The 72,089-nt window shown below is 36.5% G+C and overlaps 1 protein-coding gene across 1 annotated transcript; it reads left to right on the plus strand.

Moving 5' to 3' along the window:
• The first annotated feature begins 40,374 nt into the window (after positions 1-40,374).
• LOC145086112 (uncharacterized) lies at positions 40,375-55,586 on the plus strand. Its single transcript, XM_079023846.1, has 7 exons — positions 40,375-40,504; positions 42,420-45,144; positions 45,305-45,844; positions 46,587-47,243; positions 48,686-49,384; positions 54,331-55,137; positions 55,237-55,586. The coding sequence occupies exons 2-7, from the start codon at positions 42,448-42,450 to the stop codon at positions 55,249-55,251; spliced, it is 5,415 nt and encodes a 1,804-aa protein (XP_078879972.1). The 5' UTR covers positions 40,375-40,504; positions 42,420-42,447; the 3' UTR covers positions 55,252-55,586.
• The last annotated feature ends 16,503 nt before the right edge of the window (positions 55,587-72,089 follow it).

Here is a 72,089-nt window from a genome sequence, read left to right on the forward strand (position 1 = left end):
GAAAGGATAAGGATGTTCTCGACCCAGAATCAGGCAAACCCATGAAGATTATTCTATGGCCTGCTACAAAACAGCAGAAAGAAATTCCAATCCCTCAGCACTTCCAGGAGGGATATCTTGACAATATGGAATTTTGGGCATACGATGATGAAACTGCAACTGCTGCTATCAAATTCAGGGATCGAGAACATGTTTTGAGGTTGATTAGTGCAAAAGATCTTCTCCGTTTTTGAGAAAGGGATATCCGGACTCTGGCTCGTCACCAGATAATCTGCAGAAAAGACGTAATGGAAGCTGCTACTAAAGAGTTCACCGCAATGGTGGCCACAATCATCAATCAAAGAATGTGGATGGGATCAATGGGAAGATTGGATCTAAGGTTGTTTGAGAAGCCAGCTAAGAAGCCAAAGGAGTGAAGACAAGACTATGCTAGTCTCAAACCAAGGGGGAGATTGAAAGAACATAATATTGTGGTTTGAGCTAGGCACCAATTTTATATAGGTGACAATGTTTGTTTTGTAGTATAGTTAATTGAACTTTTATGTGTGCATCCTCACACGTGTGTGCGGCCGCACACAGTGTGTGCGGCCGCACACTCGTGTGCTGTTAGGGGAGTCTATATATAGCAGTGGAGTTGTGTCAGATTGTACTTTTTGGCTGAACACTGCAGTGATTGTACTTTCTCAAGGTGTACTTGACATTTATTTGTAATAGATGTGTGCATGCTTAATCTTACTTCTACTCTTTCTACATTTCGCTTTGATTGCAATTAACTTCATTGATTACTAAATTGGATCCATTAATTGGGGACTTACAATTCTTAATTTTATTTAACAATATATTCGACTAATCTTTTTGAAAGTTGGGAACTTAATTATTGAAAGTTCCACTTATTTGAAGTGTTAAGATACAAACACACACACACATACACATGGTATCATCTTCACATCTCAACATATAACAATTAGTTTATATTATGTTTTTTCAAGAGAATATGTTGATGAGTATATATTATAGGAAAATTAACTAAACTAATTGTGATGTGTATTAAAAGAAAGTAATAAACTTTTTTTAAACAAAATAACCATCAAGTTTGCAATGAGGGCATTCCAAATTGAATAAAAACATTTTTTCTGACAAAAAATTGTATTTCGAATTGAAATTTGGAGTTCGAAAAAAACACTATGGAATTTGAATAACAAGCAAGAAATTCAATGAACAATTCTGGAACTTGGAGAATATTTTTCCGTTTTTTTACTAAAATTTAATAAAAAGTTAAAACACATGGGCGGATCTACTATGGTGCCAGAAGTGGGACCGACAACACCGAGTTTTTTCAAATGCAGTTTAAAAATTTTTGATTTTTTTTTTCTACTATCGTGACGCTACTAAAATTTTACATTACACCCTTACTATGAAAACCTTACGTCAGTCCCTCTGGTGTATAGTCAAACATTTGATTGAAAAACAGTGATATTAAACACTTCGAAATAGACATTTTTGACATAAGTAGAGTGGTCTCTTTGAAAAAAAAATTTACAACAAAACTCTGAAATTTAAAGAACAAGTTTGCTATGAAAATTTTTGAAAAAATAAAAAATGGTTATTTATAAATAAAAAAAACTCATTTACAAGAGTTTAATGAAATTCCTATCTATATTCGGCTGTTTTATGTAGTCATTAACTCATTATCGTTAGAGTAAATTACACGATTTTTCCATGGTGTAAGTATCAAAATGTGCGTTTAGTCTCTATTTTCCAAAATTAATTCGAACCGTCACTTATATAAAAGTTACATGCTTAATCAATGATAGATCTAAAATGACCATAATGCCCTTTTTTAGAAGGGGCTAACACACACAGACTAAATCCTAATTCTAAATCTATTTATTTTGTCTACAAATAGACTTGAACCCTCAACCTCTTATAAAGGAACACATTTCCCACACCTTATACCAGGCTACAAGCCCTTTGGTAATGTTGTAATCTATTTTTTTATTTGTTTATTATTTATAATATAAAAAGGTAAAAGAATATGCTTACTCTCATCCCTACCCTCACCCCACCCCTTCATCTCTCTCTCTCTCTCTCTCTCTCTCTCTCTCTATATATATATATATATATATATATATATATATATATATATATATATATATATATATATATATATATATATATGGAGGGTTCATGCGAAAATGCAAATAATTTGCGAAAACACGAAAACAAGAAAAACCTATGATTTTGCGTCACCTCAACATTATATTTTGGAAAATAATTCATCCAAAATTTGAAATACATTATGATAATCGATGACAGATGAGAAATTGTTTCATATTAGCAAAGTATGATTTTTTTTTTTAACATTTTTATTATGAAAACATGAATTTAAAAATGATTAAGGACATAAAAAAAATAATTATTAAAACCGTCTTTAAATCTATATTACCATAACACCATCCAATGTAAACTTATTATCTTTAATTTAGTGCTAATAATTTTTTTTATAGTACATATGTTTGATTTTCATAAGATAAAATCTGTTTTCGCGTTTTCGCAAGATATTTATGTTTTCGCATGAACCTACTTCTATATATATATATATATATATACACACACACACACACACACACGAATCTATTAAAGAACCCTAATCTGGACCATGACCATTACTACAAACTGTTGAAGAACCCTAATATAAAACCCTAATATGGACCATGACCACAATAACAAGTTATATAAAAACAAAAATTTACATTTCTCAAAGTCCAAATGAAATATGGATTGTACATAAGATGTACTATCATGACACTTATAGGTTGTTTTTTTTCTTTTTCTGGAATCTATTGAGGATATTATTATCAAGGTGAAGACGTAGATGATTTTAAAACTTTTATGAGAGATTTGAATTTTTACAATGATGGGAGAGATGCAAACTTGTTAGTTGATAAGATGTTTAGTACAAAAATCATATTTTCATACAAAAAGGCTTAGCGGTGTAGCTTGTTGCCCGTTTGTTATTTTACTCGTTGTACGATGATAACTAAGATATATTATTATTGTGAGATCTTGTGATTAAAAAAATGTTGAGGACAATCTTTCATATTCATTATTTTAGGATGATGAGACTTCCAACTTATATTGTAAAGAATTTGGTGATGTATCGTTTGATGCTGCATTCTAAGACCAAATCCAATGGGCCACTAAAATAGTAGAATGGCTGCAATTTTTGTTCCAATCGTCCACTAAATTGGGCGCTATCACTATTTTTAAATGTTTGGCCGCTCAATATGGAACCCCTTTTCATCCAATACCAAATTGCCTTTTGATTATAAGTTAATGTTATATTCAATAGAATTGCTTTCATAAACATAACATAAATAATGAAATGGTTTGGTGCTAACAAGAATTGGAGTATTAACACTAACACCTAACCAGTCAAGCTGTTGTTAAAAAAAAGATAATGAAATTGTTTTTTAATATTATAATATTTATATTATTTATTACAGTTCATTGAACAATAAATACTTTTAACTAATTATAGGTATACTATGGTGTTTGTTTCTTTTACTGGAATTAACCATAAACAATGTGTGACTTTTGATGGTGGCCTTTTAAGTCGAGAAGATACAAGTTGTATGTATGGTTGTTAGAAGCATTTCATCGTCAATGGTCTCAGTGAACGGCTCTCCGACAGATGAATTCCCGGTCTCCAAAAGTGTCCGACAGGGCAATCCTCTAGCCTCATTTCTCTTTATAATCACAATTGTAATGTTTGATTTTTTAGGTACTCTTCAATACCTTGCTTAAGTCTTAAAAGTTTGCATTTTGGTCCTTGTTTAGTTGGGCGTAACTTGGAGTATACTAGGCATACTTCCTTATGTTGGGCATGGGGTTGACGACGTACATTGGATGTACCCATACGTACGTCAGGCGTACGTGAGTAGACCATAAACTCTAGTTTTTAGGGATTCTCCCATATTTATGTGTCATTACGGACCTTAAGGTTTCCCCCTCATCAGCCTCCTTCACTCTAATAAATCCCTACGAAACCATAGCTTGTGTGTTCTTGAGCTTTGGTGGTAAACTCTTGGTGTTTTGTGCATCTTGAAGAAGAAGGAACTTAGTGATCAAGCATTGGATGGAGTGGAGCTTGAAGATCTAGAATCCTCATCATCTTGGCAAGTCTCAGAAGTTGTAAAGTTTCAACCTTGTTGATTCATCTCCTAGATCTAGTTAACTTAGAGTTCTTGGCATGTTTTGGTCCCTTGAGTTGTTTCATGTGAGTATAAGCAACTCCATTAGCTTAGGATGATAGATCTTAGTGTTTCCAAGGTCCCTTATGTATAAAAATTGTTTCTTGATCGATTTAACTCAAGCATGCAAGGGTTGATGTTTATTTCATGGGGTTAGAATGTAAAAATTGGGTATTGGGACTTATTAAGCCATGTAAAAGCTTAAAGCTTTCGAATTTATGGATTAATACCTTGCTTTGGAGTAGATTTGAAGTTTGGATGTTAGGGTCTTAAGGGATTAAGCCATATATATAAGGAATTGTTCACATACCAGGAATTGCTTACAAACTAGTACATTGGGCGTACTTCTGAGTACGTTGCGCGTACTGGCTTCGAACCCCATGTCTTGGTCAGGCGTAAGTACGCATGGCGTACGAGTCAGGTACGCTCAGTGTATTCCTATCAGTGGGTTTAGAAGGTTTTGGGCCATTTTGGGTTTCGAGTGCTCTTGGGTTTGGGCCACGGTTATTGGGTGCCAATTAAGGAAAGGGAAAAATGGTCTTTTACACTAGGATTCGGGCCTAATGAATCAGATTTCTAGTTATGTTTTATGACCTAATTAATAATTTGGGGTTTTATTTGATTGGTTTGTGCGGGGATTCTCCGATTCATCAGCTCGAGCATCTATTTGTTTATCAGGGGACCGAGGTGAGTTTTCTCACTATACTATAGGACACTAGGGTTGTATGTGCTTGCTGTCTTTGTGAATCTTGTTGTATGCCTGTTTGCTATATGTATGTTTGGTGAAATAGACTTGTACGAATGAAAAATATCGATTGAGTTGAAATAGACTTAGGGGTGATACAGACCCGATACAACTTTGAAGTGACATATATGTATGTTATGCGGTATTTTGTGGAGTTCACTAAGCTTTGTGCTTACGATTTTCAGTTTATGTTTTAGGTACTTCCGATTCGAAGGGGAAGAGCTTGGGATAATCGCATCGCTCACACCATGATTTTCTGCCTTATTTGATCCTGATGTGTTTTTGGATGATTGTTGACATGCTCTGATTTCCTTTATGATTTTTATAAATATGTTTGGTTGATGGTTATATTAATACAAAAATAAAATTTTTGGTTATAAATTTTGGGACATTACAACAATGGAGGGCCTTAATGTGGCGATAAAAAATTCCTACAACAAAGATTTATTTCGAGGGGTCAAACTACCAAATAACAAGCCTACCATCTCCCATATCTTCTATGCCAATGACGCACTCTTTATAGGAGAATGGAACTAATCTTATATTCGTAATCTCGCTCACATTCTTAAATGATTTCACATCTCTTCCGGACTAATGGTGAATTTTTACAAATCTCGTGTCTTTGGTATCAGCTCCTCAGATATAGAAACGGATTGTTGGGCCTTAACACTAGGGGTGTCGTAGACCCCCTCCCCTTCACTTACCTCGGGGTGCCCGTAGGTGCTATCATTTTGCTTAAAAAACATTGGAGGCTTGTAATTGAAAAATTCCAAGCAAAACTCTCTTCATGGAAAGCCCATACCCTTTCATTTGGTGGTCGACTTACCTTGGTAAAATTTGTCCTTAACAGCCTTCTCACCTTCTACTTTTCCCTGCTCAAGTGCCCGACTTGTGTCATTGATCTCCTCGAAAAACTTAGGAGGAGATTTTTGTTAGGTGGCAATGATGAGGTTAGGAAAATTCATTGGGTCGCATGGGACAAATTCCTTGCCCCTAATTAGGAAGGCAGGATCGAATCGGGTCCTTATTAGCACATAATCGAGCCCTTCTGACTTAATGGTGATACATGTTGAAAACTGAGAAACACTCACTCGTTATGGAGAAAAGTCATTTATAGGGTCCACAACCTCTCAAGAAAACCTAGTGATGTGACGACAAAAAAACAATTCCAGGTGTTTGGTTAAATATCACGAAAGCCCTTCCAGGACTGCCCTCCCCCGAACTCCAACACTCTGTCTTATTTCAGAAAAATGTGGGAAACTTTAGGGACACATACTTTTGGAAAGATCATTTGATTGGAGATGATAAACTCCAAAACTCCTTTCGAGCCATCTACAAACTTGAAAACAGGAAACTTTGTAGAGTTAGTGATCGATGCTTAGAAACAGGGTCTAATTGGTATTGGAATCAGCCTATAACACTAGTACAAAAAGCATTTAATGATGCGGTTAAATTGATTATTTGGTGCATGTGTTGAACCGCACCAAAAAATATAGCATCAAAAAACACCTCTATTTAATGATGCAGTTTCAAAACCGCACTAAAAATAGTCAAAACCACCTCAAAAAATATTCCTGAAAAAATCCAAAAATGCACAATTAAATAAGAATCGCACGATCAAACTTCCTCATCTTCCTTGTAGAACTCTAGATCAGAAAACCATGTCTCATTAACTACAACTTTAGTAGGTTTAAAATCGATTCTTCCTATAAAACGAGTGATGTATTTGTGTATCATCTAACGCTTTAAAAATGTCATTCAGGTTAAGCTCATGTAACCATTGTTTTTCAGCCATCCACACCACCGAAGCATTAAGATAGATTCCTTATTCAACGCAATGATATTAGTTTTTGTTGCTAGTTTCTTGATACGAGATGAAAGTAAGTACATACAGTAAACAAAGTCGCAAGACAGAGTACAAACATATATACCACTTGCTAGTACAACCAAGCAAATATTATATAGGCAGCCTTCATGTTGATAACCTACAACATCAAAAGTATAACAACTCTGTGAATGATTTTGTATCTGATTATATTAATTACAGAGGAGAATTAAAAAATATACATACAAAGATTTCACTCAACTCATTCCTAAGTATTAGGTAAAACTATCGACTAACATGTGGGACTTATGTACATGTGTGTTTGACAAAGTAAGAGTACCGTTATCACCCCCCTGCAAGCTCATGGGCAGAACGCACCTAAAGCTTGTGTCGAATGGATGTGAATCGATCCTTGTGCAGAGGTTTCGTAAAGATGTCAGCAACTTGATCAACAGAGGACACATGTGAGATCTGTAATTGTTTGGATTCAACTTGTTCACGGATGAAATGAAAATCGAGTGCGATGTTCTTAGAGCGAGTGCTGATTACAGGGTTCTTTGTCATGAAGATGGCACCCACATTGTCGCAGAGAATTAACGGACAATTAAGTTTTGGAGCGTGTAATTCTTGAAGTAACTGTTTGATCCAAATCAATTCTGCTGAGGTATATGCTAAAGAACGATACTCTGCTTCCGTGCTTGAACGAGCCACGACGCGTTGCTTGCGAGAGGTCCAGCTAATGAGGTTGGAACCATGGTAAATTGCAAACCCATATTGGGATCGACAATCATCTTTATCAGAAACCCAACCTGCATCTGAGAAGGCTAACAGCTGAGTCTTGGTGGTGGGTGAAAATGTAAGCAATGATCACTGGTGCCATTTAGATATTGTAAAATTCTTTTGACAGCTTGCCAATGTTGAATTGTTGGTGAATGCATGTACTGACACACACGATTGGCCGCATAGGTGATATCAGGTCTTGTGATTGTGGTATATTGAAGGGCACCTACCACTTGTCGATATAGTTTAGGATCAGAAAACGGATCACCAGTCGACGTGAGCTTTGAGTGAGCATCAGCAGGAGTGGAAAGCGGTGTGGAGTCGGACATGTGGGTTCGTTCAAGAATGTCACGTATATAGCCTTGTTGATTTAAGGTGAGAGAATTGTTGGAGCGATTGATTTGAATCCCCAGGAAGTAATGTAAGTCTCCCAAATCTTTGAGAGCAAAGACTCGATCAAGTTGTTGGATGAATTTTTGAATGAGAATGGGATTGGTACCTGTGGTAATCAAGTCATCTACGTAAACAAGGATATAAATGACAGTGGATGAGGAGTGATGAACGAAAAGAGATGTATCAGATTGACATGCACGGACCCCTTGTTGGACTAAATATGTTTTCAGCTTAGTGAACCAAGCCCTGGGGGCCTGTTTGAGCCCATAAATAGCCTTGTTCAGTCAGCATACATGATGTGGTTTATGAGCATCTTCAAAACCATGTGGTTGTCTCATATAAACGGTTTCAAGCAAGTCCCCATTTAAAAAGGCATTATCGATATCTAGTTGTCGTATGCACCAGTGGTTTGAGATGGCTATTGACAAGACTAAACGAATGGTAGTTGGTTTGATAACCGGACTGAAAGTCTCAAAATAGTCTACCCCCGCTTCTTGACTGAAACCTTGAGCGACGAGCCTTGCCTTGTGACGTTCAATCGACCCATCAGATTTGAGTTTTACCCTGTATATCCACTTGCAACCTACAAGATTGACATTAGAGGGACACGGAACAAGAGACCAAGTATTATTTCTCATTAGTGCATTGTATTCATTTTGCATTGCATCTTGCCAACATGTATGAAGGCTGGCTTGTTTATAGGTGTGTGGTTCATTGTTGGGGGAAGGGATGAGAGTAGTAGAGAAAGCTTTTGGTTTTAAAGAATTTGTACGAGCTCGAGTCACCATAGGATGTGTGTTGCGATTGGCTGGGCGATAATGAGTAGTGGATGGCATGGTGCTTTTGGCTTGTGAGCTCACAGTGGAGCCTTGAAACCGAGGGCTGGAAGAAGGAACATGAGGGTCATGAGGAGAGAGAGGAGTGGGGGGTGTGAAGGGATAATTGGTGTTGGAGGGGGGAAGGTGGAGAGGCAGTCAAATTTGCTGCCTGGTCTAGTAGGGAGGAAGAGACTGTAGAGTGAGTTGGTAGGGATGATGTGGAAGTAGGTGGTGCAAGATTAGCATATGGAAAAATATCCTCGTTGAAGAGTACATGTCTAGCAATATATATGCGAGAGGAGGGTATGTGATAACAAAGATATCCCTTGTGAGTAGTACTATACCCGAGAAATACACAAGGTAAGGAACGAAAATCAATTTTGTGGTGATTGTATGGACGCAAAAATGGGTAACAGAGGCAACCAAAGGTTTTTAGAAAACCATAGTCAGGAATTTTAGAGTAGAGTTTCTGATATGGGGACAAAAAATCTAGAACAGGTGTAATTGTCCGATTGTGTAGATAGGTGGCTGTCTTGAAAGCATGCTCCCAAAATGTATGTGGGAGAGTTGAGTGAGCCAAGAGAGTTAAGCCTTTTTCAACAATGATGCGGTTGCGGCATTCAACTGCACCGTTTTTCTCATGAGTGTAGGGACAAGAGATGCGGTGATTAATACCCTGGGAGTGAAGAAATTGTGAGACATTTCGGTACTCACCACCCAATCACTTTGGAGATTTTTGATGGTGGTGTGAAACTGTGTTTGAACCATTTTGTGAAAGTGTAAGAATGTGGAAAAAACTTGCGATTTATGAGATAAGAAATAGATCCATACATACTTTGTGCAATCATCAATAAAGAGCAAAAAATAACGATTTCCATTAAGAGAAAATAGGGGAGAAGGACCCCAAACATCCGAGTATATCAAGTCAAAAGGCAAAACAGAAGTAGTATGAGCATGCGTAAGAGGTAAACGATGGCTTTTAGCCATTTGACATGATTCACAAATGTTGGGAAAATTATTTGATGAAACAGGTAACTTGAATAAATAAAGCTGGCGCCGAAGGAGAGGAGCATGGGGATGAGCCAACCGCTTGTGCCAACCATGGAGTGTTGTTCTGACACCAGAGAGAGCAAGTTTTGTGGACGATGTGTTTGTGGTGAGCGGTAGGCGATACAGACCATGCTTAACGTCCCCTTGGAGTATGGTTTGTCCCTGAAAAGACTTAACAGAGCAATGCTTAGGCCAAAATTCAAGATAAACATTATTGTCATGTGTTAGTTTAGAGACACTTATGAGACGTTTTGTGATTTGAGGCACAACAAGAACTGTGGGCAATTTAAGATGATGCAATGAAGATGAAGCAACATGAGAAATAATGAGATTGTTACCATCACCAACTTGTAGTTTGTCCGGTCCTTTATAGGCATCTGCTATGTGAAGATTTTGGATGTCTGGTGCAACGTGGTCAGTGGCCCCGGTATCAAAATACCAAGACGGATCTATCACTGTTGAAGGGTTGTTATGATGGGTTAAGTGAGCTTGTCGTGGAGCAGGTCGGGTCTGATCACGAGGACGACGGGAAGGATAGTCCTGCTGGTTGTTTCGTTGCCAACAATCAATGGCTTCATGACCGGGCTTGGAGCAAAGTTGGCATTGGAGACGGCGGCGCCGATTGTCTCCGGTGCGGGGACCAGTGGTAGAGGTGAGGCCAGAAGAGGAAGATGAAAATCGTGAAGGATGGTTCACAGTTAACGCCAAGGGAGTAGAGGAATTGGGGGACGGAGTTGGTGGGTTAACAACAGACTGACGGATGAGCTCAGTCTCAAGGCGTGCTTCTTCTTGTAGAAGGAGACCAACGAGGTCGTCTATGGAGGTAGTGTCACCCTTAATCATAAAGGCAATGAGAAACGGCCCATAGGAGTAGTCAAGGCCGGATAGGATATGACCGATGAGATCTTCAGAGGATATCGTGTAGAGGCTGGCTGCAAGAGAGTCAAAAATAGTGCGTTTCTTTTCAATGTACTCCAATATAGATAAAGAGCCTTTGGATAGGGTTTGTAGTTCAACTTTCATCTGCATACGCCGGGCCATAGTTTGGGCCTGATACGTTTTTTCAAGAGCAATCCAGGCCTGTTGAGATGAGGTGGCCCGTGCAACTATTGCAAGGGTACGATCAGTGAGGGTGGATTTGATCCACAGAAGGACAAATCGGTCCTTTTTCTTCCAAGTTTGGAATTCAGGATTTGGGGCTGTGGATGGCGGCTCGTCTGCAGCTTCAGGAGTTAGGAGAATAGTTTCACATGGCGGATTTGGATTGAGAACAAAGCTTTCTAGGTCAAATGTTTCCAAGGCGGAGATAATGGTGGTACACCACAGAGGGTAATTGTCCCGATCTAGCTTTATGCTAAGTGAGGGAATTTGGAAATTGACTGGAGAAGAAGTTGCAGCTAGGCCAAGGAGAAGTGGAGGAGTCGCCATGGAGTGAATCAAGAGAAAAAACAAACAGAGAAAAGAAAAAAAAATTAGGTGGCTCTGATACCATATAACAACTCTGTGAATGATTTTGTATCTGATTATATTAATTACAGAGGAGAATTAAACAATATATATACAAAGATTTCACTCAACTGATTCCTAAATATTAGGTAAAGCTATTGACTAACATGTGGGACTTATGTACATGTGTGTTTGACAAAGTAATGTACACGTGTGTTTGACAAAGTAAGAGTACCGTTATCAAAAAGTAAAACTACTTAGTACAAAAAAGACGTTGCTTTTTCTACCACCCACACCACTGGATTATCCACCGCCTGCCATCTTCACCTGAAAACCATCACTACCACTGTTAATAAAAAAAGGAAGAAGAAAAAAGTGGTAACATTATGGAAATGTTTTTGTAATAAGGGAGTAAAATAGTCGAACACTTGGTGGGAAAGATTTAAAAAGAAGATGTAGGAATATCCACCTGTTACAGCCACGAAAAAACCTTTGCCACATTCGTTAACAATAAAAAAATTGTTGCCGTCTTCACCGGAAACCCATCACCACCACTGTGAATCAGAAAAAAAAACAAAAGGAAGAAGAAAAGAAGTTGTAGCATTGGCAAGATTTATAAACAAAGGGGAGGAACTTACCAAGTTGCCATCATCTACAAGGATGGGAGAACTGTCCCAAGGAAAATATAACCCTCACAATCATATGGTATTGCATAATCTAGAGCATTTAGCTGTCTAGCAATAATAGGATTTAAAAAAAAATCCTACCCTCTCATTCCCTGATGATTGATGTAATTATCTCACTATGTTTTACTTAGATCAAACATAGGTGTAACGATTTGAACACAAAATGGTGGGACGGAATCAATTGCCCCCCTGTGAATTGTTTTGTAACTGTTGTATTTCTCATATTTTCTTTTCCTTTCTTTCCTCTCCCCTACTGTTCTTTGTTTACTTGCTAGTGCCAATAGTTTTCGTTGTTTCTATATATTTATTTGAAGTTTCCAAAAAGAAGCATTTGTTAAAGCGTTTAGGAAATTACCTATTCTAATGTTGTCTGATCAAGACTTAGCTATGAGGAAAAAAATTGAAAGAGTTTTACCTTATTTGAATTATAGGTTATGCATCTAGCATATTACCTTAAATTACAAGTGAAGGTAAGATACACTTATACATCCATTGCATTTATCTACTTGTTTATTTTATCGAGTATAATTATTAATTATTCAAAAAATTTTCATAAGTATATTATATGTTGGAAATTTTGGTATAAATATTTATATTTTTACTAACTTTGGACATATATAAACATATACATATGTTGTATATATAACTAACTCTAAGTGGGTTTGTGTTCTACTCCGTGAGAGCTTCAAAACGATATATCGTATTTCCAAAATGAAATATATGTGAATGAGATGTCGATACTAAGGTATTTGAGAATAAGTTAGCAAGTGGATTGGGTATGGGAATGAATCTCACATTGGTAGAAAGTCCAAGTGAGTTTATAAGCTTGAATGTATGCTAGACTTACAAGCTTGTACATATGGTTTTACTCCAATTCCTACCCGCACACAGGGCGAGTGTGAATCTTGGATTTCAAATTTAAAATTCATTGAACTTATGCATGGGCGCGACATGCGGACATGGATGCAGCTCCAAAAACGCGGGCTCGCGCAACCCTCATTTTTGTTAAACTTGACAGTTTTGATATTTGCTTTGAATTTTTGTAACTACTTAATTTATTGCAGATTTATTATGCGTTGAATGACATTTATTGGCACAATCAATTCCTTAATGATGAATTGATTTCTTGCTATTACGAAAACCAATATAAAAGCAGACCACCACTGCTTCATTCGATACACATGAAAAATACTCATTTTCTTCCTTCTTTTCTCTGCAACTATTTATGGCCACTCCTTCAGGCAAGTAGCCATATTCGGTTATTGTACCCTAGGAATAGACAACAAATCTGTTTAACATAATTGAGTCAAACTTGAGCCTCAACCACTATGTTTATTACTAACGCTTTTCTTGCATATTATTTGATTTCGAAACAGAGGTAAGAACTAACAATCTTAAACAAATTTTTTCGTCTTTATTTTCGATTCTTTCTGTTGTTCTTTATTTCTTGAACCGTGTGTGTGTCGATTTCGTCTTTTTTTTGGTACGAACAGACTCTAGTTTTACTGTAAACAATTTAACTATGATTTCAACTCTTTTAGAATGTCTGGAAACCTTTTGCTGTTGGTACCCATATTATGAACTCAACTGCTACCACACCTATGCCAAACATCATGGCCAATCATGCTGAACAACCTGAAATTTCTTTGGTCTGAACTTCAAGATGTGGCGGCAGAATATGTTATTCTACTTGACCACTTTGAACTTGGCATAGTTCCTAATAGAATATTCTCTTGTAATTGTTGAGGGACAGGATGATGCTCACTCTGTGAATGTAGTGGATGCATGGAAACATTCTGATTTTTTATGCCACAACTATGTGTTAAATGGGCTAGCTGATGCACTTTACAATGTTTATTGTAAAGTTTCAATTGCTAAGGAATTATGGGAGTCCTTGGAAAGGAAATATAAGACAGAAGATGTTGGTACCAAGAAGCATGTTGCTGCTAAGTTCTTGGAATACAAAATAGTTGACTCAAAATCTATTATAAGCCAAGTCCAAGAGCTTTAGGTCATTATACATGATAATAATGCAGAAGGAATGGACCTTAATGAGTCTTTCCAAGATGCATCTATGGTTGAAAAGCTGCCTCCCAACTGGATAGACTTCTAGAACTACCTTAAGCATAAGGGAAAATAGATGTTTATGGAGGAACTGGTGGTGCTTCTTTGCATTGAAGAAGACAATCAAATGACTTTGAAGAAAGGCGGTGATGTTGAATATTCTAAGGTTCATGTGGCGGAAGCTAGTCAAACTTCCAAGAACAAAGGCAAAGGAACTCACAAAGGGAAAGGAAAGGGTAAAAACCTAGGCCCCACGACAGGAAATTTCAAGAAGTAGTTCAAGTGCTAAAATTGTTGCCAAATAGGTCACAAGGCTTCAGAGTGCCCGCAACCCAAACAGGAGAAACATCAAGCAAACATGGTGAATGATGACACGGAGTTGGTGGCCATGATAACTGATCTCACAACTATGGTCTCGAAGTTGAATATTATGAATACTAATTCAAAGAAGTGGTGGATTGACACGGGGGGCTACTCTCATGTGTTTCATGACAAGAGTTGTTTCAACACCAATAAGGAAGTTGAAGATAGTGAAAAGCTCTACATGGGAAATGCAACTACCGTAGATATCAAAGGTGTTGGTGATGTTGTTCTCAAAAGGACATTATGGAAAGATGTAAAACTCAGGGATGTTTTGTATGTTCCAAAACTTTGGAACAATTTAGTTCGGTGTGGTTTGTTGAATAAGTTTGGCTTTTAGCTTGTGTTTGAGTTGGACAAGTTTGTTTTGTCTAAGAATGGTATGTTCGTGGAGAAAGGATATGCCTTGAATGGCATGTTCAAAATGAATTTAATGGTTATAAATGAAATGAATAAAGGAAGTTCCAGTTTTGCTTATATGTATGAATGTTCAAATGTTTGGCATGGGTGTTTAGGACATGTAAATTACAATTCTTTTAAACATCTAGTTAAACTAGACTACACAAAATTTGATATTGACTCAAATGACAAATGTCTCACATGTGTTAAAGCCAAACAAACTAGATTATCTTTCCAAACAATCAAAAGAAACACTGAACCTCTTGATTTAATTCACACTGATGTGTGTGATTTAAAATCAATTCCTACTTAGGGTGGGAACAAATGCTTCAATACATTCATCGATGATAGCACGAAATATTGCTACTTATATTTACTTAAGAGTAAAGATGAAGCAACGTACAAGTTTCTCTTTTACAAAAAGGAAGTTGAGAATCAACTTAACAAGAAAATCAATGTAGTTAGAAGTGATACGGGTAGAAAATATGTTTCTCTATATGCTGGATTTTGTGCACAAAATGGAATTTGTCATGAATTCAGTTCACCCTATTCACCTCAATCTAATGGGATTGCTTAAAGAAAGAACCATACCTTGAAAGAGATGGTTAATGCCATGTTAATTAGTTCTGGTGTAAACCAGTTATTGTGGGGGAAGCTATTTTTTTTGAATAACTATCTTTTAAATAAGATACCTCGAAAAGAAAAGAATGAAGCACCATATGAAATTTGGATGGGAAGAAAGCCATCATATAAGTACTTACGAGTGTATGAGTGACTAGAAAAAGTATGTGTACCATCACCTAAGGTACACAAGTTAGGTTCTAAAACAGTGGATTGTGTATTCATTGGATAAGTACAAAATAGCAGTGCCTATCGACTTCTTGTGCATGATTCTAAGAATCTTGAGATACACAAGAATACAATAATGGAATCATGGAACACTTCATTCTTTGAATATGTATTTCCTTTTTTAAACAAGGAGGTTGAAAGCCCATTTTTACCAAATAACAAAGTTATTCGAGTGGAAGAACAAGCTCAATCCGAGGAAGAAGACATAGAACCCAGAAGAAGTATGAGGGCTAAAGTTGAAAAATCATTTGGTGATGACTTTTACACCTATGTGGTGGAAATTGAACCTAAAACCTACCAAGAGGTAGTTACTTCTTCTTAGTGAAGCCATAAAAAATGAGGTAGAATCTATCTTACAAAATCATACGTGGGAGCTAGTGGATCTACCTCTAGGCATCAATCCACTTGGTTACCGTTGGATCTTTAAGAGAAAAATGATAGCCTATGGTAGTATTGATAAAATACAAGGAAAGATTGGTAATCAAAGGGTATAGACAAAATGAAGGTCTAGATTACTTTGATACGTATTCGGCAATAATGCGAATAACATCCATTAGATTAGTGCTTGCCATTTCATCTATTAGAAACCTACAAGTTCATCAAATGGATGTGAAAACTGTTTTTTTAAATGAGGAGTTGGAAGAAGAAATTTATAAGGAGCAACTTGAGGGATTCATCGCCTCGCGACATGAGAACAAGGTTTGTAAACTTATTAAGTCTCTATATGGATGAAAACAAGCTCCAAAACATTGGCATCAAAAGTTTAATCAAGTCATGATGGAAAGTGGTGTTAGAAATAATGAGTGTGATAAGTGTATCTATGTCAAAAATACTACTCATGGTTATATCATCTTGTATTTATATGTTGATGATATACATATAATTGGTAGTGATGACAAGATGATAAGATCCACGAAGGATATGTTGAAATCCAAGTTCGACATGAAAGAAATGGGTTCAATAGATATGATTCTTGGAGTCAAGATCATAAGAACCCAAAATGGTTTGGCTTTAAGTCAAACACACTATGTGGATAAGATTCTTGAAAAAATTGCTACGGGAGATACTGAACTACATAGAACTCCAATTGAAGCTAGTTAATATCTATATAAAAACAAGGATGATAGTGTTAATCAATTGGAATATTCAAGAATCAATTGGAATATTTAAATGTTATATTTTTTTTCAAAAGAATCTTCTAGTTTTATTAAAAATAGTCACCCAATCAAAAAAAACTTTTTTTAAAGGTTAACAATTGTATTATCATATTACTTAAGTAGAACTCCCCAAACCCAAATGATCAAATGGATATGTTACGAGATAGGTTCTAGTTCCAGTAGTTCTCAATGTTTGTGAATATCTTAGTCCAATATGACTTTCCATGCGTGTTTGGTCCATATCACAATTACTTGGAGTGTTCTCCAAGTTCTAAAGTCCTTGAGTCATAAGGAAACATATATTAGGAAAGTGTAGATGTTTCTATAACAGAATCCTAGTTATATTCTATTATGTTTTGTTTAGTATATAATGAGATAGGATCCTATATTCAGATTTCATAGATTGAAGTTTTGTGTGATTTTCTGTAATAAAAGTTTCCTGCCAAATTAGGTTGCATATCTTTTCCTTTTTTTCTTGTGCTTTTAATTGGTATCAAAGCCTGTGAGAGAAGAAAACCAGTGACAACAAGAAACCAAAAGAATTCTCCTGTGTAGAAGGTGAACTGGAAAGAAGAAACAACGACTTTTCTACTTTTATTTCAGAGCTGTGTGACAAAATTCCTATTTTTGCATGAGGCTGAAACAAAACTGCCATCTGCATATGTCTTTTTGTCTGTGTGGAGACAAAAGACAATAGAAGAGAACCTGCAATAGTAAGTGAGACCCTATGATTGAGACCAAAGACTTGAAATTAGAAGAAGAGAGGGGTGTTGTGTTTTTTTAGTGTAAACTTTATAGGAACCAATTAGTCAAGAATCTATTTTTGATCAAATAAATCTCATGTGGAGAAAACCAACCAAAAAAACTGCTCAATATTCTCGAGAGGAGAACCTTTATAGGAAGAGAAATTGGGGACTGTATATGCTTCCTCCTGTGCGATTTCTGAATCAGAACTTGTTCAAAAACTTGAAAACCTGCTCAGAAATCAAGCCATCATGTTCAAAAATCAAAGCAATCTGCGACAGCCTTTACTACTTTCTGTTTTTTCTTGTGTTTGAAGTAAGACATCCATCAATTCGATTTTAGTGAAGATTAAAGAAATTCGATTTATGTGTTCTTATTGTGGGGTCTTTACGATTTAAGAGAGCTCTCTTGCAATAGAAGGAACTCGTAACAGAAAACGTATTCAGAAATTCCAGGCTTGCAATCAGAGACTGTTGTTTCTAGATTTTGTTCATAAGAAGGAGCGTGTGCGATAGCATCTACGACATAACTCGCAAAAAAATGATCACTTCTAATTTCTTTTGTTTTACCAGTGGAACAAGTTAGTTTCCCCCATTATTTAAGGGTAACTTGTACACGAAACTTGCACCTGAAGGAAAACCTATGACAAAGAGTGTTCCCTAGTCGTTCAGATGATAATTGTTTGTGTTATTAATTGATACCTACTCGAGTGCTTTTGGTAAATTAAATCAGAAGGATTGCAAATGCATCAATGAATTAATTTTTTGATTCATGTGGTAAGTTACAAAACCTTTGTTTAATCAGCACCTAAGGAGGGATCAGAAATCAAATCGTGATGTCAGGAGGAGAATTATCCCAACCACCGGCTAAGGAACACAATTCGTTAATGTTCTAATGCCTGACTTCGACATCGAAGAACTACACAATTTGGAGGATGCACATGGAGGTGCTACTTGGTATTAATGGCATATGGGACGTGATTGAGCCCAAAGTAGATGACGTGAAGAAAAACAACATCTTGAAAGGATGATTGTTTCAGTAAAATTCGGAGCATTTAATCCTTCAAATCGGTGATATAAAAACTGGAAAAGAGATGTGGGATGCTATAAAAACACAAAGTTTAGGAGTCGATCGAGTGAATGAAGCGTTGGAAAAGTGTCTAATTTCATTAACTATAGGTAATATTTCTTATAATAACATGGTCCTTTTGGGTTGCCCTCAAGACCCAAATTGAGTAGAATAAATAAAGGAGAAATTGATTGATTAATTATTTTGGTTAATAATTAACTAGAAACTAATTGGAAATTTTTTTTGGAATTAATTAACAGTTTAATTAATCAAAGGGTTAAATATTCAATTAATTAATAGTTGGTTGATCAGGATTATTGTAGAACCCTTATGGAATTAGGGTTGGATGAAAATCACTCCATCCCACATAGGAAAAGGAGTGAATTTCGTGGTTAGGCTCCTATCCCACATGGGAAGGAGTACTAAACCTAGGAAGTGATCCAAAGCTATAAATAGGGCCTTAAGGATTTCATTCTTCCTTACACCTTGGCTTGAAGTTTCGCCAATCCTTCTTCCTCCTCCCATAGGGACGATTTCTAACACTCTTAGGGTTTGTTAAATTGACCTTTCTCCTAGTTATTTTTTATTCCACTCCTTGGTGTCATTGGGTGTGATATCATTAGAGGCATTCTAGTTTGGTTCATTTCATCCACGCAACTTCGTGGATGATGAGATCTCAAGCATGGAGATCAATGGCTACATAAGAGATATATTTTTCTTCATTGTATTTTTGTTTTCTAGGTTAAGTGTAATTAGCATGAAACCATAGATTCATAGGTTTCATGTACACTTAGGTTTATCGTAGTTTTGATTTTTTCACTACCAAGTTTAGAGTGTATCGGATGCATAGAAAACCCAACAGTTGTATCAGAGCCAGGTTCATAGTTACGTTCATTCTTAATCCATATTTTCTGTAAATTCTTGTTTTAAATTTAATTAGAGAAGAAAAATTCGAAAATTTAAAACTGAGAAACCTTTTGTCACAGTTCACGACATAAGAGCCTTATGCTCACGTTGTGAGCCATCCGGATTAGGGTTTCCTTTTTCTTTTCAATTTCAAATTTGAAGATCATTTAAATATGGGTAATTACAATATTTAAAATGTTTTAAATCTGGAAAATAATAAATATTATTTAAATATGATTATTTGGATTTGAATATTTATTTATTATTTAAATAGTGAATTTAAATATTTAATATTTTTTATAATAGAGATTTGTAAATTTTGAATATTAACCCCTCATGATTTATTAATTGTTACATTGAGTCATCGCAAGTAATTAGAATTAATAATAGACAGCTAACTTTAAAGGTTTTTTAAATTTACCCCTTATATATATATATATATATATATATATATATATATATATATATATATATATATATATATATATATATATATAATATTTAAAACATGTGAGGACGCATGTTGTAACTTTCTTATACATATAGTAGATACAATTCTAATATATATATATATATATATATATATATATATATATATATATATATATATATATATATATATATATATATTAGAATTGTATCTACTATATGTATAAGAAAGTTACAACATGCGTCCTCACATGTTTTAAATATTCACATTATCAGTCTTACCATGACTAGGCTTATCCATTCTCATGTAGGGGTTTAAAGAGGTCTCTTTGAGTCCTAATGAGGTTGGTTTTTAATATGCGTCGCGCTTACCACCCTCACCACCCTATTATAATTTGAGAATGGAGTTATTGAAAGGGTTTGATAGTGATAATGTTTAATCTAAAAGTATTCTAAATACAACTATAAAACAAAATATCGTTTTATTAATAGAATGTGAGTCTCATGTTATCCAAGAAAATTGCACATTCTCTTTATATTCTATTGATGGAGCTCATGTGGTTAACCGACATATTAATCTAGAGTATAAGTAGAGAATGATATGGAACTCGCAAATCTGACGAATAACTTGAGCCGGGGACCATGAGATTTTGCATGGTTAATTCAAAATCTATTTAATGTGAATCCTATGTTATCCATAATAGTTGCACATTCTCTTTACAACTTGTCGATGGAGCTCGGGTGGTTAACAGGCATGTCCATTTGAGAGTATAAGTAGAGAATGATGTGGAACTCATGAATATCAAGTGTAACTTGAGTCGAGGACCATAGTACTTTGTGTGGATTATTCAACATCTGTTCAGTGATCCACGACAAATCCATCATTGAAGTTGCAATGAACATAATCCGAGATTAACATGCCATTGATAGTTAATGAATCTCAAAGATCTAGGAATTTCTTGGTGATTGAAATTTTCGAAGGGATTTGCTTACCTAAATAACTTTATGGCGTGTTTATGGCATCCATTTACACATCATGGAGCCAAATATGGATCCTAGTCTTCTAAAATAATTTTATTTAAGGTGATTATTTTCTAATGATTACTGAAACAAACTATAATGGAACTTGATATTTAATGATGAATATAACCTTGTCCACTAAAGTCTACTTTTCTAAAACATTTGAAAGGATTAGCTATGATGATGATCAATCTTTTCCAAATTCGTAGTTGGGGAATAGTTCTCATAAACGAAAGGGAAGATCATTCCTTTGATAAAGCTCTTCCTAGGTTACTCCAAAGATTGCACTCTAAACTATTAGAAAGAACATATATCAAGTGTATGTTATAAACTAACATATTGATGTAAAATAGAATTTCCTTGAGTTAGGAGTTAACTAGAGTTAGTCAACTAGTTGATATGTATATATAGTCAGTTCACTCTGATTATGATATGAACTACCTGGAATGTCCATGAAGGAGTTGTGTGGCATGTTAAGGTTTTCGGGTCGAAGAGTAAGTGACCGACTCGACGATTCGGAGGGTGGACTCGGCGAGTCCGGTCTGGATTGGGAAACCCTAAGTTCGGGACTTGGTGCCCTATTTAAACGTCTCATTCTCTTCCCTAGGGTTCATATACAGTCTCTCTCACCCATAATACCGAACCCTAGCCACCATATCCATTTTGAGCAAGCTCTAGCCTTGGTGAAGTGATTTCAAGCTTGGAAGAGAAGGAGGTTCATAGTGGTGCAAGAGGAAGCCTTGTATACAGAGTTGGTGTGACTTTTCAGATCCTTTGAGGTAATAAGCTGACCTTATTGCATTAAGATCTATCTTATGATTGAGATTTGGGCATTTTGAGTATGGAGGAGGTTTATTTCGAGTTTGGAGTAGATTTGAGGTTGCTACCTCAGATCTAGGCAATTAAAGATCCAGAAAGCCATAAAGTTTATGCCAATAAGTTGTTGGTGAAGCCCCTTTGTCACAAACCTTAGCTCAAGAGTGTTTTAAGCTTATAACCCCTTAGTTTCACGTAAAGTTTGCAACTTTACGTGAGGAATATACTTTGGAAGAGTGGATCTATGAGTTGGAGCCCCTGCATGGCTCGAAAAGCCACTGTATGGATTAAGAACGGAAGTTACTCGGCGAGTCACATGGGTTGACTCGGCGAGTTGTATGAAGATAGGCAGGAACACGACGAGTTGGAAGAACAACTCGACGAGTCTGTTGAAGAATGTCGTGATCTCGGTGAGTCTGTTCTTGGACTCGACGAGTTGAATCACAAAACCTCAACCTTTCCGGGTTAAGACTTAGATCGGTGAGTTGAGTGGTGACTCAGTGAGTTGGGCAGGATAGGACTCAGAGATCGTTGAACTCGACGAGTCTTGGGGTGACTTGACGAGTTGAGTCGTATAATGGGAGTTTCTGAATTCATGGACTCGACGAGTCTTGGGGTGACTAGGCGAGTAGATTCAGTCAAGAAGGTTGACTTTGACCAGGAATTTGACTTTGGCAAGAGTAGACTTAGACGGCTTCTATAGTTCTGTTTGGATCTAAGTGTTCTGTATATTGATATTGGTAGCTTGGGGAGTTAGTGGAGTAGCGGTTCAGAGAATTGTCAGTCAGCAGTCAGAGGGTTATCAGCAAGAGTTCTGCAGTGCAGGTAAGTTTCCCTTTGTGTGAATGGGTCTACGACCACAATACCGGCCCATGTAGTTATAAGTCGGAAGACCCGGGGATTAGCCCTAAGCACTGTTTGCTACTATGATATTCAGGACCAAGTTCGGGTGTCGGGTGGGTGCCCAAGGAATGGTTTGCATGTTAGAGTATACTTGTTGTCTATGTGATGCATGTATGTGCCTGGTACGAAGGTGAGTGTGGGCGAGGTCCCATATCTCACCAATAGCAGAGTATGGACGGTGTTCCATATCTCATTAGTAGCAGAGCAGGGGTGAGGCCCGAGATAGGTATGGAGTGAGTGTGGGTGTGGGCCTGTATCTCACTTACCGTAGGAGCTTGGATGGGGTTCCACGACTCACTAGTGACAGGATAGGGGCGAGGCCCAAGATAGGCGAGGCCTAAGGAAAGGAATATAGTAAGGTATGTTCAGATATGTGTTATATGCTAATTGTATTATGTGGTTAGCGGGCGGGGCCCAGAGATAGGTGGGGCCTAAGAGAAACAGATATGTATCCGAGCGGGGCTCGAAACCAGGCGGGGCCGTTGTAGCGGGCGAGGCCCGAGGTAGCGGGCTTGTCCCAGTATGTGCAGTATGTGTTTATGTAGGTTATGTGGTAGGTTGGGGGAACTCAATAAACTTCGTGCTTACGGTTTTCAATTTTGGTTTCAGGTACTTCTGGTAGCAGAGGGAAGAGCTCGGGGTGATCACATGGCATACACCATTGATTAGTCAGCCTGGGATGTTTTACTCTGATAATGAAATTATGTTTTGGAATTAATACTCTGAATTATGTTATGCTTTATGATATGTTTTTATAAATATGGTTTTAGTAATGATTTAAAGAAAATTTTTTGGTATGGATTTTTGGGACGTTACAAGTTGGTATCAGAGCCTTGGTTTGAGGCATTCAGACATACTCTTGGGTGTGTCTGAACTCAAACTAAGGGATTGGTATAAAGGTTTTCCAAAGGAAAAGAAAGTTTTGTAAAAAGAGTTTTGAGAAAGAAATAGTTTTAGTAAAGCAAAAAGAATTCAGAAACAAAAGAATTTTGATAAGAGAAAAGGGTGTGGTGCATGCAATCAACCGAGCTCAAGTAAGTACCCCAAAATACCCATACAAGTTTATATTATGATTATCAGTTAGTAGAACAACATGCTTGATTAGGATTAAGGATCTAGGGAGGATGCCTTATGTGCCTGTTATATGTGCTTTGAGTTGCATGATAGTGCTGATTAGACAATAGTAGGATAGCCTGTTTAGGTTATGCCTAAGTTTATGAGCTTATGTTGTATGCTAGTGCAAATTCTTGACATGAGATTATGATTGTTGAGTATGTTATGGTTAGATTTTTCCCTTGTTTGAATGCTGCTTGCTTTGTGCATTGTGGGATTCTGAGTGATAGGAGTTAGCCATTAGGTGAATACGTCACGTCACATGTGATCAGGGTTGAATAATCTCAAAGTGCTGGATTTGGCCCTATTGCACAGCTCTGGTCTGAGTCCAACCGTTGTAGGGACGAGTCTTTTACTCGAAGGATTATCTGATCCTCGTCACATGTGATGGTATTTAGGTGATGGCTAATTGGCATCACAAGGAGGCCTTTAGTAACTGAGGACTGGTTTGAGTTGAGTCAGAGGTTTCCCTAGGGTAAGCCTAGGATGAGATAGTGCTGGGAGCTGTAGTAGTAGAGAAAGGGAACTGGTGGAGTCGAAGCAGTTCTTGAGGAAAGTACGGATAGATGTGGAAGGTAATATGGGACCGTACTACTGAAAGCATAGGATCCGTACTCGATTCGAGAAAGGCCGAGATGAGACCGGAAAACTTGTAGTGTGTGTGTATAATCCCTTAGTAGTGATGAGTATTCTGATAGTTATTGTGATATGTTTTCAGCATGGTGACATTGCGAGAGAGACTAGTGGGTGGATCAGGCGTCGGAGAGGGATCAACCTCGGGTTTAGGGCCGAGCAGCTCAAGAAGCGGATGAGGGAGTTGATATCAGCTGAGGTTACGCGCAGTATCCTAGATCAGACTCTTGTGATCTTTGGCACAGTTAAGGAGGGTATACTGGAGATATTGGATGAGAGGCTAAGAGCCTTTCGTACCGAGATAATGGATTTGATGGGAGTGCGTACTATGACATTCCGAGAGCTTAGAACTTGCGGAGCACCAGATTATCACGGGGCTAGTGACCCCATTGCCAGCAGTAGGTGGTTGGCCGATGTTGCCAACACTTTTCGTACGAGCCGGTGTCCCAGGGGGACAAGGTCAGACTCGCCTCCTGTCTTCTAAAGGACAGAGCGAGGGATTGGTGGGAGGAGATTGGTCATGCCATTGGTGATGATGTTGCGTTGGACGCGATGACATGGAGCGATTTCTCGGCCAGGTTCAGGGCTGAGTTTTCACCGATTATTGAGGTGTAGCAGTTGGCACGGGAGTTTCAGGATTTGACGCAAACTATTGAGACTGTAGCGGAGATCACCGCCAAGTTCAGGGAGACGGCCCTTCTTGTTCCACAGTATGTCGCAAATGAGGAGATGAAGAAGGCCCGATACCACGAGATGTTAAGGGATGACATTAGGCAGTTTGTGAGCAGGTCCAGCTGCAAAATGTTTGAGGATATGATCGCTCGGGCTAGAGAGAGGGAGATTGATTTGGAATAGATCCGGAAGAGGAAGTCGGATGAGGTTCAGGTAGCCACAGGATCGGGCAAAAGGCCCAAGGGGTCAGATTCGAGATCGAGGGATTACAAAAGTCGCGGCCGATGCAGGAGGTGCGGCAGGACGCTCGAGGGTGCATGTGGGAGTGGTAGTGGTGGAGATTCGGGCTGCTTCAAGTGCGGCCAGACTGGTCATCTTAGCAGGGATTGTACTGCTACTACCACACATGGATCAGACTTGATATGTTTCCACTGCAGTCAGCGGGGCCACAAGAAGGCCCAGTGCCCCAGTTTGCTTTCGGCAGGACGGGTGATAACACTTACCCCTGCAACTCTGAGGATCACAGACGGCCGTCAGGGCCGAGCAGAGGCGCCTGCGGTAGGAGGCAGGGCTTTTCAGATGACTACCATGGACATACGAGCAACTCCGGACGTTGTAGGTATATGTCTTCCGTTTTCTGTTTTCTTTATTCATGGTTATATTGTTATGGTTCTGCATCATTTTTGGTATAAGTATTTTAGAATTGGGCGGATTGCTTGCGATTTAGTTATATGCCATCTACATACCTTGGGTAACAAAGTGGTAGTTAGGGGTGGTGCCTTATGGAAGCAGGTTACTTAGGATGCAGTAACTATAGCATGCTTGTGTGAAACTCAGTAGTGACCCGCCGGATTCAGAAAAGTGTTATTGAGTAATGGATTGGTTAGATCCCTAGCTGTGGCAAGCTTGGGTTCTTCAGCAGGTTGATTGCGGTATAGTAGAGAAGATTGGGAATTCTTCTTAAGCATTGAGCAGTGAGGTAGGCAGGATCAAAGTGGGGGAGAACCCTACGAGAGTGTAGGGGTAAGAGCACGCAGATCCAGGATGAGTACACGACCTCTGAGAAGGAAAGGAAGTAGCACAGTGAGTGATGGATTGAGGAGTTTAGCGTTGGGAGTTGGAGAAACTTCCCAACAGTTAGTTCATGTAAACGAGATGGTTAGTATCTGGTTTGGGATTCGCCTGTAGGACTCAAGTGAGTCGGAATGACGATTTTGAGAGCATTTAGCATGGGATGCTTATGTGTTAATAGTCAGTGGTAGAAGCCGCATGTAGAGCATGGTAAAGCGGCGGGAGAACCACAACATTTTTCCAGCAGCGAGCTAGTGGTGGAAGGTGTTGTAAGACTACGGGGTATTCGTAGCATTCACTAGCGGTCAGTTAGCATGGAAGGTTTTGTAAGACTACGGGTAAGCCGTAGCATTCCCTAGCAGCTTAGTTAGCGGAGTTTGGGCGAGGCCCTTACCTCCTAGTGATCAAGGTAAGGATCAGGAATGGATAGTTGATGAGAATAGCATGGAACTAGCCTGCATAGCCCTTGAAAGGTGAGGCCTTGGGAGAGGCCGCTCCAGGATTTAGTTGGATGAGACCCGTGGGCGAGACCTATAGGTGAGTAACAGTATAGGTGAGACCTGAGAGCAGGGTTGCTCGGTAGTATAGTCGGGTGAGACCCGTGGGCGAGGCCCGTGAGTTTTAGTAGCACAGGTGGGACCTGGTAAGGACCTTCGGGTCAAGTTAGGGGATCTAGGATCCCAAGACTTGTAGCGCCAGAGTGGCAGGGTAGATGGAGCAGTATTAGGTGGCCGAAGTTTCTTCGGAAGTCGTTGGGAGCGACTGAGAGATTACAATGGGAATAGTGACTGGTAGGAGTCCGGTAATCTAGATATTGACTGATTAGTAGGGACCAGGGTGGTCTCGGTTTATCCGGAAGGCAGATAAGGGGCAGCAGAAATTTTCAGTCAGTGCAAGTAATTGTAAGAAGTATCCAGTGGGTACTGGCAGGAATGACGGCACTGGAAGTAGCAGGAGTGATGGATTCGGTGAAGGATAAGTACTTCATAGTGATAAGGGAGGTAGTTGGTTATGGAATGTTGCCTTGGGGAGGTCAGAAAACGCACAAGGAAAAGGGGGTGAAACCCTAAGGTATCCATCATAAGTACTCGGGGAGTACCAGAAGGATTGTCAGTTGAGTAAGTTGTGTTTCCAGGATGGTCAGGGTTAGGGTAAACCCAAGAATATTATCCGCAAGGATTAACGATAGTCAGAATGACCGGGCGAAAGGCCAGCAGAGATAGTCAGCGGGTGTTAGGTTTTCTCAAGCAGAGTGTTGGCAGCAGATTGCAGGGCGATTGGCCGTAGAGAAACTTCGAGGACGAAGTTTAGTTTAAGTGGGGGAGAGTTGTAACACCCATAATCAGAAAGACCAAGAAAGGAAAGGAAAACCCTAACTTAAAGGGGTCAACTCGTCGAGTCTAGGGTGGAACTTGACGAGTCCGAGCGGGATTCAGGTCGAAGAGTAAGTGACCGACTCAACGAGTTGGAGAGTGGACTCGGCGAGTCCGGTCTGGATTGGGAAACCCTATGTTCGGGACTTCGTGCCCTATTTAAACGTCTCATTCTCTTCCCTAGGGTTCATATACAGTCTCTCTCACCCAGAATACCGAACCCTAGGCCACCATATCCATTTTGAGCAAGATCTAGCCTTGGTGAAGTGATTTGAAGCTTGGAAGAGAAGGAGGTTCATAGTGGTGCAAGAGGAAGCCTTGGATACAGAGTTGGTGTGAATTTTCAGATCCGTTGAGGTAATAAGCTAATCTTATTGCATTAAGATCTATCTTATGATTGAGATTTGGGCATTTTGAATATGGAGGAGGTTTATTTCGAGTTTGGAGTAGATCTGAGGTTGCTACCTCAAATCTAGGCAATTAAGGATCCAGAAAGCCATAAAGTTTTTGCGAATAAGTTGTTGGTGAAGCCCCTTTGTCACAAACCTTAGCTCAAGAGTGTTTTAAGCCTATAACCCCTTAGTTTCACGTAAAGTTTGCAACTTTACGTGAGGAATATACTTTGGAAGAATGGATCTATGAGTTAGAGCCCTAGCATGGCCCGAAAAGCCACTATATGGATTAAGAACTGAAGTTACTCGGCGAGTCACATGGGTTGACTCGGCGAGTTGTATGAAGATAGGCAGGAACTCGGCGAGTCTGTTGAAGAATGTCGTGAACTCGGTGAGTCTGTTCTTGGACTCGACGGATTGGATCGCAAAACCTCAACTTTTCCAAGTTAAGACTTAGATCGGTGAGTTGAGTGGTGACTCAGTGAGTTGGGCAGGATAGGACTCAGAGATCGTTGAACTCGACGAGTCTTGGGGTGATTCGACGAGTTGAGTCGTATTATGGGAGTTTCTGAATTCATGGACTCGACGAGTCTTAGGGTGACTCGGCGAGTAGAGTCAGTCAAGAAGGTTGACTTTGACCAGGAATTTGACTTTGGCAAGAGTGGACTTAGAAGGCTTCTATAGTTCTGTTTGGATCTAAGTGTTATGTATATTGATATTGGTAGCTCGGGGAGCTAATTGAGCAGCGGTTCGGAGAATTGTCGGTCAGCAGTCAGAGGGTTATCAGCAAGAGTTCCACAGTGCAGGTGAGTATCCCTTTGTGTGAATGGGTCTACGACCACAATGCCGGTCCATGTAGTTATAAGTAGGAAGACCCGAGGGTTATCCCTAAGCACTGTTTGCTAGTATGATATTCAGGACCAAGGTCCGATGTCGGGCAAGTGCCCAAGGAATGGTTGCATGTTAGAGTATACTTGTTGTCTGTGTGATGCATGTATGTGCCTGGTAGGAAGGTGAGTGTGGGCGAGGTCCCGTATCTCACCAATAGCAGAGTATGGACAGTGTTCCATATCTCATTAGTAGCAGAGCATGGGTGAGGCCCAAGATAGGTATGGAGTGAGTGTGGGTGTGGGCCCGTATCTCACTTACCGTAGGAGCTTGGACGGGGTTCCACGACTCACCAGTGATAGGATAGGGGCGAGGCCCAAGACAGGCGAGGCCTAAGGACAAGAATACAGTAGGGTATGTCAGATATGTGTTATATGCTAATTGTATTATGTGGTTAGCGGGCAGGGCCCAGAGACAGGCGAGGCCTAAGTGAAATAGATTTGTATTCGAGCGGGGCTCGAAGCCAGGTGGGGTCTGGAGCGGTGGGGCCGTTGTAGTGGGCGAGACCCGAGGTAGCGGGCGAGACCCGGAATAGCGGGCGTGGCCCAATATGTGCAATATGTGTTTATGCAGGGTATGTGGTAGGTTAGGGGAACTCACTAAGCTTCATGCTTATGGTTTTCAGTTTTGGTTTCAGGTACTTCCGGTAGCGGAGGGAAGAGCTCGGGGTGATCGCATTGCATACACCATTGATTAGTCAGCCTGGGATGTTTTACTCTGATAATGAAATTATGTTTTGGAATTAATACTCTGAATTATGTTATGCTTTATGATATGTTTTTATAAATATGGTTTTAGTAATGATTTAAAGAAAAATTTTTGGTACGAATTTTTGGGACGTTACACTAACATGGCCAATCTTAGAAACTCAAACTTCAAAACACTCCTATATTGTAACATGTTAAAAGAAAATCATGAAATCTATGAAACTAGTAGTAGCAATAATTCAAAGTTGAATTGAATATTTGAATAAGGTGTATTACTGTGGAAATATATGTTGAAATTAGTTTACCTAATGGATCGTTCAGAGTGACCGTAATACATACTGATTCAAATACATCCAAAAGGTTTGGGTGACATGTATTTATGGAATCATAGTCTTGGATACATAAATAAGAAGCACATTACCAAGTATCCAGTTGGATCAGATTTTGGATATCATTTGAACTCGAGTCTTACGATAAATAGAAATCTTGTTTATCAAGATTGATGATGAATTCATCACTAGGTGATGAGAATATTTGTTGGAATTAGTTTTCACTAATGGACCTTTCAGATTAACCACGATAATGGTAATACCAAATTCGATTGAACATGAGTCTTGAACCTTTCTGGTGTGTAGAGCTATCACAAAGCGAAACTTAGAATCAACTGGGCAATTAGGATGAGACGCTCATGGTGAGCCCCCTAGTCCAAAACTTTATCAATGATCCAAGTAATTATGAAAGAGTCTCACGAGCTATCTCAACCCAGAGCACTTCCACTAGGAGTGTTAGTTGGATAGAGAAACAAGCCATTCCTTGATTTTGTACTATATGAGTCGCACTATGGAATGCACCATGAATAGTGTTACTAGAAGTCCTTTGGTCTTGTACCAACTGATAAATTTCATGAAACACTCTATGAGATATGAAGTGGGATTCACTCCTTGCTTGCATATATGGAAATCTACAATTATGAGGCTTACGCTCATCGTGAGGCACTCGACAATCTAGAACTTAGAATAGAGATTTGTCGTCTTATTGGAGAACCCATCAAGCATTTTGGATAGTTGTTTAACAACCTTTTGAGAACAAAGTGTATGTCACTCGAAGGGTAGTCTTCCAAGAAAGGGAGCCAATATCCAAAAGTGCTAGTGTGAGACATAAATGTGAATAATCCCGAATAAAGAATGCCTTAGTCCACGCATCTTGATAATCATAATAGGAAAATATGGCATAAGCAGGATAACTTATAAGAGGTTTTTCAGTGTGAAGATTTGGAGCCCAACTAGAGAAATGATTTGATAATATGAGCTTTGCTAAAATCAATGTTTCCTTCTTTTGAATTAGAACGATGAACAAAATTGATTGAACCAGATTCTTGCAAAATAGCTTGATAACATTCTCGAGTTTTATATGAATCAACATAAAAGATTTTCCCTTGACCAAAGAAATGATTTGTGAGAATATGAAAACATTGATGTAACTTATAGATTTGAAAATCTTCAAGAATTTGGACTCTTATGAAATTTGGATTTAGAACATAAGGTGTTTTAGTAGAAGGGTTAGGAGTAACAAATTTTTGAGCTTGGGGAGTGGTAGGTTTCACAAAAGGGGTTACTGTGTTGGTAGAAGAAATATTTGGAGTAACAAGTTTTGACCGAAGGATATTAGAATAGAGTTGTGAATTCTTACAAATCAGAGATAAAGGAGAAAAATGATTTTGACTTGGAAATGGAACAAGATTTTGAGAGACATACTTGTTGTCATTATGTTTGGAGGAGGAGGACGAATGCATTTTCCCTGTAAGACTTCTCGAGAAATAAAGTCAGGAAGTGAATTGTTTTCTCTTTTTATAAATTCTATTTCGAAATGAAAGTTACCTAAGAGGGCTTGCCATCGAGCAAAATTTGTTTAGAAATAATATTTTTAACATCTTTTTCCAATATATTTTTTTTTTGCATATTGACAATCTATTCTTAATAAAAAAACTTTTCATAAATAAATCATCTTCAAATTTTTTGATACATAAAACAATGCTTAAAATTTCTTTTTTGACAATTGAATAATTTTTTGTGTATCATTGCATGCACCAGAGTAATATCGAACCAATTGTTCCTCTTTTGAGTTAACAAAATTTTGTTTTAAAATTCCTCCGAATCCAATATCACTAGCATCGGTTTTAACTATGGTATTGACATTGGGATGAAGTAGATTTAAACATGGAAAAGTAGGAAATTTTTTTTATATATTTAATTATATATGTATGCTTTTGAGTCCATGGTTCAGGATTATTTTTTAATCTACTATAAAGCGGTTTACATATAATCCTTAAATCTTTGAAAAAATCATGGATATAATTTAGGTATCCTAAAAATATTTGATGTTGTTTTTTATCTTTAATTTCATTTGGAAATTTAGTAGAAAATTGCAAGATTCTTATAATAGGTCTAATAGTGTTTTGACAATATCATGTCCTAAAAAAACGAATTTCATCTTTAAATAAATGCATTTTTGCTGCAGATACAATTAAACTATTTTGATAAATTAAAGCATGAAATGATTTAAATGTTTGAAATGTTGATCAATGGATTTTGAAAAAAATTTGGATATCATCCATATAAGCAATAACAAAACTACTTATAGGAATTATGATATGATTCATAATATTTTGGAATTCAGAAGCGGCATTTTTTAATCCAAAAGACATTACATTCCATTCAAAATGTCCGAAGGGAACACTAAAACTTGTTTTGTACTTATCGTTCTCATGAAGTTGTATTTGCCAAAATCCAGATTTCATATCAAAATTTGAAAATATTTTTGAATCATAAAGCCATTTTAGCAAATTTCGTTTATTAGGAATAGGATAAAGAATCCATTTTAAAACTTTGTTTAAAGGTTTATAATTAATAACTAATCTTAGTGATCCTCTTTTTAATTTTGCGGCATTCATAACATAAAATGTTGAACATGACCGGGTGATTTAGAAGGTCTTATGAGTTTTTTATCTAATAAATCTTGAATTTAGATTTTACAATTAATTTCTAGTTCATTATTCATATGAATGACTCTGGATTTTGAAGAAATATCCTTTTCATTACAAAAAAATTATATGGTAATTTTATAATATGTTGTTTTCTATTACAAAAGGCATTAGGAATATTAGAACAAACATTTTTTTTTTCAAATTTCAGTTTTAACGCTGTTATTTTATTTTTTCATATTATTATTATTATTATTATTATTTAATTGATTAATTATTCAAATATCATTTATTTCGTTAATAAGATATTTGGCTTGTTGTGTTTTATAATTAAGGACATTAATAGTTGAATATAAAGAATTTAAAAATAATTTCTTTTTCAAAAACATTGGTTCTTATATCATCATCATGAACCATAAATGGATATAATTTTGTAATAAAAGGTGTTCCTAAAATTAAAGTAGAAGAGAGATCTTTTAGTAAAATTAGGTGAGTTTTATAACAGTAATATCATTACAAATATGAACATCAAAAACTTTATAATTTAAAATTAATTTTGTACCTCCGACATTGGTAAGTCTAGATGCAGTTTTTTGATAGAATTGTGTAAGAAAAATTCCTTCTTGAACACAATTGATATTAGCACCACTGTCAAGTAAAATAGTTAGATTGATTTTAAAATTATTTTTGACTAAAGTAATTTGGATGTTTCATTTTTGAAAAACTTGATTATTTATAATTTTACCAATAGTTACCTTTTCAATTTTATTTTCTTCTTCGTTATTAATTTCTATATTTATGTTTTTAAAAGTAGAAGGTTTTTCTTTTTCTAAATTTAAAAGTTTATTTTTTATTTCTTTTATTTCTTGTTTTACTATTTTTAATCCTTCTTGAAGTTATGTTATTAGTTTTATTAAGAATCTGCTTTATTAATAATTCTTTAGTATTTTTATCTTTTATAAAATCTTGAGAGTTTAAAAGATCTTTATCATCTTATGAAGCAACGAAAATAGAACTACTAGTAATAACATTGATTAAATTATTACAATGACAATTATCAATACATCTGCATGTATCAGAATCTTATGAACTCGAAGTAATATGTTCGAGAATATTTAAATCAATTGTTTGAAAATCAGAAATATACTTTCATCGGAATCTGAACCAGTATTTAAAATAATTTTTCTTATTTGTTCTTTCAATCTTAAGAAACATTTAACTCATTTATTTTTGTTTTAGCATACCAACCATTAGCTGTATGACCATTACGCCCATACTTATGACAAATAATAATATCTTTTGATTTTTTAGATTTTTTATAAACTAGTTTATAAGGTTTTTTAGATTTTGAAGCGTAATCTTTGCCTTTTCTATAATTTCTGGAATATTATATTTCCTTTTCTTGAAATATTTTGAAGATCTTTTCTTATATACTTTAGATTTTGAACTATACGGACCGTTTAAGGGCTGATAACCATATTGTTGGGAAAAATTTCCTAATTCATTTTTATTGTTAATTTTATCTTTTTTTGAGTTTTTCTTTAAACCTAAGATCAGCACAAACTGCTAATCCTCTTTATTAATGTAGTTTATTAAATCTCCGTAAGTTAAATTTCGATAAAGAATGGTATTATTAAAATTTTCTCTTAATTTTTGTGTAACTCTTTCTGCAAAGAGTTTTGGAAGACCAACAATAAAACGTTCCTTCCAATAAGACGCTTTACAATCAGGTGTCGAAAAAACTTTAACAGGATAATTATCGTTATACCATCTAAAATCAGTAAGTTTTTTGCAATGTAATTTCATTAGAATTTCTTAAGTTTTTTCTTGAAAAGTAGTAGGATCTCCTACAAAGTTTTTGATCATAGCAAAAATTAAAGTGTTAACTCTATCATCTTCAAATGTTTGTATTTGTTGATTATTTTCTTGTTTTATAATGGTTTTCTTAGCAGATAAAATATAATCTTTTTCTTCTTGTGAAATGTAGAAATCCCACTAGCCTTTAAGACGGCTAGTAAAACCAGAAGTAATAATATTAACAATTTGAAGTTGAGTATTATTATGAGCTTTATAAGCATTAGTTGTCTTAGTTATTTCTTGTACAATAATTTGATGTTTAGAATGACCGTCAATATTCAATTCATAAACAAAATTACCATCGTATTGAGAATGATCAAACTGAAAAGTTCGTTCTTCAAGTTGAACATCAGGAAGAGAGTGTCTATTCCAATAATTTCTTATTGTTGGCTTTGAATTCTTTCCGAAAGTGTTTCGTTTTGATTGATGAATTTTATTAAGATTTGAAAAACCATTAGTGAGTTGATTAATATCATCATTGTTATTAATAAATTGTTGGGTAAGAGTTTCAAAATTTGTTTCACTATTAATATCACTATTTTCAGATTCATCCTTTGTAAGAGTATTAATATTGTTAGTGTTTGAGATATGAAGTTTTGAAAGTCTTTTTTTCTAATTCGTTAATTAAATCCGTATTTCCTAGATTAAAATTGCCATCAACTTCACAAGGAATTAAACTTATATTACTAGTGCTTGCTATATCTTGCTTATTAACATTTTTATCTTTGAAAATTTTTTCTTTAATTTTAACTAAATGCTCAGTAATACTAGATAAAGTTTTTTTTGAATAATTATTTTGGTAAATAAATTTTTAAAGACCTTTTTCGGTAGTTAATTGTTTTGGGGCTTGAAATAAAGGAGTTGCAATAAAAATATCATCAGTAATAATTTCTCTTTTTGGTGGAAAATTAACAACAATTTCTTTATTATAAGTAATATCTTTATATTTTCTCTGTAAAATAGGAGTGATAGAATCATTTTTAAATGGGTAATTTATTTTATGTTTAGGGTCATAAATTAATTCAAACCATTGAAAAAAAGGAGAATGAATTTTATTTGATAAAACATAATCTTCCTAAAGACCTAAATGGAGAAATCTTAAATAGTATGAATAATTTTCTTCATGCCAAACTTGTTTTTTATTATTGTATTCTTTATAATATTCAATATCTTTTAAGTAATCAAAATCAATTTGATACTACAATCTTGAGAAATTTATTTTAACATGTTGTTCTTGTTAAGATTAAGGAAATATGTTTTATTGACTCTAAATTATGACTTCGTGATTTCTTGTATTATTTTGATTCCTACCATTAGTCGAGAAATTTTTTCTATTTGTTTATTATACTTATTAGTATATCAAGGTATTTTGTATAAATTATAATTTTCATGAGTTCTAGTTTCTTCTAAATGTTGAATGGTTTTGCATATATTAGAATTTATTTTCCAATGTCTTTTTAACATATTCGTGCAAAGCCTACTATCTTTTTAACAATTAATTTGTACTTCAGAACTCATATTTGTTGTTTAAAATTTTGAAGTTCATCAATAAAATCTGATTTAGTAGGACTAGGAAGACTGTTTTTACTATTTTGATCATCTTGATAGAAAGGTTTGGGAATATAATTAGTATAGTCAACAATTTTTAGTTTTAAATTAAGATCTTGACTTTGAAAATGAAGATTTTGAAGAGCCTGTTTCTGGGATAAAAGAAGTTGAAAATCTGGATGATGATATATTTATCGAAGAAAAAATTATATCTACTGAACCATCACTATGTTCAATAATATTTGAGATTTGTTTTAAAAAAACTAAAGGTTTTGGATCGATAACATTTTGTAATATCCAATTACATGATTGAGTTATATAAGACTATTTTAATCTTTTTGGTGTGTGGACTTTGCCATGGTTAGTGTTTGCTTCAAAAATAACGGTTTTCATTTTTTGGACTTGATAAATGAGTTTTAGGTTCAAGTGTAGTGGTCATGGTTTTGTAACAAACGCGATAAATTATTGCGAAAGGTTTTGTATCATCTTTGAATTCTTAATTTTTTGTTTCTACAGTTAACACTAAAGTGTCTAAAATATTTTTATCAAATAAGCCTACAGAAAAATTTGGATAACAATTGAAATAAATGGGTCCGTTAGCAATATTTGTTTCAACCATAGCTAAAATAGAATTTTGAAATCTTTATGTCTCTTATCTCTTAAAATAAGGAGAACCGGAGCATCTTACTGAGTCTAAATAGATGTTTGATAGCAATTTGGACTAAAACGACATGGAAAAATTTATATTTTGTTCTATGCTCTAGAATAGATCGTGATGATAACAAATGTAAATTTTGTTGGTTTTGACCAATAGACAAAGTTTGTTCTGTCATTTTAATAGAGTAACCTTGACAATAATCAATAGTTCATATTCTATACATGGTATTAACATTAGTTTTAGGTATTGTTTAATTATTCAAACTTTGTTCTATGTTATTAAAGGTTTCTTCAATAGAATTTATTTAACTATCATCAGAATCTTGTTCATTGTTAATATTTTTACCAGAAATATATTTTTTGGATAATATGCTTGAAAATTTACTCATATTTAATTAATTTCGCTTTAAAACTTATTTGTTTTAATAATGATGAACAGAGGGCAATCGTCCCGACAATGATTGTGGTCTGGCACCATGACTTACGTTCTCATCCGCACGTTTTACGTTAATCCAACCAATCATTGGTCCTATTTCTAAATCATATTTATTAAAACTTATAAATTTCTTAGATAATATCAAACCAAAATTAAATAAATTTGAAATAAATATATCATACATAACCACCCCAAAAACTTTTCTTGGCACCGATACCATTTGGATATATATATATATATATATATATATATATATATATATATATATATATATATATATAGTTAGGTTATTTTGTTTCTAGTAACTATTGTGTGCCAAAATTCACAGATCTAGACCATCGGATGGAATATAATCAAATGTCATGATCTGAGGGTCTATGATAGTACAATAGGGTAACATGTACCATATAATCACACAAATTTCAGCATAAGGGCATTTTTAGTCAATTGAGAGAAATTTAAAAAAGGAAAAATCGAGATGTTTAACAGTTTAGAATAAGTAATTACATTCATTCTTAAAGAATACAACTATGAACATAAACTTCATTCATTCTTGAAATCTCTTGCAAAAAAAATTCGACATTCTTGAAAGAATCCTCATTCACTTTCTTGTTTCGTTTCTAGATGTCTTGTGTATGTTTGACCTCTAAGTCACTTCAAAATATGCTAGCATTCTATGAGATTGACATTTTATGTGATTGACATTCTATCAGAATTGTATTGCATGAGAATTATTTTATACAAGGAGCCTTTCCCATCAGGTCTTCAAGTCATTCTTCAAGCCGTTTCTATCACAAATTCATTGCCAAATATTTTGTAGTGATACAGTTGTAACAACTAAACATTAGACATATAACTAATTAACTACAATTCTATCAGAATACAACTATAATATTCTTACAAAATAAACTATTCTTGTAGAATGGTTTTGAATATTCTTAAAGAATTTGTATTATCAAGAATATACCCAATGAACAAAGCATTGAGTTCTTCAGTGATCTTGAAAGGATACAAACTCTTGTCAGCGTGAACCATGTCATCACTGAATCTCCTACCAATAAAAAACTTAGTATCTGAAGAATAAACATGGCACAAGAAACCACATTATGATAAAAATGGATGCAGGGTTAGAATAAAAACAATGGTGTATATTCTAACTTCACAGAGAATCACAATAAGAGGAAAATGTATCAGAGAAGAATAGGCTATGAAAAATACATTGTCTTATTCACATCAAACTTCATTGACTTTCTACATTGACTTTTCATTTGTCTATGATTAATGATACCTTCTTCAATCGATTTTCAATTCACATCAAACTTCGACAACAAATCGACATCTTATACCTATCTGTTCTTCAAAATCGACAAATAGGAACACCAATTTTTGACTTTTTCGAAACAAACTCCAACTCATAACCGTGAAGTGCAAGTTGTATCAGAATATTTCTTCAATTGAAAAAACAAAAATAGAACATTGAAAAAAATCGAATTAATAAGATGATGAACACAATCTTGATCTTGAATTAAAATCGAGATAAAGTCTTGACGACTGATAAAATCAATTTGATTTTGTCGATCATAGATGTCGAAAGAAACTTACCAAATCAATTTTATTGCAAGAAACTGGATCGTTGAGAAATCAAAATATGTTCGAAATCAATCGACGATAGAAGACCTGGTATTGCCGATTTGGGTTTCAGACCTATTGACGATTCTTGATCGGATTTAATGAAACCGATTTGGGTTTCAGACCTGTTGACGTGTCTTGATTGCAGTGGTTTTTTTGGAGTGAAAAGGGTTTGAGGATTTTGGAGGTTTCTGAGTATTTGGTTGGAATTTGCTGATGGAAGAATACATGAATTTAGTGAGTGAGTGTTTGGAATTGTTAAGAATTGAAGAAATTAAAAGATGGAGGTCGGCGAAGAGAGGAAGTGGGCAGCGGTGATGCTGATGGTGTTGATGCCGATGATGAACGTGTTCGACCACACACATGACTAGGTAAAATATATTTACTTTATTTCCTTAATTTCAAGATTTCAATTAAATGATTTCCTTAATTAAAAGTACAAAAGGTCCAAAATATCCTTTAATAATTTGTTTAATTATTTATTGTTTCTTGAATTCTCATTGGTGCATTTAGGCACACAATAGTTGCTAGAAACATTTGAACCTAACTCTCTCTCTCTCTCTCTCTCTCTCTCTATATATATATATATATATATATATATATAGGGTTAAGTTCAAATGAGAACACTATTTAATGTAAGAATGTGAGAACACTACTTTATGTTACTATTCTACTATGAATTTTGTATATTTAACGATATGACATTATTCATCAACAAATATACGGATAATCACATATTAATATTCACATTAAAATTTTGTATGTACAACTTTATGATATTATTCATCACCGAATATATGAACAATCATATATTTAACATTTACATTAGAATTTACTAAATTATTACATATATATATATATATATATATATATATATATATATATATATATATATATATATATATATATATATATATAAATTTTATAGTAGAATAGCAATATAAAATTGAATATATTCATATTATAATTACTACAATATTATACATATTAAATTCATAGTAGAATAGTAACATAAAGTAATGTTCTCACATTAAATAGTGTTCTTATTTGAACATAACCCTATATATATATATATATATATATATATATATATATATATATATATATATATATATATATATATATATATATATATATATATATATATATATAGAGAGAGAGAGAGAGAGAGAGAGAGAGAGAGAGAGAGAGAGAGAGGAGAAACATGGAGGAGATAGGTAGTTTACTAGTTGTTATTGGTAATTGGAGGGTGATCCGAGTGTTGGTGGTTACAAATAAGGTGGTGGCGGAATGAAATCTGGACATTGATGAAACTGATGGGTGGGGTGAGAGTCGTTTTTTAATTTTAATATTATTAAAGATTATAAAAGAAAAAGAAAAAAATAGATATAAAAAAAAGGCAAAGTAGTTTTTTTTTTTTTATATGAATAGAAGATTGAGCAACTTGTTAAAGACCACATCGATGCAAAGAAATTTTTTTAGACAAAAACTATGAATTTTATCAAGCAGTAGTACTGTAATTTACTAAATAAACTTAGATAAAAGTTGCAATAACCATCAAACCACTGTACCACATATGTAATTTACCGTTAATATTAAAAAACCCATGAAATATTCAGCCGTACACCTAACAACTTTTTATTGACTATAAACAAATCTTATATGGCTTAGAAAACAGCAACACCCACGTTATATGATTTAGAAAACAGCAAAAACCCACTTTATATAATAATATAGCTGCACAGTGTTGCTCGTCTTCATCACAGCTCGAATAATTTGTTCAGCAAAGCAGCAGCAGCAGCAGCAAGCAGAGATACAGTGCATAGACCAAAGCCAGGTTAGTTTCTGTGAGAATATAACACTTGTTTTCGGTGTTAGATCTATTGAGCCTTACTAGTTCGTGTATGTTCTTTAGAAAAAATCAAGTCGAATGTTGAAATAAATCGACGACGCCTCTTAATTTTCCGTCATTTGATACTTCCAACATGAGATCAGCTCTATCCCTAAAAATTGAAAATCCCCTAAGTACGACTGTAGCACTCTGTTTCAACTATACCATATCCTATCATATACACACAAATATTTCCAATATCATTAAGATCTCCTATGAATTTACAATCTAAATAATATTTCCGATTGCTTTGAAAGTATTACGGGAATATGGGTTTATGGGCAGGCAGCTAGGAAGAATGTATAGAGCAACTAGGGTACGTTTGGTTATGGAAAACTGTTTTTATTTTCTATGATAATGTTTTCAGAAAATAGGGTTGAGTTTTCATTTTCAATGAAAACACGTTTGGTTGGAATAGGTGGAGTTTTCATTTTTCATCTTAAAAATTTGGAAAACTTTGGAAAACTGAAAAAATCACTTTTCTAATTTACATATAATTTGAAAAATTGAAATTTTTTATTTTTTTAGAAAACATTGGAAAACTGAACGAACCAAACGCGTTTTCAAAATTTCTGTTTTTCTTGGAAATTTTTCCTAGAAAACTGAAAAATTTTCCACAACCAAACGCACACTAGGTGTCTCTGCCTTTTGAGGATACGAGGGTTGTATATTTTTCAGACTCACCTAATTACCCACACGAAGAAGATGATGAACATATTAAAGGCAAATGTCTCTCCATTTTCCCCCATTCTGTTTTTCGGGAATCAGGGGCTATCAAATGCTTGTAGAATACCACACATAATATACGTTATGTACTGGATGGATGTTTTTCCGGATGGATGTCTTCTCGCCATATAATATAGGGGTACACAAATTACTACATTTGAGTAGACGTTATGTTATAGTGTGACTTGGATTTTGGGGATTAGAATAGACCCTGAATGAAGTAAAGAAAAACCCATTGAGAATTTCAAATGGATAAGTGTTTAGATTAGACAGAGGGCATGGAGATGAACCACTTATGTTGAGCTTAGTTACGGAAAAACAGTTTTCATTAGAAAATTTAGAAAATGCGTTTAGTTAAAACTTATCAAATTTTCATTTTGCATTTTGCAATATTAGAAAATATGTTTAGATGTGTATATTTCTATTAGTTTTCATTATTAGACAACGGTGATATTGGTAGCGTGGGTGGGGATGGGGTGGTGGTGGGGTGTCGGTTATCATGGAAGTAGGTGTGTGTGTGTGTTTGTGGGGGTGCAGTGGTGATAGGGTAAGGTGGGGTGGGGGTTTTGGGCTTCGGATGGAGTGGGAGGGGAGGGGTGGCATGTGGTGGGTGTGGGTGTGTGTATATATTTTAGAAAAATTTTGAATTGGAAAAATATGGAAAACAATAATTATTAGCTTTTTAAATGTTTCTAAGCTCTTTATAATTTTGGGAAACGAGAAATTTTCATTTTCAGTTAAAATTTTAGAAAAATTGTTAAACTAAACATATTTTCAAAATTCTTATTTTTCTTAAAATTTCAAAATTGTTGAACTAAAAAGCAATGTGACATGAGATGTCAAATTTACATACTCACAAGCATATTAAATCCCCATAGAAGTATGTGAAATCACATTTTCTTTGTTACGTTGGTCAAGAGTTTCTCAAATCACATTTTCAATCATTTCGATTATCTAAATATTAGATGAATCTTGGTTTGAGTAAAGAACAAGAGGTGGGGGAAAACGGAGAGATGTTATGTGTATTTTTAATAGCTCTGCAAATTAATAATGAAAATACGAACGGATAAATATATACTAATTAACAACTTCTAACAATTTTATCCCTTCTGTTGATTTGTTACATGGTTTGCAGGTCTCTCTAAAAGCTAGAATATTGGAAGATGGAGGTTATATCTACAATCATTGGTCCTATTGTTGAATCTCTAATTGTTCCAGCCAAGCAACAACTGGGATATCTCTTTTCCTGCACAAAACATGTTTTGGGCATGAATACTATAATGCGGCAACTCGATGGTGCAAGCCGTGATGTCAAAAAGCAAATGGACGAAAATAATATAAATAATCTAGAGATACCTAATCGTGTACCAGGTTGGTTGGAAGAGGTCGAAAAGATTAAAGAAGATGCTCAAGGCATTTCAAGTACTGGCAATGGATGTTTTAGCATGAAGATGAGGTACCAAGCAGGAAAGAAAGCATTCAAGATTACAGAGAAGATGACATGTCTGATTGATGAAAATAGTAAGATAATTTGGAGGAATACTAAAAAACCTCTTGGGAAAGTAAACTCTAAAAACACATCCACTTCTGCACGGTTGGATGGTGATGCCCATAATCACTTCAAATCCAGAGAGAAGATCTTCAAGGATGCGCTCGGGTTCCTTCAACAAGATCATAAAATCCAAATGATAGCCATATGTGGAATGGGTGGTGTGGGGAAAACCACAATGATGGAACAACTGAAAAGGACTACAGAAGATAAGAAAATGTTTGATTATATTGTCAAGGTGGTTATTGGGCAAAAGATTAACATGTTTTCTATTCAGCAAGCTGTAGCAGAATACATGGGCCAATCTCTTACTGAAACAAGTAAAACAGCAAGAGCAGATCATCTTCGTACGTCATTTGGGAATCTTCCAGAAGGTAAAAGAAAGGTTTTAGTGATATTAGATGATATATGGGAGCCAATCGAACTCAAAGATATGGGACTAACTCCTTTGCCCAATGGCTTCAAGTTGCTGCTGACATCACGATCTGAAAATATTTGCAATAAAATTGCAATAGAAGCTGAGTCGGATTTGACACTAGTTAGAGTGGATGTCATGGAGGAGTTGGAAGCACAGAATTTCTTTTGGCATATTGCAGGCGTTTCAAAACAATATGATAGGGAGCTCAATCAAATAGGAAGTGATATCGTGAGAAGATGTGGGTTTTTGCCCCTTGCCATCAAACTCATTGCAACAACCCTTAAATCTCAAGAAGCGTTTGTATGGAGAAATACCTTTCAACGTTTAAAGAAAAACAATATTGATAAGAATGTGCAAGAGATTGTTGAGATAAGCTATAACCATATAAAAGAAGAGGAGGAAAAATCGATATTTTTGCTGTGTGGCTTGTTTCCAGATGATTTTAACATTCAAATCGAGGATCTAACAAGATATGCATGGGGCCTGCAATTGTTAGAAGAAGTTTCTACTTTGGCAGATGCTAGAGACAGGACAATGACATGTGTGAACAATCTCACAAATGCAAATTTGTTGATAGATGGCGATTACATTGGGGATGTTAAAATGCATGATCTTGTGCTTGCTTTTGTGCTAGGTAAAGTTTCTAAAGGTGACCTTCCATGGATGATTAACCATGATGATACTTTTAAGTGTAGTACAGTCGGAATGAGTGAGTCCTGCAAAAGTATATCTATTACTTGCACGGGTATGTCTGAATTCCCTAGAGACTTCCGGTACCCAAACGTATCTCTTTTGAGACTTACGGATGGAGAAGAATCGCTTAGTTTTTCTGAAGATTTTTATGAAAGAATGGAAAATCTTGAAGTTGTAGCATATGAAAAAATGCAGTATCCGTTGTTTCCCAGATCACTTCAATGCTCCACCAAGCTACGGACACTCCTTCTCGATCAATGCATGTTGATGTTTGATTGCTCTGTTATCGGAGAGCTCTTGAATTTGGAAGTGCTCAGTTTTGCTGATTCTGGTGTCAGAAAGTTACCATACACAATAGGATATTTGAAGAAGTTAAAGCTATTGGATTTGACGGGTTGTGTCAATCTTCGTATTGATGATGGTGTCTTGAAAAACTTGGTCAACCTTGAAGAGCTTTATATGAGCGTGGACAATGAAAATGCTATTAGATTCACAGATGCAAATCGTGAGGAACTAGCAGAATGCTCAAAGCACCTTTCTGCATTGGAAGTTGAGTTCTTTGACACCAATAGTATGCCCGAGAATATGTTTTTTGTGAAACTAAAAAATTTCAAGATTTCTGTGGGACGTAATATACAGGATGATACAGGCTTAAACATGCACTCGTCTAGAAACACGTTGATGTTGCTCACCAATAAAGATGAGCTATTGGAGTCTAGAGTGTATGAGTTGTTTGAGAAAACTGAGATGCTTTATTTGGAGGTGGAAGGTATGAATGATATTGAAGAAATTTTAGTGGAATCTGTTCATTGTCATTCACAATCATTTAATAATTTAACAATCCTAGATGTTTTTAATTGTGAAAACTTGAGATACCTCTTCACAGTCCCCATGGCAAATGGTTTGATGAAGCTTGAGCGCCTCACTGTTTCACAGTGCCCTGTTCTGGAAGCACTGGTAAATAGTGAGAATGGTGGAGATGGGGTAATTATGTTTCAGAAGCTAAAGATTCTATTTTTGGATGAGCTACCAGAGTTGGTAGGTCTTTGCAACACTGTTAATATAATTGAGCTGCCACAGCTAGAGGAGTTGAGGCTTGATGGCCTTCCTAATTTCACTAGCATTTATCCCGATAATACATCTGCAACATCTTCTATGTTTAGTAACGTTTCTGCAAATCAACCATTCCTGAACAAAGAGGTATGTCTCTATGTTAGAATAAAAATAGACCTAGTAAGTAATGAAATTCTATATATTATTTAGGGAATTCCCAAGGAAATATTTTTAATTTAATTGCACATTATATTATATATGTTGATGGTGCCGCATTGATGATCAACAAGTGTTAATTGGTGTGCAGGTGTTGATTCCTAAGTTGAAGATATTGAAAATCTATGGTATGAATAACCTGAAAGAGATATGGCCTTATCAATTTGATACTAGTGACGAAGTTAATGCCTGCATGTTGAGAGAGATTGAAGTGAACAGATGCGATAAGATCGTTAATCTGTTCCCAAGAAATCCATTATCGTTTATGCGTTATCTGAAAGAGCTTGTTGTTTCTGAATGTGGAAACATTGAAGTGTTATTTAACATCGACACGAGTTGTGTCGGTGAAATTGAAGAATATAATAGCAACTTGAGACACATCCATGTACAAAATTTGGGGAAGCTAAAAGAGTTGTGGAGGAGGAAAGGTGAAAGTAGCTCTGATATCCTCATTCGTAGCTTTCAATCTGTAAGGATGATTAAAATAGAAGAGTGTGAAAACTTTGTAAACGTATTCACGCCTACCATCACCAGTTCTCATTTGAGAACACTTATGAATATAAGTATGGATGGTAGGAGACGTTGGGAAGAAAGAAGCAGAAACATTGAATTCGTAGAAAAAAGCCAAGAGGTATGTGATGTCATTGAGCTTTCAATTTCTATTTAATGTTAGAGCACTGTATATGTGTCTCTGTATACACACCCGACACATATGTATATGTATTTGTAAGTACATATGTGAGGGTGTGTGTAGATACATACATATACATCTATACACATCACACCACAACAAATCAATCAATTCTTAATTCAACCAATTTTTTGGAGGTATATATATTTATGCTAAAAAGTGGAAAAGATTATTAAGTTGTGTTAATAAATGTGTTTTGACATTATTTCTAAATGTTTACACATCAAAATTTGGATAAAAAAGAAAAGATCCACAGTTAAAAATTTGGACAAATTACATGTACCACTACACTTTTAACTGTACAGAAGTAGGCTGAAAATGAAAAATAACATAGGGTTTCCCGAAACCCTGAGAACTTTTTTTCCTGATAATGTTTTAAAAACAAACATCACGAATGCTTTAGACATATGATTATAAGAAAGTTTGTTCAAAAATGAAAAATAAACAATGATTTTTTGCAATGTGCATATGTGCACATCATAGAGGCATATCTACGCTACACAAATATATATGCACATATGCACATTGTATGAAAAATACATTTTTTGGGAATTTTTTTAACGAATGTGCATATAATCTTACCTCTAAGGGTATATATGCGTGCATGCGTTATGGATAATTAGTTAAATTAAATTTAGTCATTTGAAATTCCGAATTATATATATTGGTGAGATATTTGCAGATTAATGTTATACCCAAGGTAGAGATTTCAGACGTGTATGGTAGTAAAGCTGACATTGAATTCTCAGTTCATCCCAAACCTACTCTTAATCAGCTTGAAAAGCTTGACATATTGGATTGTAAGGAGGTTGAAGTGGTGTTTGAGATAGAGAGTTCCAGTACTAGCAGAGATTTGACAACAACTTGGCATAATCAACAACCTGTACTACTTCCCTCCCTCAAGCTTTTATGGTTAAGAAATATGGAGAAGTTGAGTCATGTGTGGAAGTGCAATCGGAACAAACTTGTAATTCCTCAAAACCAAACAGAATCCTCATTCCACAACCTCACAACCATATACATGTCTAATTGCAATAACATAAAGTACCTATTTTCACCTCTCATGGGTAAACTTCTTCCCAGCTTAAAGGAGATCATCCTAAAATATTGTGATGGTATTGAAGAAGTTGTTTCAAATAGATATGATGAAATTGATGAAATGGATACATCTATATCATCTCACACGAGTACTTCCTTCCCTCATCTTGAAAGACTCGAACTTCATTTTCTGCCATCCCTAAAGAGCATCAATGGAGGTAATGTGAGGGGGAGGAGCAGGAGCTTTGGAATCACCTCTGGTACTACAATCACAACCACTTCCATCAATGATCGGTTCAATGTAAGCTTTCTTTTAATTAAGTGGATCCCATATATATATATACACCCTTAAGGGTATATAATCTTAGGTACCCAAACTCACCATATTACGTTGTTTTGTATCACATATACACATTGTAATTGTTTAATGTTCTTCTAATTCAACTTCTAACTTGATTTAATTCCAAGATTTTTATAAATTTTACATTTATTTTCCTCTTATTTAATTTTCATTTTTAACTATAATATATATAACCTAGTAAGTGTTCGGCATAAATATGCGATGTTAGAGAAAGATAATAGTGAAATTTCAAGAATCTTAAAAGTATATCAAGTTTGGGGTTGAAGTTTAAGAACATTATAATGAATATATTAAACAAAACGACGTATTATAGTGTATTTGGGTACCTAAGCTTATATACCCTTAAGCATATATTCACTTTTCCCTATATATATATATATATATATATATATATATATATATATATATATAGAGAGAGAGAGAGAGAGAGAGAGAGAGAGAGAGAGAGAGAGAGGTCTTTTAAGAACTAAAAGACTAAAAGATTTGTGAGAACTTGCAATCTTAATCAGTTCATCATTAATGCCTTGATATTGAGAGAAAGACAATACAGAAAGAGAAATATAGAGAGAAACAGAACAAAAAGTTGCGTAGTCTTTATCCAATTACAATTGCTCTATATATTATATCATAACCAACCCTAATTTTTAAACAATTTGCTCTCACCTCCTATAGACGTGGACTAAATGGAATAAAATAAACAAGATAAATATGTTGTAAGTATGTGATGTTTAGTATTTTATTTTTTAGTTAAAAACTTCTATGTTAGATGTTTAGTATATTATTTTTTATAAGATATATAATTTTTATATTACTTTTTTAAATCCACCTGGGCTTCCGCCTTATGAGGCGAAGAGAAAACGCCTCGAGGCTCGATTCCGTTCTTTGAAATCTTGGGTGGGGTTGTGATCGATAGTTTTTCTGATCTCTTTTGGTTTCTGATACCAAGTGTAAGGTATCAACCTGATGATACCTTCTTGCTTAAGGAGAAACTGAACATGAAGGACGAATAGAACAGGGGAAACAGGGGAATAAAAGGAAAACGGGAGTGCTTTTGATTACATGATGAACAAGAGTTTTTGTTGCTGGAAAACTTGAATTAAAATAACTAATAAAATGGCTTTATTATGCTAAAAGCGATAGCATCCATATTTAACTCAAATATCCTTATTTAACTCAAATTTTAATTAAAAGGTAAGTTTCCAAAAATGCCCACGTGGGCTATTTCCTAAAGTACGCCAACAAGGAGTACTCATGTCCGTTAGGAGATTCCTATGAAGCATTAGTTTTGTTAAATATCTTAGATATAATATATTTGTATGTGTGTTGCAAACAACCAAGCTTTGTAAATTTAACCAACTCCTTTGATTTTTCATGTTTTGTAGTGTTCTGAAGTTGGTGGTGTTACTTCTTGGTTCTTATGCCAATACTCCAAAAAGATATATATACGTAACTGTGGTGCCCTACCCATGGGGTTTCCATATTGTGTATCAGGACAACTGCATAAGCTGGAAGAGTTGATTATATCAAGATGTGAGTCAATGATGGAGGTATTTGAAAGTGAAGGGGTCAACAAAGATGGTGTTCATAGTACCAACGTTGGTGATGATGATACATGTACTACTACAATGACCCTTCCAAGGTCGGCAAATATGACTTTGCTTCAATTGCCCAACCTAACGGTATTGAAAATCTATGGCTGTAAACTTTTGGAACATATATTCACAAGTTACACACTTGAAGGCCTCAAGCAACTCAAAGAATTGACGGTAGAAGAATGCAGAGCAATGCGAGTGATTGTAAAGGAAGATGGAGAGCACACAAAAGCATCTAAAGTTATTTCATTCCCTCGTCTGAAGTCTCTTACACTTGCAAATTTACCAAATGTCAATGGTTTCTTTTTGGGGATGAATGAGTTTAGATGGCCATCATTGGAAAAGGTTAAGATGTATGGTTGCCCACAATTGATGATCCTCACCTCTGGTCACTCAGTCGCTCCAAAGCTCACTCACATTCATACAGGTGTAGGGAAGCATAGTCTCGCATGTGGCCTCAACTTTCATTTGTCAAATGCAACAGACAAGGTATGTTGTTACTTTACTTGTATCGTCTAATCAAGTAATATTTTATAATGCTAAACATATTATTTTCTTACAAAATTAGCTGTTCATGTGTATTCTAGAAGGAAACACAACACAAACATAAAACAAATACATAACTCCTTTTTTTATATTGATGATATTTTTTATTTTATATATTTCATTAACAAAAAAGTGAAAATGTTTTTGTCTGTGATTTAGTATAAAAATATGGGTTAAATATATATACATATATATTATAATTGTAATCTTTTAAAAGGTTTCCTCAGTTAACATAAATTATAAAATCAAGAAGTTTATGATAGTATATAAATTTATAAAATGAAGAAGTCTATGCATGGTAAAAGTTTCTATAAAGCTAACATGGTGCATGCTATAGGTATGATTAATTGTCCAAAATCTTATTAGGTTAATAAATTTGTACCTGTCATAAATCATTAATTAGTAGCTTAGAACCATCATCTTCAATCCTTTGAGGAAAAAAACAGAAATAGATAGAAAGATAAACACTATCTTATTTTACAGAATTCACTCAAATATATATTAGCAAAGAGATTTTTGTATGTAACTATATTATGTAGTTAAATCATTTATATTGTTTTTCACCGAATTTAATTAAATTACCTAACATAATTCGTTAATAACTATTCTAATGTCAGTAGTTATTCAATCAAGTTGTTCTTTTCTCTCGTCATTTTTTCCAAAGTAAACAAGCATACATGTAGAGTCAATTAACTAAAAAAGGACGAAAAGATTGTTGGTTAGATGATTATAAAAGTAAAAGTATAAGTATATCATCTGTATATCTTTTCCTATATATGACTAGCAATAATAAAAAAATCCAAAAATACAATAACACCCTTATCTATTCTCATTATTCATTTTTTTTGTTTATTTTGAAAAGTTAAAGTCTGTTTTTTATCGAAAAAATTAATAAATATATGAAAGTTTATATTTTTGGTACTTTTTAAACATAAATTTATATTAACTTAAAAAAAACAATTTTCTTTTGCAAAATTTCATGTTAGAGTCACGTTCAATGGAATTTGAATCTGCTGAAAGCTGAATTATATTCCACTCAGATTCACAGTGTGAATAATAATAAGTCAAGTTCACAATGTGAATTCTGAAAACTAGATTAAATATAGTTTAGATTTACAATGTCAAGAAAATCATTTGTTGATTTTACAAAATTAATTTTTATGTAATCAAAAATATTATAATATTACATGGAAATATATTTCGATTTATATATAAATTTTTACTAAATTAATTTGTGAATGGTCAAAGAGTTGAAATAATAAATCGCATTCACATTGTGAATGATAAAATTAAAATATTTATAGTTCAGATTCATATTGTGAACATTCAAACTGTGAAGATTGACACCGATTAAGTTGTGTTTTTTTACCGATTTTGATGTCTAATAATCGAATACAATAAATTTGTATTTTTGGTATATTTAGTTTTTTGGGGATAAAAAATAAACCTAATTCTTGAGAAAAAAAAACAACAAAACAAAATGGGTTTTAAAAAAAATTGTTTTTTATATATTAATATGGATGTCTATGAATAGATGATGAAAAATAGTTCATCATTCTTCCTCCTCCTCTTCCTCTGATTATTCACTAACTCTAACCACCATTCTTCACATGATTACCATGAATCTATCTCTCATAAATTACATGTATTTTCGAAACCATATTCTTTCAAAAAACCCTGATTATGATACACGTTGATCAACGTGTCTTTCTCATCATTTAGTATTCTTTTGCTGAAGTTCCGTGGCGGAAACCCTAGGTCTTACAACAGCTTATGAGGAAAGTGTAATCTTGAATATTCCTATCACCATATAGTTCTCAAGAACGTATAAAAACTATACAAGATACCCTAAGATACCCTTGGCTAACTCAAAAAGGGTTATTCTATGGTCTCATAATATAGTTCCTAGTTCCGAGCTATATGTGATCAGCTCTCGTCAATTGGCTGCTCTATTAAAGAAGTTGACAAGACTCGCTAGTTTATATATGGTTTTGGATCTTCATTCAAGACTTTCTCTACAACTTATCAAACAATCAAGCCACATATTATCTTTCTTAATCTTGTGACCCAAGCTGAAGAACATGACTTGTCTCTTGCTGTCATTCAAGACTCACCACCATCAACTGCCATTAATACCCATCGACATCAGTCCCATGCGCCACCTTCATGAAGTGCTTTTGTTGTCGGTGGTCGTGGTTGTGGCTCCTCATTTGGTTGTTGTGGGTGTCGGCGTCGTCCCCGTTGGCAACTCTGCCATACTAATGGTCACTACGCCATCTCTTATGCAAATGTAACTTCTTTTGCACGCAAAGGTCCACACCCTAATGCCAATTTGGTACATGCATTCAAGGCCCAGTCTCATGTTTCATGTTACGTGACTGGTACATTGACTTTGACTTTGGTACTATGGCTCATGCGTCAACTATTCATTCTACTTCTTATGCGGGTCACGAGGAAGCTTTTTTTTGGCAACGGTAATGTTCCAAACATATCATATATTGGTAACTTTTTTCGAGATCTTAAATTATCGAATATTCTTGTAGTTCATGACATTACCAAGAACATTCTTTATATTAGTAAACTCACAAAAAGGATTCTCTGATTTATGTTTTATTCTTTTTTTTTTTTTTTTTTTTTTTTTTTGCAATTTAGAACCGCAAAACGAAAGTTATTCCAGCAAGGAATAGATGAGGCATCAAGGTTTTATTACTTCTTTATAGTTATCAAATCCTCATGCCTCTTATGAGTTATTTTATGCTAGATGAGACAGCGTTGCTTTTGATACTATTTATGTTTTAAGTATGTATCGTTGTTTTCGTTTTTACCAAAACCTAGCATTTTTTCTTATTGTCATCTTTCTAAAAGTAAATATTTTCCCTTTGAATTTAATGTTAAACGGTTTTTACATGGGCTTGAGTTACTTCATGACTATGATTTGTGGGGACCAACATGAGTCCCTTCTCAAGATGCCTATTTATACTATTGTATTTTTGTGGATGACTTCTTACGGTTTATGTGGTTTTATTTTTTAGAGAACAAATAGAAATTCTTCAATATACTTGGAGCTTTTTTGACTTTTGTTCAAACTCAGTTCACTTGCAAGATAAAAATCTTCCATAGTGATGGTGGCACTCAATTTCTCAATAAACGGGTTCATACTCTTCTAATGGAAATTAGGACACGTCATCGCTTATTTTACCGAAACGGGAACTAGCCATGCTTTTTAACACATGTTCCCTGACTTCTCTCTGGGTTGATCCCATTCAACACCACCACTTATGCCATCAATCGTCTGTCCTCCCAACTTCTAGATCACAAGACACCTTACGAGCATGCACTACCAAACTATATATGTTGTTTTTTCACGGCTTTGTATATCGTTTCTTCCACTACTTACATAATTAGTCAGCAATTAAACTTTCCCAACATAGTCTTGTGTTTTCAAACGACACTTCTCCTTTTATGTTCAAACTACAATCACAAGTTCTATATTTATTGGTCTCTATCAATTCCATAGTTCTTACAGAAAATGACTCATCTTATTCTTAAGTTTATTTCCAAACTCCATTTCAAATTGTCCATTAACGATCTTGGTTGGTTGAACTATTTTTGAAGTCTTGAAGTTTCATATATGGAACACGACGATGGCTTTTTTCTCATGCAAGCCAATTATGCTCAAGACATACTTACTCATATCCAATTGCTTGACTCCAAACCAACATCTATTCCTATATCCATGGATGATTGTCTTGTCACTCAAGGCTCTTTTTGTTTGAATCCTACTTAATCTAGATTGACAGTGGATGCTTTTACAATATACAACCATCACTCTTCCTGACTTATCCTATGATGTCAATCAAGTTAGCCAGTTTCTTCACGTACTACCATTGAACATTATGAAGTCGTCAAAAGGATCATATGATATGTCTAAGGCACTTTATATTACGGTGTTCACTTCATTCATCCGCGTTTATCCTTATTGATTAGATACTCACATGCAGATCAGGCATGGTGTAATCAAACTTGTCATTCCACCTACGACTACTCTATCTTTTTATGTGGAAACCTTGTTTCATGGAGTGCCAAGAAGTATCCTACTGATTTTAAGTCCAGCTGTGAGTTAGAATATCGAGGCATGGCCAAAACGGTTATGAAAATCATTTGGGTTGCTCAGTTACTAAGAGAACTTCATGTATTACCTCTGGATCGTCTTACTCTACTTTGTGACAACTAAAGTGGTCTCTTTCTGAGTCAAAACTCGGTCTCTCACAACAGAGTTAAAGATATAGACATAGATTACCACTTTCTTCGGAAATTAGTTTCTTCTGGTTTCTTGTACACACGTTAAGTTCGTCCTTGCAACTAGCGGACATCTTCATGAAGTGTCTTTGGCGTCCTCTATTCAAACAATTTCGTGCCAATATGTGTGTTGCTCTACCACCTCTTCGGTTGAGGGGGTGTTTGGAATTAAATTTTACAATATCATGAATAGTCATAGATAATGTTCTATCCCTTTATTCTAGTATTTCATCCTATCCATGTACTATAAATACATTATGCAATACACAATCACCCCAAAGTGAATTCTATAATCCTTATATATAGTTTATTTTATGTAAAAAGACTAGAAAATCATCCATGACAATCTATATTGTTTAAACAAATGCAATATATAAATTTTAATTTTTTATTAACACTATTCTTCACATTGCTTGTCTAGACAAAAAAATTTGACGTAAGTAGTGCCATAAACGAGGCTGGCAATTCGAATACATTTTCGTTTAGTGAAGAATAATACAACTTCCAAATTTTTATTATGTTTGTATACTAAATGTATGTGTTCTTTATTATTGTAATGTTTGTGATGCTCGATGTTTGTTTTCTCATAGCACACTTTGAGCTCTACTCCAAATATGATAAAGCCACTTCTGTACTCTTGGTGTTTTCCAAATACGACAAACCTAGTTCAGTTCCCTTGGTCTTTTTCGAATTTAGTTGAAGTAGATGCACAGTCTGATGACAAATTTTTGAGAAGCCGCATAAGTTTTACATGCAACGAGTTGCTTAATCTGAAGAATCTTGAAAAGCTTCATATGGTTGGTGTCAATGAGATGATCACCTTAGTAGAGGAGGTATTTGAAGTAGTAGAAAGGAAAAATGCTGATGAGAATCTGGAAACACAATCTGTTGTGGTATTTGAGAAGCTAAAAAATGTGATTCTCGAGAATCTCTTCAACTTGAGTCATATTTGGAAAACCAATCGGTGGATTGTGTTGAGCTTTCCAAACCTTACAACGGTGTCTGTTACAGCATGTCCACTTCTTGGACACGTTTTCACGTGTTGTATGGTAGGTAGTTTATTACAGCTCCAAGAGCTACACATAAGTGATTGCGAGAAAATGGATGTGATTGTCAAGCAAGTTGAAGGTTCTGAAGCTAGACTTGCCAAGGTTGTGTTCCCTTGTCTAAAATCCATAACGCTTCACAATCTTCCTAATGTCAAGGGATTTTGCTTGGGGAAGGAAGATTTTCTGTGGCCATCATTAGATACTTTGGAAATTAAAGATTGTCCAAAAGTTACGGTTTTCACTTGTGGACAATCAACTACTCCGGAGCTAAAGTTAATAAATGCAACTTTTGGATTGTGTCATGCAACGGAAGACCCAAACTCTTTTATAAGGACCAAACAAGAAGAGGTATGTGATGTGCCCTTTGGTTATTATCAACAGGCTAATGTTTTCCTGAACAAAAAAGTTTACATTACTCTCTAAATTACCTATTGTAATCGTCTACAGGGATGGCAGTTCTAGAGAATGAACATATTTAAACGTGCAGTTGGATCATTTTGAAGTTGGCTATAAAGCATAGGTAAGATTACAATATTGTACCAGGGTCCATGCCTTACCCATGCTTCTGCTACACTTGTTTCATTGGTCCATAATTATGTACAAGTTTCTCTACCTCATCTGATTAATTTTGACTTGTTGTCGTACTTGCTTTATTACTCTTCCACTTTGGTTTATTGAACTACTTCCTAGTTTCAAGTAATCTCATAATATTGATTTGAGCTCCTCTTGTAAGCTGAGTTTATTAATGACTGTCTCGTATTCTTCTAAAAAATTCTTGAAGAATTCCGTCCTTTTCATCTCTTGTATGTTGAATGTATTTATGGTCCATTAATTAAAACGCATCACATTGTATATTATCGTTTTTGGTGAATTTATTTGAGCTAAGTCGTCCATGTTGACCACATAGTATTACTGTACTAGTGGTTTACTTTTATTATTTTTCAGTTTTATATTTCTCTCTACAATGAAATGAGCTACGAGAACTTTGATGTCTCTGTTTAATTTGCCTCTGTTCTTTCTGCTTGGACTTTATTTCCACCCAAAACATTTAAAAGCTTGAGTGTTTGGTTGTTGAGACTTGAGAGTACTTACTGAATTTTATCTTTTTGCATAGTTTATGCTTCATTTTGAGGCCATTCAATTTTGGCTTTCCTCGGATTCAAACCTATTTGCTTTCAAATTCAAATTAATCAGTTATTTATTTATTTACTTGGTCTTGTTAAACGTTATTTTAGTTGGCTGAAATATTTTCCATAGCATTCAAAAGAGGGTAAAGTTACATATATACAAATCAAGCATATTAGCATACAATTTGACAAATACATGTGGGCTACATACAATGCTAACAAATACAAATACACATGTTTGCACTAGCATCCCCTCACAGTTTGAATGGGAGGAATCTTTCTGATGTCAAAACTGGTACGAAAGTCATGAAAATAGATTATGGGAGTCTCTTAATAAATAAGTCTGCATGCGTGGAGAAGGATTAATGGACGTACATAACATGAACTTGCCTGGATAGCACGTGATCTCAAACAAAATTTTGTGTGTTGGTGTTGGATTGGATGCGTAGACATGTAAACCTCCGTGATGTTGTCACAAAACACAACTATCTCACAAAGCAGATTACAAATCCAGCTAATACTGGCTACTTTATTCGTTACCCCTCGGTATTCAGCCGCAACACTAGATTGAGGAATGACTCCTTGGTGTTTACACAACCAAGAGCACGGTTGGCCTCAAGATTCGGAGGCCCCGTGCTATTTAATAAAAATAGGTCTTAAAACTTATAAATTATCAAAATATAAAACATAAAATTTTAGTTTTTCATTTAACATACCTCAAGAACAAAATTTCACTAAAAAATACATAATATATTTGCTTCTACTTGAAATATATTATCCTTCTAATATTCGTTGGGACAAGCTTTTCAATGACGTCCAGCCCTAATGTATTTTGGCTCGAGGCGAAACCATAAAAGAGGCTTTTTATTATCAATTAAAAAATTATAGTTCTAGAAATATACTGATTTTTAGGGGTGTTAGCTAAATAACAAAACTAATTCAATTGTAAAGACGTGCAAAAAACCAATGACGAACCAAAACCGAAAGTCGGACAATAATCGATTTTGTTTTTTTGGCTTTCTAAAAAGATCAATCTTTCAATTCAGTTAGCTTTTTATTCATATAAAAACCTAAAAAATTGCAAAGAGGAATACTCAAAAGATACCATTTTATATATAATTTGGTTGATTAAATATATTAAAAATTTAAAATAACTAATATGTTTTTACAATATTTTCATTGACACTTAACATGATTTAGGATTCAATACTGATTTTCAAAGTATAAAAGTGTTGTTTTACTTAACTACAGTGAACTTTATTAACCAAAAAGGATTAATATCAAATATCTTAGTGGGAATGGAAAATAAGTTGTGGACTTAAATAATATCTATGTTAATAATAAAAATATGAAAAAGAAAAATGATTAGCATAATGGAATATAGATTTTGAAATGTGGGCCACAATATTTATTTGTTGCCGAAGAAGAAAAACAATATTTTAAACACTATATTTTCCTTTGTTTATATTTTTGGGTTAAAACTTATTAAAAATGCATCAAAAGAATTGGAGGGTTGGGTCGAACCCAACCCTTTCTGGTAGAGGTGGCAAAAACTGACACGACACGAAACCCGACACGAAATAAACGGGTTTGGGTAAAATATTTCAACCTGTTTAAATAAACGGGTTGACACTACATGACACAAAAGTTAAATGGGTAAGGTTAGGGTTGAGAATTTTAACTCGAATATAACTCGAAAATGACCCGTTTTATTTATATACATGTTTTTTGAATTATTTAAATAATCTAGAAAGATACAAAACCAAAACCATAAGCAAAATAAAACCTTTGAATTGAATTGTTTTGTAATATTGAAATGACTTAGCCGTCTAGATCAAGACTTCATTTCAGTTTTTCCATTCTCTCCCAAACTACCCAGTCTCTTTCACCACTCTCACATCCTCATGACCTTGTCATCCACCTCCCCAACTCCCACTCTTTTAATTTTGTCATTTGAACTTGCTATGACTTCATCTATTCTGCCTCAAAACTATTAGTTTTTCCTTTCCACCTACCCAACTCCTACTTTTTCAACATGCTCAATCTTTTAACCTCACATGACACGACATATTTCAAGGTATAGCCCTAACCCGAAACCCGACACGAACTCGACATGAAAATAAACGGGTTGACACGACACGACACGTTAATTAAATGGGTCGGGTTAGGGTCGTGCACTTTCAACCCGTTTAATGTTTCGACACGACACGAACCCGACACGACACGACACGATTGCCACCTCTACTCTCTGGATATCAAGAGGCACGTCTTAAAAAGCTAACTGAAAACTATTTTTCATATTAATGTCCTGAAATTTGTGGTACCTCTTATTCTACTGAAAAAAGTCAGGCCAAAGTATCAAAAACAATGAAAGAAGAAAGACACCAGAAGAATACATCAATGAAAAATGAGAAGGAGATCACCTTCGACGAAACAGATAGAGCGGATGTCCAGGATCCTCACAGCGACAGATTGGTGATCTCTTTTTACATCGCCAACCATTTTGTTAGAAGGATCCTTGTCGAAGGAGGATCCTCATTCAACATTATACTCCTAGATCCCTTGAAAAGAATTAACATCCGAGAGTCCGAAATAGTCAAAAGACCTGCAGTGCTAATAGGATTCAGTGGTGAAACAAAACATACGGTCGGCGAAATAAAGTTGCATATCTACATAGAGAGGGTAAACTCTATGAAACGATTTTATGTAACTGATACATTATCTCCTATAATGTTATATTAGGAAGGCCATGTATCCACAACATGAAGGTGGTCCCATCAACATATCATCTATGTTTGAAGATGGCTACCCCATGGGGGACAATAAAGATCATAGGTGACCAACAAGAATCCAAGGAGACCTACAAGACTAGGGTCGGTCCATAGGTTTTCGATACCTAGGGCGAGATAGGAATATAATGCCCCTATGTTTTTATCATACCATAGACCAAACCACTGATATATAAAAACAACATATAAAACCAAAGTGCAATGAATTTCACAGTTAAATAAAATGAATATTAATACAAACAAAAATCTCCTAAGACAATAGTTAATCCTTGATTCTGGTAGAATCTATTGGGATTGGAATTTGAGATTCCATTCTATGGTGTATTTGGATGCCAAACGGATGGAATTCAATTTATTCAAATTCAACGTTTTATAAATTTCCACATTTTCTGGGTTATGTGAGAGAATTCAATTATTTTCTTCCTAATCTATCAAACGACCAATGAATATTCATTGGATATATTCACTTGCTAATTTTAGCACAAGGCAGTTGACCCATTTGATCCGCTTAATGCATCATCATAACTTTCGTCCCAGGCTTGTGCTTTTTGTTCTTCAACCCTTCTATATGTATTGAAAACTCCCAATGTTAAATGAAACATGAAAATATCACAAATGAGCAACTAAGTTTTGTTCTTGGTTACCGACATTAAATTTTAACCTGGAAATGAGAACATAGGTTGATAAGAAACATTGTTTTAAAGAACCCACACCATGCAATATAAACGACTAATAATATTATGAATTAGCTAACCTATCAAATTGTGTCATGGAATGGTAATGAAAGTCAGACAGATAATCTTGAACTTGTACATTACTGTGCAACATTGACAGATACCCGGCTAAAATTTCTAGATCTAGTAGACCCTTAGAGAAACTAGATTATCCCAATGTCACCACAAAATCATCAACTAGAAATCATATACAAATCATCAACTCTCACCACACGATCCTTGTTAGTAACTATATCAAACACTTCGAGTGCATCATTTCATGCTTAAATCATACAATAAAAACCACACAGGTCTAGCCGTTTTTACCAAAAAGTAAGATGATACAAAGATAAACACTTAAATTTAATATCAATTTCAGCCCAAAATTGTTTGCGCCACTATAGAACAGTAGATGTAAAAAGAAAACAAAACTTATAGATCAATATAGAAATAGAAGAAGTAAAAGGAAAAGAATAAAATAGAAACATGAAACATGCCTCATAAAGGGGCATCCATATTTCTTGTAGGTGCCATATAACAACCCCGTTAGCATTTTCTGCAACAATTGTGTCATATCAAACGTTTACTCCTAGAAACCATAATTATCAATAAATTAATCAATCCTAAATATAAATATTAGGGCAAAATGCAACGATACCAATAGATTACCTCGGCTCTTCGTATATTGATATCATTTTGAACTTTTTAAGGATTTTGATTTACAATTGAAACCAATGAAGAATAAATGGCTTTTAATAACCGTTGCCATGAAATTGAGATATCCAAGAAATCACACTGCATGAAATCTGATTACTATCGTCTCCTCATCTTCTGCTCTTGGACACTGAGATTTGATTTTGCCGCATTTATCACTTCTCAAGAACATTTTTTGTGCGCCAGTCTCCAATCCCACCTAATATGTATTAATAATGCAGGTGCAACTTGAAGAGTATGTGTGGACTATACATATCTAAATAAGGCTTGCCCTAAGGACCCTTCCCCTTTGCCACACGTAGATTCCATGATAGATGCTACGGTTAGACATAAACTATTAAAATTCGTGTATGTATCAACAGTGTTCCAAGAAATTCAAACGGAACCATCTGACCAAGAGGATACTGCATTCATAACTGCAACAGGTATATCTTTCTATACTGCTATGCCCTTTGGTTTTAGAAATGCAGGTGCAACATACCAAAGGCTAGTTAACCAGATATTCAAGGACAAACTAGGGGACACCATGGAAGTCTACATTGATGACATGTTGGTCAAGTCAAAGAAAGTTAAAGATCAACTCAAGGATCTTGAATAAGCCTTCAACATACTAGACGAATATAACATGAAGCTGAATCCTTCCAAATGCCATTTTGTAATGAGATCACGAAAGTTCCTTGGATACATGGTGACTAAAAGAGGAATTCAAGCAAGTCGGGACCAAATAAAGTCCATCATCAATTTAAGATCCGGATCCTTGAAAAAGGATATTCAGAGACTAATAAAAAGAGTAGCAGCCCTAAACAATTTATCTCAAGATCCTTAGAGAGGGGTAAACTTTTCTATGACATCTTGATGAAGACAAAAGGTTTAAATGGACCAAAGAGTAGCAGCCCTAAAAAATTTAAGTTCAACACCCTTGTTGGTGAAACCACTAGATGGGGAACCACTCCTTCTATACCTTTTAATATCCTCTAACGATGTAAATGTAGTTTTAGCCAAGGATCTTAACGGGGACCAACATCCCATATACTATGTAAGTAAAGGTCTATTGGATCTTGAGACTAGGTACTCCCATCTAAAAAATAATACTTGCATTAATAACTTCTTCCATAAAACTAAGACACTATTTTGAAACACATACTATACATTTAGAACTAATTACCCCATAAAGAATGTTATGAGAAAACTAGAGATATCAGGTAGGATGGCAAAGTGATCCGTGAAGCTACACATATATGACATCAAATATGAACTGAGATCAACAATAAAATCACAAGAACTAGCAGAATTTGTGGCTAAATTCAGTGATGTTCTACAACCAGAAGTATAATTGGAAAGCAAGGAACTTCGAAAAGAAGAAAGCATGGGAATATGTACAATCTTCAGAGACGGGGCTTCCAAACAAATGGAATTGGCCCTAGGATCATACTAAAATCGCCACAGTGGGACATCCTACCCCAGGCAGTCTTCTAACATATTTGATGCAACCAACAACAAGGCTGAATACAAAACATTGATCATGGAACTACAATTGGCCAAGGATCTTCAGGTATGTATTGATACCTTATTATTAACTAATCATTTTAATGGATCCTATGTAATAAAAGTCGAAAGACTAACACTACACCTCCAAATCCTCAAAAAATTAGCCTCCGAATTCGAAGCTTTTAGCCTAAGTCAAGTATCCAAAGAAGAAAACACGGAGGCAGACACATTAGCCAACCTAGGATCTTCCCTCAGGATCCCGCCATAAATCAGGATCCCTATAACCCATATATTGATGTTAGCGGTAGAAGATCTCTTCAACAAACCAGATAATCCCAATGACCATGATCAAACAACCAATTTCCAACAAACTCAAGGTACATACTCTCTGCTCGTTACTTTTATCTAATTCTTTCATTTAAATTTTCAAAGACCCTTATTGACTTAAGCATCAGAGAGGTGTTAACAAAGGTAAGGCCCACCCCAAACTAATGTTTATAACATACAAGTATCTAAGGGTCCTAATAACCATGAATAGAGATTGATCATCTCTCATATGATTAAGGGTACTTAATACCCTCTAAGGTTTTAAATATTTAATAACCTCTTTCACAAGAGTTAAGGTTTATACACCTCGCTTGGACGCACGATATCTAATTATGGGATATGAATAAGGGGATCATTTCACACTTTAGTGGCTTGACAACCCTTTTATTCTCAACATATGTTAAGATCCTAAAGCTGAAATATAAGGTTTATAATATTATCATGTTATCCTAAGTTGAAATCCTCCCCAGTAAAATTCTAAAGTTTATAAAATTATCATGTTATCCTAAGTTGAGATCCTCCCTTGTAAAATCCTAAGGTTTATAACATTATCATGTTAGTTTGAGTTGGGATCCTCCCTAGTAAATTTTTAAGGTTTATAACATTATCATGTTATCGTAAGTTGAGATCCTCCCTAGTAAAATCCTAAGGTTTATAACATTATCTTGTTATCCTAAGTTGGGATTTTCCTCAGTTATTATGGAATTTTCCCCACTTATTATTTATATTAGGATTTTCCCCAATTGTTATCAAAAGTGGGATCTTCACTAGTAGGGATCTTCCTCAATCATTTTCTAAATAGTACCTTTCCCAATTAGAAAGCAAAGTAAGGATCTTCAAAGATCTCTTAACAAGGATCCTTCTCTACACAAACTCTAAATATCAGATGGGATAAAACTATAGACATCTTCTAAATTAAAAGATTGTGAAACCTAAAGATCACCAGGTTCCATCTATCATTAAATTTATTTTTCCTAAGTAATGATGAAGGGTTTATTCTCCTAAAGATCTTAACTATTTTAAGGTTCGAAATTGATAACTAACTATTTCAGGTTATTTAGATCTTAAGAGTTCTTGTAAAACCTGAAATCTTTAGGATCCTGATTGCATAAGGATCCTTAGCAGAAAATTAACTATTGCAAATTATTAAGGATCCTAACCATCAAAAGATCCTTAGAAATACATCTGCTACAATCATATCAACCACACAAGCAAAGAGATATAAACATCAACAACCAAGTGCATAAAATAAAAAATGGGTTGCTCACCAACCCCCCAAAAAAAGTAAAACATTTTCTACAACCCAAAATACTTAAAATTATTTTTTGAAACATCAAACCTATGCTTTGGTTTGATCATCCCCAGTTGGGGATATCTCTGTCTCTCCCTATTCTCCCTTCTTCCCTGCAGGACCCTGGCCAACATCGACAAGTTTGCCAATCAACTTAGACAAGGCTTCACGCCATCCGTCTACTTTCCTGGATCTTGCATTGTTCACATCTACAGCCAGCTTAAGCTTAGCCTCCCAGACAACCACGACAACATTAGCCTTCATATAAGCACTCACATCATCTCAGCTATATGTTCTTCCTTTTTCTCAGCTTGCTCCTTCCTCAGCAACTCCACCCTCCTCAAGAGATCCTCATTAGTAGCCCCCCCCCAGATATTGTCCTACTCCATCAAGGCTAATTCAGCCTTTTCAGCTCGGATCTTCAGGTCAGCAAAGCCATGATCGGAGACCTGAAATAAAAATAACATTAGAAAAAGTAAAAGGTAAAATATGAAAAGAAAAGTTACACTAGCACGTACAACCTGAGAAAAAGAAACCAACTTCAGGAGTGCGCTCTCATCTCTGAGATTTTCCAAGCTTAAATCCGTGACCTTAGTAGTTTTTCTCTTCCGCAATCCCGGTGTCTTCACCATCAAATCAATGGAGTTTCTATTGAGAGGGAGAGAATATGAGCTATTCTCCTTCTTCACTACCAGCTGGGCACTAGACATGGTCGTGTCAAGATCGGAGAATGTAAAGCGGGCACTAGAGCATATGACCTTAGATCCTAAACATAAAGAAAAAGCTCTATGATTTTTGGATCCTTCACATTAGCGAAGAAACATATGAACTAAGGATCCTTACCTGTTTATATGGGGGCAGTAGCAGAAGAATTTGCCTAAAGACTAGACGGTTCAAATCAAAAAGATCTAACGGCCTCAGACAAAGTAAGAAAGATTGCTAACTTATCTTTTGTATCTTTAGCGGCATGAGCAAGATCCTCAAACTTGAATGCTTTTCACACCACCAAACTGAGACGGCGGAAACATTCGGGGGTGGAGGATGTCATATACAGTATCATAACAATGAATAATAGTAAAACAAGCAACAACAACCATGGTGTTGAAAATATAGTAAATATATTTGTGTTCTTTGTATTGTTTGTATGACCCCAAATGTATAGAAAAAATAAAAGACGAGTCTAGAATATGCTCTGTCTTCTAAAAAACCTAAGTGAGTGTACTTGTCTACTGGTTCCCTAAGAATACAAGTTATTTTGAAAAGAGAATATCAATATTTAAGTTAGTGAGTTTATAAGCCTTTAGTATTAGAAATCTGTCTTTTGCTCCATGAAAATGCTCGTGTGTTTCTCCAGGAAATACAATATTTTCTTTAGTAAATGAAATGTAGTCTTAGGCCTTAAGATCAAAATGTTTGTATGTTATTGTACTGCCAAATAGTATATGTGTATGTTTTCCATAAATGTATTCTTTCTTTGCTAGGAAATAGTGAACTGTACTTGTATGAAACCTTTAGTGTGTATGTACCGGAAAGTAATGATATGTAGTCTTATTACTTAAAATAAAACCATTGAAGTGATGTTTGTTTGGTAAACCAAAATGTTTAGTTAATGCTTATTGTGAGTGATATTATTACCCTACTAAAATGACTAGTGGCCTGCATGACATTTTTCAGGCGTCGGAATGTTATGACATTTGTCACCCCAGACCTGCCAGTCTAACTGTAGCTAACAGTTTAGGTGCGGGATTGTCAGTACTGTATATCTATACACAAATTCACGCTCTCCCTCTAGGAGACTCTGGTAATAATTTAGGACTTTTAGTATGAACTCTAGTAGGTACCATGAATTTGACGGTCACATTTAAGTATTAACATGTTTACGTATAGTGTGTATATGTTTTCTTGTTCTTGTATATGAATTGTAACATCCATAAATTTACGCCAAATTTAAACTTTTTCAATCATAAATAGAAACCAAATAGCATTGTTTACAAAATGTTTTCAAATCAATTTTCCATCAGAGCGACCCAAAAATCATAACATAAGGATGAGGAGTAGTACGGTCACGCCTTCGCCTTCCCATGATCTCCTGAAGTACCTGAAACAATAAATTGAAAACTGTAAGCCCGATGGCTTAGTGAGCTACCCCCAAAATACCAATACCATACTGACAGAAACCATATCAATAACAATCAATCAATCAACATGCATACTGGGCCATCGGCCTAACTGGTCCGCCCTACTGGGCCTACAGTCTATCTAGATCCATCCCGAGCCTTTGGCATGTCTGGTCCGCCACGTGGGCCTATAGTCTCCCCGGACTGCTCATAGGGTATGTTGGCCTTTAGCACGGAGCAGGACCGCCTTAACCCAACCAACAAGCAAATAACCATGTGTGCATAACTATCATATACGGCATATACAAACATCAAGCATATCAATCTTACTGATCATCAATCATGTAGTTTCTCTAGAACACCGACCTAGCAGGTCACTAACATACCAATCCCTATGGATCATAAAAGCATATCAAACTATCTATCCGGATTCTAATCAAGCAGATCATAATCACATGTAGCATACCATAACTATAACAACTAAAGGGTCGGCCTTGGTGCCGTAGACCCTATCGATATAGTGAGGATAACTCACCTCGTAGATGTCGACTCGGAAGGTAAACTCCAACTCTCGGATCACCCAACACAGGCTCCACCACCTATAATCATCGTTCAACATACTCATAAGTCCTTAACCTTATAAGGTACTCCATAACCCAATAGTCAACCCCTGATCAAGGTCAAAGTCCTCAGTCAAGGTCAACAGTCCATGTTGACCTCAACTCGCTGAGTACACCCAGCTACTCGCCGAGTCCCTTGCAGCACAATCCAACTCGCCGAGTCATCGATGTGACTCGTTGAGTTCCTTCGAATCCGGATCAAACCTTAAGGCCACCTGTCGAGTTCCCTCCTTTCAACTCGACGTATATACACGCGAACATGTTCATGGTTAAAAATCATCCGACTCACCGAGTTGTTCTTCAACTTGTCGAGTTTACTGCAATATCCATCGGACTCGCCTAGTTGTTCATCCAACTCTTCGAGTTCATGGCCATCTTCATGCGACTTTCCGATTTGCTCATCCAACTCGTCGAGTTCATCCAATCCTTTTTTCCATACAGGCCTATTTTGAGCCATGCAGCGGCTCAAATTCACAGATCCAGGTTCCTAGAGCATACTTATCACGTAAAGTTACAAACTTTACGTACATGCATTGCTTTAAAAGCTCTTAATGCCAAAACCAAGCTCTTAATGGGTCTTCATGGACCAAGGTTACCTTAATTTCAACCAAAGCTGGAACTTTATGCTTCTATAATCCAAAGAGGGTCCATATCTGAAGTTACAACTTCAGATCTAGCCCATAACTTGTCATACCAACTTGATATCCTTAAAAAAACCCTAAAGCTCACTCAAAAGGGAGGTCTAGACTGAAATAAACGAGGGTAATAGCTTAATACCTTCCCAAGAGATGTCCACAGAAGTAGATTCGGATTTCCTCCCAGCTTCTTGCCTCAATCACTTGCTTCCCCAAACTCCCACACCAAAATCTTCTCTCAAAGCTTCAACACACAATGGGCACACACACATACAAGTTAGAGATGCAAATGGGGATGCAAAGGGACTAAAAGAGGCTTCAGCTTCTTTAAATAGGGGTGCAAACCCCGGAAATTAGGGCTTCTCCTTCAAGCTCCTACTCGCCGAGTCCCACAAAGGACTCGCCGAGTAGATCACTTAATTTACGATCCCACCTGCTGCTACTCGACGAGTAGGGCAACCAACTTGTTGAGTAGGGCCAAAACCAAGAAATTGTTATTTAAAATAATACTTGAGAATTGGGGCGTTACAACTCTCCCCCACTTGAACTAGACTTCGCCCTCGAAGTCTGATGGGATAAATAACGACGGGTAATGCTCGCGCATCTCCGCCTCCGGCTCCCATGTCCATTCGAATCCCTTCCAATGTTCCCACTGTACCTTCACTAAGGGTATTTCCTTGTTCCACAAAATCTTCTTCTTCCTTTCCAAAATGGCCACAGGCCTCTCCACATAATTCAGGCGCTCGTTGACCTGAAAATCATCCAACGACACCACTGCCTCCTGGTCCATAACACACTTTCACAATTGCGAAACATGAAATGTGTTGTAGATCCAGCTAAGCTCCTCCAGAAGCTCTAACCTATAAGCCACGTTGCCCACCCTGGGAACAATCCTGAACGGATCAATATAGCGGTGACCCAGCTTTCCCCTCTTCCTGAACGGATCACACCCTTCCAGGTAAGACCTTCAGGAGAACCATGTCATCTACCTGAAATTCCAACTCAGATCGGCGTCGGTCAACATAATTCTTCTGCCGACTCTGAGCGGTCTGCAGTCGTTGTCTAATATGTTGTATCATCTCGGTAGTTTGCAGAACCACCTCAGTCCGACCCATCACCCTGTGCCCAACCTCACCCCAGCAGACCGGGGTCCTACACCTCCGTCCGTACAACAACTCAAAAGGTGGGGTGCCAATACTGGAATGATAGCTATTGTTGTAGGCAAACTCTGCAAGCAGTAGGTGGGAATCCCAACTCCCACCAAAGTCAATGACACACGCCCTTAACATATCCTCGAGGGTCTGGATGGTCCGCTCACTTTGACCATCAGTTTGCGGATGGAATGTCGTGCTGAAATGCAGTCTCGTGCCCAGTTCCTCATGGAACTTGGGCCAAAAACGGGAAGTAAACCTGACATCCCCATCGGAAACAATGGAAACTGGAACCCCATAGCGAGAGACAATCTCACTGACATACAAGTCAGCCAACTTCTCAGCCGACGAACTCTCCCGGATGGCTAAGAAGTGGGCACTCTTGGTAAATCGATCCACGATGACCCATATAGCATCGAACCCCTTTGCCGTCTTCGGCAATTTCGTAATGAAATCCATCGTGATCTGTTCCCATTTCCACATAGGAATTTCTAGGGCCTACAGCTTACCATGCGCCCTCTGATGCTCGGCCTTGACCATCCGGCAGGTCAGGCACCTCTCAACATACTAAGAGATATCTCGCTTCATACCCGGCCACCGATAGCTCATACTCAAGTCGCGGTACATCTTAGTGGCACCCGGGTGAATAGAAAAATGAGACTTATGAGCCTCCTCCAGCACTGTCTACCTGACTCCTCCGGTTATCGGAACCCAAAACCGATCGTATCGGGTCAATAGCCCGTGGCTATCCTCAACAAACCGGGCGCTTTCGCCCTTAATCCTCTCTAGCTTCCAATTCTCCGATCTCATACCCTCAACCTGGGCGTCCCTGATCAAACTCACTAGCGGGGAATCCACCGCTATCCTCATACAACTTGCTAGGGTAGAAGACCCAGCATTCTTGCGGCTCAAAGCATCCGCAACTACATTCGCCTTACCAGGATGATAACGGATCTTGCAATGATAGTCCTTGACCACATCCAGCCACCTTCATTGCCTCATGTTCAGGTTCAGCTGATCCATGATGTGTCTCAAACTCTTGTGATCCGTGTATATAGTACAACGGACCCCATACAAATAGTGCCTCCAAATCTTGAGAGAAAAAACCACCGCCCCCAACTCAAGATCATGCATAGGGTATCTCGTTTCATGCGGCTTCAACTGCCGCGATGCATAGGCTACCACTCGTCCCCTCTGCATGAGGACAACCCCCAAGCCTGTGATGGATGCATCGCAAAATAGCACAAAATCCTCTATTCCCTCGGGAAGTTTCATCACCGGCGCCACGCATATACACTGTCGCAGGGTCTCAAACGCCCTCTACTGCTCTGGACCCCACCGGAAATCCACCCCTTTCCTCGAAGGCGAGTGAGGGGTACCGCAATCTTGGAGAAATAACGAATGAATCTCCGATAATACCCTACTAAACCCAAGAAACTCCTGATGTCCAAGGGAGATTTCGGAACGTCCCACTGCATAACTGCCTCTACTTTGGCCGGATCGACCAGAATCCCCTCCCGGTTAACGAGATGTCCGAGGAACTGGACCTCTCGTAACCAAAACTCGCATTTTGAGAACTTGGCATACAACCGTTCTTGCCTCAAAACCTCCAGCAGCTCCCTGAGATGCTCCTCATGCTACTCCCGGGTCTTGGAATACACCAAGATGTCATCTATGAACACAATGACCGAGCGATCGAGCATCGGTCTGCAGACTCGGTTCATCAAATCCATGAACACTGCCGGCGCGTTGGTGAGCCCAAACTTCATCACCATGAACTCGTAATGACCATAACGAGTCCGAAATGCGGTCTTTTCCATGTCTTCCACCCTTACCCTAACCTGGTGATATCCGGACCTCAAATCGATCTTGGAAAACCAAGATGCACCCTGCAGCTGATCGAAAAGATCATCGATCCTCAGGAGTGGGTAACAATTCTTCACCGTTAACTTATTCAACTCCCTATAGTCGATGCACATCCTGTGCGAACTGTCCTTCTTCCTGACGAAAAGGATCGGCACTCCCCAGGGTGAACTACTCGGACGAATGAACTGCTTACCCAACAGCTCCTGCAACTGAGATGATAGCTCTTGCATCTCAGGCGGTGCCAAACGGTACAGTGCCTTAGCGATAGGGGCTGCACCTGGCGCCTCTCCGGAGGCACTCCGGGTAACTCCTATGGAAACACGTCAGCAAATTCCCTCACCACCGGGACCTCAGAAACAGAGAGCTGCTCTCCAACCCGCGTATCTACCACATACGCCAAATAACCGGCACACCCGTGCTGAATATACTGTGGAGCCCTGGCTGCCGAACAAAACCCTGATACCAACCTGGTGCCCTCACTATATACTACCAGTTCTCCCCCACTTGGCGTTCGAACCACCACCCGCTGTCCCTCACAGTCGATCATGGCGCCAAAACGGCTAAGCCAATCCATCCCTACAATCATGCATACATCCCTCATGGGGATAGGAATCGAATCTATCTGGAAGGACACCCCGAAAATCTGCAACTCGCACCCCCGGTAGACCGAAGAAGCAGAAACCCCATGCTCGTTGGCGATCGAAACTCGCAACGGACACTCAAGATCATTTATCGGCACATTGAACCCTCTAGAGAAGGTCTGAGATACAAACGACCGACTCACCACCGAGTCAAATAATACCAAAGCGGGCAAAGAGTTTACTAAAAACGTATCTAATCACAAGTACGATCAATAAGCATAACACATATACAATAACTGAGATAGAGAATAGAAATATACCAGAAACCACATCTGGTGCTGACTTGGCCTCCTCGGCCATTAGCTGGAAGGCGCAACCCTGAGCCTTCGGAGGCTCCACCTTGACTGGCCTCCAGTCTCCAATCCTCGTGGTAACTGGCGCGGAACCCTGCGTCAGTTTGGCGGCGAGCTGCGGGCAGTTGGTCTTCACATGACCAACCTGATGACAATGGTAACAAATCCTCACATCCGCGGGAGGGGCGGACTGACGGTAGTCCCTGGCATGGTGCCCCTCCTTGCCACATTTGTGGCACCTACCTCCTGCTCTACACACTCCTGAATGAACCCTGCCGCACTTTCCACATGTGCGGCTCTGCTGACCCCCAAACTGTGTATCAGCGGTCTTAGACCGCTTGGGCGCCGGCTGAGACTGTACCGGTGCCTGGTGCTGCTCCTTCAGCTGTAGCTCTATCTCCAACTCATGCCGCCTTGCGGCTTCCTGAAGATCCAAAAGAGTATCACAATGCTGTGTAGCCACAAAATGTTAGATGTCCGTCTTGAGCATACTCAGATAACAAGTCATCTGAGATTGCTCTGACTCAAACTCCGGGCAAAACATAGCCCTCTCCATGAACATCCGGGTAATCTCCATCACAAACTCCGCATCCTATCTCAAAGTCAAGAACTCCTGAGCAAGCCGCTCCCGTTCCACGCGCAGAACATAGCGGGTGTGAAACATATCCCGAAATTGCTCCCAGGTAATAGCAGCCCGCTGATCATCAGTATACAACCCAGTCGTCAGCCTCCACCAGTCCTTTGCCCTAAGCCTCAGCAGGTTCAGGGCACATCTGACCTTCTGGTCAGCAGGACATGAACACGTGAAGAAGCAACCCTCCACGTCAGATAACCACCTCATAGCTCTAATCGCATCCTGTGTACCATCAAACATCGGGGGCTTCGTATTATCGAAGTCCCGGTACTGGAAAGCCTTGCCGGCTCCTCCTCCAACCCCTGTCGCAGTTACAGCCGAAGTGGCTGTAGCGACAGCTGTCTCTGCTAGAGCGGTATATCGCTCGTCAAAATACTCAACCATCGCGTTCTTAATCGACCCAAACATCTCTGGCAGCTGCGCTTGAAATACAGTAGCAATCTCGTTGTGCATGATCTCCCGAATTCTGGCATCCAACTCTTTGGTCCCTATTTGTACCACGGGCTCAGGTGCTACCGACACCTCCTATCCTCCATCTCCGACCCTGATCCTGATCCTGATCTGGATCCCGAAGCAACACGTCTTGTCACCACCATACTGCAAACATACTCAATATATCAGATAAATCATATAATGACGAAAGACCAATACCCTCAATCCCTAGGGGTTGTGACTTCCTTGCTACGCGTATGGGTCCTATTCTTTTAGTAATATGGGCCCTACTACCTTCCACACCTACCCCTATTTGTCTCAAGTATCGCCACAACGCCCTAATACTATCCTCAACATAATATGCGCTCAACCCTCACCAACAGGGGACATTGCCTAACTAGCAACTGATCTTGCAGTTCCGTACCACTCCCACATCCATGAAACTTCCATCAGCCCCTGCAG

This window comes from Lactuca serriola, chromosome 2, assembly GCF_051521515.1.
Source record: "Lactuca serriola cultivar US96UC23 chromosome 2, Lser_US96UC23_V15, whole genome shotgun sequence".
Lineage (NCBI taxonomy): Eukaryota > Viridiplantae > Streptophyta > Magnoliopsida > Asterales > Asteraceae > Lactuca > Lactuca serriola.

Excerpts from the sequence above, each read along its gene's own strand:
- LOC145086112 (XM_079023846.1), top strand. The coding sequence starts at position 42,448 with ATGGAGGTTATATCTACAATCATTGGTCCTATTGTTGAATCTCTAATT. Across the intron at positions 45,845-46,586 it reads TCGTAGAAAAAAGCCAAGAG|ATTAATGTTATACCCAAGGT; the intron begins GTATGTGATGTC and ends AGATATTTGCAG. Across the intron at positions 47,244-48,685 it reads CCATCAATGATCGGTTCAAT|TGTTCTGAAGTTGGTGGTGT; the intron begins GTAAGCTTTCTT and ends CATGTTTTGTAG.